At 38.0% G+C, this 72,089-nt stretch overlaps 3 protein-coding genes and 1 long non-coding RNA gene across 5 annotated transcripts in view; 3 read left to right on the forward strand and 1 right to left on the reverse strand.

Annotated features, from left to right (window-relative positions):
* Window positions 1–2,957, forward strand: part of cacna1fb (calcium channel, voltage-dependent, L type, alpha 1F subunit) — a 56,117-nt gene extending 53,160 nt beyond the window's left edge. Inside the window, 6 exon segments of the mRNA XM_044211621.1 lie at window positions 1–109; window positions 245–394; window positions 397–467; window positions 1,936–1,991; window positions 2,108–2,208; window positions 2,291–2,957. The exon segment at window positions 1–109 is cut by the window's left edge and continues 4 nt beyond it. Coding sequence (XP_044067556.1) covers window positions 1–109; window positions 245–394; window positions 397–467; window positions 1,936–1,991; window positions 2,108–2,208; window positions 2,291–2,554 — 751 coding nt within the window. The 3' untranslated portion in view covers window positions 2,555–2,957.
* Window positions 2,958–30,435: 27,478 nt separating this feature from the next.
* On the forward strand, window positions 30,436–47,060 carry sypa (synaptophysin a). Of its 2 annotated transcripts, none has more exons than XM_044211672.1 (8): window positions 30,436–30,582; window positions 38,091–38,156; window positions 41,720–41,844; window positions 43,167–43,365; window positions 43,447–43,638; window positions 43,879–44,094; window positions 45,011–45,084; window positions 46,631–47,060. In XM_044211672.1, exons 1-7 carry the CDS (start codon window positions 30,565–30,567, stop codon window positions 45,068–45,070), a joined length of 876 nt encoding a protein of 291 aa, XP_044067607.1. In that variant the 5' UTR covers window positions 30,436–30,564; the 3' UTR covers window positions 45,071–45,084; window positions 46,631–47,060. The 2 variants fall into 2 exon arrangements, with proteins under 2 accessions (XP_044067607.1, XP_044067606.1); XM_044211671.1 differs by having other exon boundaries at window positions 30,437–30,582; window positions 45,008–45,084.
* A 3,948-nt stretch (window positions 47,061–51,008) lies between these two features.
* Window positions 51,009–72,089, forward strand: part of pcsk1nl (proprotein convertase subtilisin/kexin type 1 inhibitor, like) — a 21,157-nt gene continuing 76 nt past the window's right edge. Inside the window, exons 1-5 of the mRNA XM_044211023.1 lie at window positions 51,009–51,165; window positions 68,789–69,044; window positions 69,188–69,431; window positions 69,591–69,704; window positions 69,907–72,089. The exon at window positions 69,907–72,089 is cut by the window's right edge and continues 76 nt beyond it. Of these exons, the coding sequence (XP_044066958.1) occupies window positions 51,112–51,165; window positions 68,789–69,044; window positions 69,188–69,431; window positions 69,591–69,704; window positions 69,907–70,294 (1,056 nt within the window). The 5' untranslated portion in view covers window positions 51,009–51,111 and the 3' untranslated portion in view covers window positions 70,295–72,089. The remainder of the gene's footprint in view (window positions 51,166–68,788; window positions 69,045–69,187; window positions 69,432–69,590; window positions 69,705–69,906) is intronic.
* Window positions 69,333–69,687, reverse strand: LOC122883006. Its single transcript, XR_006379520.1, has 2 exons — window positions 69,571–69,687; window positions 69,333–69,469 (listed from the first exon to the last, which is right to left on the reverse strand). It is a non-coding gene; the product is annotated as an uncharacterized LOC122883006 (long non-coding RNA).

Below are 72,089 nucleotides of genomic sequence, written 5' to 3' on the forward strand. Positions count from 1 at the left end.
GAAGCCATCGTTTAACATCCAGTGTCTGAGGAGGCAGGGCAGCAGCGACGACCTGCCAATCCCCGGGACGTACCACCCGACCTCGCCTCCACGCCGCACACGCACACAGGTAACACACACACACACACACACACAACACACACACACACACACACACACACAGGTAACACACACACACACACACACAGGTAACCCTACCCCTCATCTTCAGTATCTTCAAGTGTAGCCCTCCTTTCCTCAGCAGACCTTCAGCAGTTATGAGTCTCGTCAGTCCTCCGGTCGCCCCTCGGTGGCCTCCTCGGCGGCCTGGGCAAACCCGTGTCCTCGCCGCGGTCGCCTCCTCTACGCTCCTCTCATCCTGGTGGAGGAGGAAGGCAGCCCACCCTGGGGGGAGGAGGAGGAGGAGGAGGAGGAGAGGGGAAGAAGGGAGGAGAAGGAAGAGGTAAGGACACTGGACACAACCTGAGGTGCTTTCATGTCCCAGAGGGCTCAGCGCTAACAGTTTAGCATACTCTTGGCTTCAAGCTAACACTTCACAGCAAGTGATAGTAGGTCTAATGCTGCGTTCACACCATGTTGGTGGAACAGTAAAATCTGCTGTTATTCCAACTTAGGAACGTTCACTTATTATTCCAAGATGGCTGCCCCCAGGGTCAGAAAAGATAAATGGAAATTACATATAAATTAGCTCTTTTTATCATCTCCTGCACCGTAAATGATCTAATATAAGCTGCTATTCAAATGACCACCATAAATAAATAAAGACAGGATAAAAAACATTAAGGGCTGTTTAATCACCTGTACTATAATGTCTCACCTGGTGAATTCAGTATATTGTTCATTTCCACAGAACAAACTCCATCAGAACTATTAGAGTCATGTCATAGTCCCCACCAGTGGTGGAAAGTAACATTTACTCAGGTACTTTATACTTCTACTCCACGACATGTCAGAGACACTACATTTCTCCGACAGCTCTGTGACCTCTCGTATAAAACGCAGTGCCTCTTCGTCATGTTTCAGAACTTTGTTTCTTCTTCTTCCCATTAATCATCTCACGACCCCTCAGATTCATCGCGTTAAAACAATGTAATTGAGTGTTTTGTTGTATTAGTACTTTTACTTAAAGAGTAACTAAATCCCCAAATCTTGACATTTTAGTGCAAAGTATTTGAATTCTACATACTGTGTTATAAACATACATAGCTAACGTCACCAACCGACCGTTTTGCTGCTCTGATTGGTTGTAGGTCTGGGCTGCGTCGAGTCTGCAGGTCCGTCCACCAGGTCCACTCAGATCAAACATGAATCCAGATCCTGTTACTGCGTCACTTATTTCCCGTCTCAAATGTTTTAGAAGCACATTTAGTGTACTGGTTAGCTGTAATTTGAGAAAGTTTGTTGCCAGGTTGGTTGCCCAGGTCTAGCCCTGTCGCTCAGCGCAACGTGCGCCACGTGTCGATACTTTTTTCACGTTCTAGAGGCATTTTTTTTATTTCCAGGGCACTTCAGCCAAAACAGACAGTTTTGTTACTGGTTATATGTAAAGAATCTGATACTTCTTCCACCACTCTGCTCAGAACACTTTCTCTGGTGAACAATAATATGGTTCAATTTCAATTAAACCCACTTTGCTGCTTTTTCTAGCATTGTTAATTTACCATCAATAGAAGTCAACACTTCCTGCTGAGTTTTCAAATTTAAAGCCTACCTAGAGCAGGATAAGGATTATGCCTTTGAGCTGCTGGAAAGCTCTTAATGTGAAACATGTGCAGGAAGTGTTGAGTTTTATTAACTGGAGCTTCACAGCACACGTCACAGGAAGTGTTGAGTTTGTATCAACACCAAATTAAACCAGGGAAACATAAACTTGTTTCAAATAAAGGCCTTTAAATTCACCAGATCTGTTGGTGTCTTTCATCCATCAGGTGTCAGCGTGACGGGTGCAGCACCCAGACCGGCCTGGTACGGTGGCCCCGCAGGGACCTCAGGTAGGAAGGATAAACAAACATACACAAAATAACCTTTGACTTGGTTTTTAAAATGCTTGTTACTTTACTTGACTTTATCGTGTATCTGAAGGTGTCATGTGACTGTTGTGTTGTAGCTCCTCCTCCGTACAGAGCGTACACCACCCTCAGAGTTCCCTCGCAGCTTGGCGCTCAGCTCACCGAGAAACGCGGATCAGCCGACAGTCTGGTGGAGGCGGTGAGGAAACGTTGATTGATTACTGATATTGATCAGTGACTGTCGGACTACAGCCACTGACCCTTTGTTCTTCTCTCTGCAGGTTTTGATCTCGGAGGGTCTCGGTCTTTACGCTCGGGATCCGAAGTTCGTGGCGTTTGCGAAGCGGGAGATCGCCGACGCGTGTCACATGACGGTGGATGAGATGGAGTCGGCTGCCAGCGACCTGCTGGGCACGGGGAGCCATGGTATCCTTGGCAACGCCACCGCCGACCCCGCCGCGCTCTACAGTGACGAGGAGCCAATCAGGATGGGCCGCGACGAGGACGAGCTGGCAGACGAGATGACCTGTGTGACATCATTCTGACGGACTGACGCTCTGGACCAATTAGGGATAAGACTGAGATTGGCATCAGTGATTGACAGGACATTTGACCAATCAGGCGCAAGACATAGAGGAAGGTGGGGTTTAACCAAGTAACATTGACTGATTTTTGACTGATGGGAATATAAAGGTTAACGGTCATCATGGAGGTAAATTTAGTCGTTTTAAGGACAGATTTTAGATGAGAGAGGAAGGTAGGAAAGGAAGCAAAGATGGCAGAAACCGTAAAAGAAAGGAGTGCAGAATGTTGGGTTGAAGAAAGGACAAAGAAGAAAAAATGGAAGAAGTGAGAAAACAATTGAGCGACAAAGGATAAAAAAATTTAAGGAAAGAGGTTCAGGAGGAAAGGAAGGAAGAAGATAATAGGTTGAAAGACAAAGGATAACATTTTAATGGGAAATGTTCAGAAGAAGGAAAGAGTAAAGGGAGGATGGTGGTTGGAAAAACGACAAAAACATGGAGTAAGAAAAGAAAAGAACTCTGAAAAAATGATGGAAGATGGCCGCCAGTAGAGTGTGACTCAGCGCTGTTGTGTCATCATGGTGACGTGTCTCATCAGCTGTTACCGTCGTGGATGCCACAGAATCACACTTTACCCACAATGCATTGATGACAGTTTTACAGGTTGTGTTGTCATTTTATAATTCTGACAGGAAACAGTTCGGGCCTCATTTCCACTTGTCTCACAATTAAACCAGCTAAACAAAGATTAGCATTGTGCTGTAACTAGTTAGCTTAAGATGCAAACTGTGTCCTCTGCCTCAAAATATAGCACTTTGCAGCGAGCTAGCTAAACACTAAATTAAACGGTCATTCACACAGCAGTGTTTGCATGTGTTGTGGCATTTTCTCATATACACTGTCATGATTTGATTAATGGTAGCAGTAGCTTGGCATCTTGCCTAACTACATCAAAAGTGAAAAGATACACCTACACTAACAACTTTAAAGCTGTCTGACACTAATGAAGACAGCCTAGCTGTAGCGAGTATTAGCCAGCTACATTACTGTTACAATTTGTCTCTACTACAAACCTGTTTTTTACAACGTTACAGTTGCAAAACTTCAGAACAATAATGATAAGAGAAATATGACAAAACATGGAAACAATTTATAGTGACAAACAAGTTTGCATGTCAAAGTCGACCAAAGTTGGACTCCACAAGTAAAATACAAACAAGAACAAAAATCTTGAAAGAAAACTTACTGTAAATGTGTCCATTTACTGTTTTAAGTCAGTTAACAGCGCGGATAAATGAACCTTCTTCCTAAATGCACAGAGGTGTTCAGTGTGATTCTGTCAGCTGCATTCAGATGTGGTTTAGAGTTTTTATATCTGATGTATTTTAATGCTGTTAAACAACGTGTTGAACTTCCTGCTCTGTGGCTCGTCGAGCAGTGTGGAGGATTATATTTCTCATATTTTCCATCCATCCATTTTCCTTGGTCCCGTTAGGGGTCGCGGGTGACTGGAGCCTATCCCAGTGACTTTGGGCCTTAGGCAGGGTACACCCTGGACAGTGGCCAACTCGTCGCAGGGCTAACACAGACACAGACAAGGACAGACAACCATTCACTCTCACATTCATTCAATACGGGCAATTTTAGAGTTATCAATTAACCTACACATGCATGTCTTTGGACGGTGGGAGGAAGCCGGAGAACCCGGAGAGAACCCACGGTAACACGGGGAGGACATGCAGACTCCACCCAGAGAGATTGTGTGATGTTGGTCTGGTCCGGGAATCGATCCCACGAACCCACGATCTCCTTATTGGGAGGCAGGAGCTTTAACCGCTCTGCCACCGTGCACCCTTTCTCATATTTTATTAATGTGTATTTTTATTCTCATAAATGAAGTTGTTGTTTTTTATAGGACAGGAGAAACTGAGTGTTTGTTCAGTGTGTTCAGCGTTTCTTTTTTTAAATGTTTGATATTTTTTATTATGACAGAACTGTATTTTTTTTGCTTGTTTGTTTACTTCTCGACAGTCTGCCTGTGTTTATGTCTTGTCTGAATTTTTTTGTTTCCGTCATCTTTTAGTTTTTCTTTCCAACCGCTTGGACAGTTTCCCAGCAGTAAAGGGCTTTTCAATTCCACGCCTGGATTCCCCCAAAAATCCTCCTCAGACGTTGAGAACTGCCACGTTCAGCTGAGAAACAGCTCTGTCTGAACCCTTGTTTACCTCAAATAAAGACTGGAAAAACAAGCTGCTATTTCACTCAATTTCTTTCAAACCAGTGATTTTTCTTTGTTGTTCAGTCTTTAAAACGTCTTTCAAATATAGTTTCATTAATAAAAAGAAGGCTCTGTTATTTTCTAAAACAGCCACTGAAAGTGACTGTTCGCTAAGCCCACCCCCTTTACTGAAATGACAACTGCTGCTAGGAGAATTTCTCAGCTGTAGCTAGCTAGCACAGAGAGCCGAAGTGAAATATGAACTTCCAGGTTATGCTCCAAAAGTAGAAAAATCTCATTCAAAATCCAACTTAAATTCATACATAAATGCACGCACACTTCATTAGCTACATAAATGCACGTTTTACAACATTACTAGACTTCTAATCGTGGAGGACTTAGCTACATGCTGTGGCTATTTGTTAATTTTTAACTGGGGTTTGGATAATATATTATAATATATATATATATGAAAAAGTAACATGAGAAACTGGAAACCCCGAGGTCAAGTACACAAGGTGGTAGAGAATGACCGAGAAGATCCTGTGGGACTTCCAGATCCAGCTGACAGAAGGCCTGGAAGCCTGACATCGTGGTGGTTGACAGTGGTGCCCGTGGCAATGGTGGCAACATCAGGAAAAGGAGCACTAGAGAAGTACCAAGGGCTCAGAGAAGAGCAGTGGCCTGGAAGGTGACCCCGAAACTGGAGGAGTGACTACAGCAGATCCAGATCCCTGGAAGAACACCAGACATCTCGGTCCAGAAGAGCGCAGTACTGGGAACAGCAAAGATACTGCGCAGAACCCTCAAGCTCCCAGGCCTCTGGTAGAGGACCCGAGCTCGAAGGATGAGACCACCCGCGGAGGGTGAAGGACAAGGTTTTTTTTTATATATATACATACATACATAAATACATGCATATATAAATACATAGATAAATATATAAATACATATACTTACGTATATATATTTACACTTACATGCCTACATACATACATATACAAACATACATAAATACATATATGTACACATATATACATACAAACATACATACATATGTACATACATATATACACATATACATATATATGTACATACGTATATACATATAACATATATACAAACATATGTACATGCATATATATACACTTAAATGTAAATATACATATATATATGCATAAATGTAAATATAAACATATATATACATGCATATATAAATACATACATACACATACATACATATATACAAACATACATATATACATACATATATACATGCATATATGTACATATATACAAAAGTATACATATATACATACAAATATACATACATATACTTACATATATAGATACAAACATACGTACATGTATACATACAAACATATATGTATACATAATACATACATGCAAATATATATGTTTACATAGATACATATACACATACAAATATATGTATATATACATATACAAAATACATATATACAAACATATATATACGTGTACAAACATACGAATATACATACATATAGACATACAAACACATATATACACAAACATAGATATATACACATATACATACATATACATACATACATATAAAGATACATATATACAAACATACATACATATATACATACATAATATATATAAATTAATATAAACATACATATATAGCTATGTATATATATAAATAATATATATAAATTCATATATACATATACATTCATGTATGGATACATACATATATACATAGAAATATACATATATGTATAAATACAAACACACATACATATATACATACATAGTATGTATAAATTCATATATACATGTATACATACATATATAAGTTCATATACACACATTCATACATATATGTATACATAACTACAACCATATATACATACATTTATATCCATACATATATGGAGACATACATACACATAAACATACATATATAGATAAATACATACATACATACCTACTAACAAATATACATTCATATATACATACATACACATATATACAAACATACACATATATACATATACATTTATATTTATATATACATGTATGTGTATAAATGTATGCATGCATATATATGAGTTTATAAACATGTAGTTATGTGTACATACATACATGTCTATGTTTTTATATACGTATATATGTATATATGTATGTTTATATGTATGTATGTGTATTTTTGTACATATTTATGTATGTATGTGTATATATGTATATATATGTATATATCTTATGTGTGTAAATATGTATATATGTATGTATATATTTTAGTAAGTATATATGTATGTGAATATATGTATGTATGTGCATATATCTAGTATGAAGCTATATATTTGTATATATGTCTATATGTTTGAATATATGTATGTATATTTGTATTAATGTCTGTATCTATATGTATTTATGTATGCATTTTTATATATGTTTGTTTTTATGTCTGTATATATGTATATGTGTATATATGCATGTGTATGTAAATGTATATATATAAATGTATTTTTATACAAATACATACACATATAAATGTGCATGCATGTATATATGTATGCCTGTATATATGTATGTATTGGTATGTTTATACACATCTATATGCATGTATGTCTATGTTTGTATATATGTGTGTGTATATGTTTGTAATTATATGTATGTATATGTGTATAAATGTATATATGAATCTATGTATCTATATATGTATATTTGTATGTATGTATGTACGTACATTTCTATTAATGTATATATGTATGTATGTTTGTCGATATGTATGTGAAGTTTTATATATGTTTTATGTATATACGTATGTATGTATATATGTATGTCTGTATATATACATATATATGTATGTATGTATCCATATATTTGTATGTTAGTATATATGTGTTTATGTATGTATGTATGTATGTATGTATGTATGTATATATGTATTTGTATATATGTATATGTATATATGTATATGTTTGTGTGTTAATATAAATGTACTTTTATACGTATGTATGTATATGTATGTATATATGTATGTATATATTTTAGTAAGTATATATGTATGTGAATATATGTATGTATATGCATATATCTATGTATGAAGGTATATGTCTATATGTTTGAAAATATGTATATATATTTGTATTAATGAATGGATCCATATATATATTTATGTATGCATGTGTATATCTGTTTGTTTATATGTCTGTATAAATGTATATGTGTATGTATATGTATATATACATGGATTTTATATATTTATGTATGTATGTATTTTGTAAGTTTGTATGTTTGTATGCATCTATATGTATGAAGGTATATATGTATATATCTATATAAGTATGTTTTTTATATATGTATGTATATTTGAATAAATGTATTTATGTATGTTTGTGTATATATGTGTGTTTATATGTATGTTTATATGTACATATGTGTATGTATATATGTATGCCTGTATACATGTATGTGTAAATATCGGTATGTTTGTACACATATATATGCATGTATATATGTATGCATATATATGTATATATGTATGTTTGTATAAATGTATGAGTATATATGTATGGATGGATGATTGAATATGTGTGTATGTATGTATATATGTATGTATGTTTGGATATATGAATGAATGTTTGTTGATATGTATGTTTATTTTGTATGTATATATCTATATGTATGTCCATTTGTATATATGTTTGTGTTTGTGTATGTTTGTATACATGTATGTATGTATATGTATGTATTTGTGTATATATGTATATGTATGCATATGCATGTTTGCATATATGTATATATTATACATATATGTATATATGAATGTATGTATCTATATATGTATATTTATATCTATATATGTACATTTCTTTTAATGTATATATGTATGTATGTTTACCTATACATATGTTTATGTTTTATGTATATATATATATATGTATGTATGTATTTATATGTATATATTTGTATATGTATGTATGCATATCTATGTATATGCATGTATGTATATACCTATGTATGTATACGCATATATGTACAGTATGTCTGTATCTTTACATATATATGTATGTATCTAGCCATATATTTGTGTTTGTATATATGTATGTATGTTTGTAAAATATATGTATGTGTATAGGTTTGAATGTATATATGTATGTACTGTATGTATGTACATATGTATATTTAAATATATATGTGTACATATATAAACACATGTATGTAGATATATGTATGTATGTGTATATGACTATGTACGTATATATGTTTGTATGTATACATGTATGTATGTTTGTGCATGTGTATGTTTGTATATATGTATGTTTATGTAACACGACAGCAGCTGATGGCCGCCCACCATTGAGTCTGGTTCTGTCCAAGAGATCTGCCTGTTAAAAGGAAGTTTTTTTATTGCCGCTGTCACAAAATGCTGGGTCTCTGTAATTAATATTATAAAGAGTACAATCTAGACCTGCTCTATAGAAAAAGCACAATGATATTATATTATATATATAAACCATATATTTATAAACATACATACATACAAACAAACACACATATACACATAAATACATATAAACATAAATATATACTTAAATACATATATACAAACATACATCTTGCAAACATATATACTTATATAAATATATACATACATATACAAACATGCATATATATATATATACATACATACAAATATAAAACATACAGTACATACATAAAGACATATCTAAAAAATCCATATATTTATAAACATACATACATAAATACATGCATATACATATATATATACACGTAAATATATACATACACACATACATAAATACATACATTTATACACTCATATTTACATATATAAACAAATATATATATACATAAATACATGTGTACATACATATATACATATATACAAATACACATGAATGTATACATTCATATACACATACACTCATATATAAATACATATTTACACAAATACATACAAACAAATAAATATATATATATAATACTTATATACATACTTACATAAATAATTACATAGAATATACATACATGTATAGACGTTTACATATATACTTACATACATGTATACATACACACATACATACACATATACATACATACATATATACATTTATACATACATATATACACAAAATATATATACATACAAATATAAATACATATACGTACTGAAATACACATATAGATACATAAATACACACATACATACATAAATACATATAAACACACATGCATACATACATATATAAATGCATATTTATACATACATATATACATATATAAATACATTTACAGACATAGATATTCACATACATATATATGTTTATATATACATATATACATAGAAACATATTTTCATACATATATACACACATACATATATACATACATTTATAGACACATATTTACATATATAAACATAAAGCATATATAAAAATAGTGACATGTGTATATACATACATACATATATACAAACATACATAAATGTATACATTCATACATACATACACACATATATAAATACATACATTCTTAAATGCATATATATAGATATATATATACATAAATACATATTTACATTCATACATATATACATACATATATAAACACATAAACATACATACATATATACATACATATAAACCTACATATATACAAACATACATAAATGTATACATTCATACATACATACACACACATAGATATAAATACATACATGTGTAAAAGCATACATACATATATATATACAAAAATACATATATACATACATACATACATATATACACACATATATAAATACATATATACATATAATATATATATATATATACATAATACATATATACATACATACAAATGTACATACATACATAAATACATACATACATACATATATACAAAAATATATATACATACTTACATGAACAAATATATACACACATGCATATATATATACATAAAAATACATATTTATACATACATATATACATATTATATATAATTCATATTTATATATAAATATATAAATATATATATAAATATACATATTTATAACCATAAATATATATATATATACATACACATATATACATACATATATACATATATAAATATATACATACATTTACAAACATGCATATTCACATATATAATGTATACATACATACATACACACACACATATATATATACATATATACACAAATACATATAAACAAAATAAATATATACTTAAATACATATATATATACATACATACATCATGCATACATATATACTATATAAATATATACATATATACATCATGCATACATATATACTAATATAAATATATACATATATATACATACATACATATATGCATATATACATACATACAAATATAAAACATTTATACATAAAGATATATCTAAAACATATATATATTTATAAACATACATAAGTAAATGATGTACATATATATACATGTAAATATATACATACACACATACATAAATACATACATATATAACACATTTACATATATAAACATAAATATATATATAAATAAATACATGTGTACATACATATATACATATATACAAATATACATGAATGTATACATTCATATATACATACAGACACATTTATAAATACATATTTACACAAATACATATAAACAAATAAATACATATATAATATAAATACATATATACATACTATACATATATACATACATGGAATATACATACATGTATACACACATATATATATACTTACATACATGTATATATATATACATACATACATATATACATTTATACATACATATATACATACACATAATATATATACATACATATATATAATACATATACGTATATGAAATATACATATAGATACATAATATATACACATACATACATATATACATATAAACACATATGCATACATACATATATATATATATACATATATACATATATACATATATATACATTTACACACATATATATTCACATACATATATATGTTTATACATATATATATATACATACATATATTCATACATATATATACATATATATATATACATACATATATACACACATATTTACATATATAAACATAAATTCAAATATAAAAATACATACATATATATATATACATACATATATACAAATATACATAAATGTATAAATTCATACATACATACACACATATATACATACATACATATATAAATGCATATATACATGTATATATATATATACATATATATATATATATATATATATATATATATATATATATATACATACATATATATATACATACATATAAACATACATATATACAAACATATAAATGTATATACATACATACATACATACAGACACATATATATTAAATACATATATGTAAATGCATATATATACATAACATATATATATACATTTATATATCATACATACATATATATATATATATATATACATAAATACATATATACATACTTATATATATGCATAAATACAAATATACATACATACATATACATACATATATACATACATATATACAAAAATATATATACATACATACATGAATACATATAAACACACATGCATACATACATATAAAATTCATATTTATATGTACATATATATACACATATATATATAACACATAAATATATATATACCATAAATATATATATATATACACATACACATAAACAAACATACATACATATATAGAACCATATATACATACATATATACAAATATACATGAATGTATACATTTATATATACATACACACACACATATATACATATTTACACAAATACATGTAAACAAATACATTTATAACTAAAATACATATATACATACTTACATATATACATACGTAGAATATACATACATTTACACATCTTTACATATATACTTACATACGTGTATATACACATACATACATACACATATACATACATATATACATATATAAATACATTTACACACATAGATATTCACATACATATATATGTTTATATATACATATATACATAGAAACATATTTTCATACATATATACACACATACATATATACATACATTTATAGACACATATTTACATATATAAACATAAAGCATATATAAAAATAGTGACATGTGTATATACATACATACATATATACAAACATACATAAATGTATACATTCATACATACATACACACATATATAAATACATACATGTGTAAATGCATACATATATATATATACATAAATACATATATACATACATATATAAATACATAAAACATACATACATATACATACATATATACATAAATACATATATACATACATACATAAATGTATATACATTCATACATACATAACACATATATATACATTTATACTTTATACACACATATATAAATACATATATACACAAATACATATATACATACTTATATATATACATACAAATGTACATACATACATAAATACATTTATACATACATATATACAAAAAATATATATACATACATACATGAATACATATAAACACACATGCATACATAGATATAAAAATTCATATTTATACATACATATATACATGTATATATAACTATAAATATATATAACCATATATATACATATATACATAAATACATACACATAAACATAACACACATACATATATATAACCATATATACATATATATATATATATATATATATATATACATACATTTACAAACATGCATATTCACATATATAAATGTGTACATACATAAATACAAACACACACACATATATAAATACACATATACACATAAATACATATAAACATAAATAAATATATACTTAAATACATATATACATACATACATGATGCATACATATATACTTATATAAATATATACATACATATATCATGCAACATATATATATACATATATACATACATACAAATATAAATACAGACATACATAAAGAAATATAAAACATACATCCATATATTTAAAAACATACATATATTAAATGCATACACATATATATATATACATGTAAATATATACATACACACATACATAAATACATACATTAATAACACATATTTACATATATAAACATAAATATATATATAAATAAATACATGTGTACATACATATATACATATATACAAATATACATGAATGTATACATTCATATATACATACACACACATATATAAATGCATATTTACAAAAATACATATAAACAAATAAATACATTTATAACTTAAATACATTTATACATACTTACATATATACATACATAGAATATACATACATGTATACACGTTTACATATATACTTACATACATGTATATATACCCACATACATACACATATACATACATACATACATATATACATTTATACATACATATATACACAAAATATATATACATATATAAATACATATATACGTACTGAAATACACATATAGATACATAAATACACACATACATACATAAATACATATAAACACACATGCATACATACATATATAAATGCATATTTATACATACATATATACATATATAAATACATTTACACACATAGATATTCACATACATATATGTTTATATATACATATATACATAGAAACATATTTTCATACATATATACACACATACATATATACATACTTTTATAGACACATATTTACATATATAAACATAAAGCAAATATAAAAATAGTGACATGTGTATATACATACATACATATATACAAACATACATAAATGTATACATTCATACATACATAAACACATATATAAATACATACATGTGTAAATGCATACATATAGATATATATATACATAAATACATATATACATACATACATATATACATACATATATAAATACATAAACATACATACATATATACATACATATAAACATACACATATACAAACATACATAAATGTATACATTCATACATACATACAGACACATATATTTAAATACATACGTGTGTAAATGCATACATACATACAAACACATATATATACATTTATACTCATACACACATATATAAATACATATATACACATAAATACATATATACATACTTACATGTATGCATACAAATATACATACATACATATATACATTTATACATACATATATACAAAAAATATATATACATACAAACATGAATACATATAAACACACATGCATACATACATATAAAAATTCATATTTATACATACATATATACAATTATATATAACCATAAATATATATAACCATAAATATATATATATATATAAATACATACACATAAACAAACATACATACATATATAGAACCATATATACATACATATATACAAATATACATGAATGTATACATTTATATATACATACACACACATATATATATATATTTACACAAATACATGTAAACAAATACATTTATAACTAAAATACATATATACATACTTACATATATACATACGTAGAATATACATACATTTATACATGTTTACATATATACTTACATACATGTATATACACACACATACATACACATATACATACATATATACATATATAAATACATTTACACACATAGATATTCACATACATATATATGTTTATATATACATATATACATAGAAACATATTTTCATACATATATACACACATACATATATACATACATTTATAGACACATATTTACATATATAAACATAAAGCATATATAAAAATAGTGACATGTGTATATACATACATACATATATACAAACATACATAAATGTATACATTCATACATACATACACACACATATATAAATACATACATGTGTAAATGCATACATACATATATACATAAATACATATATACATACATACATACATATATACATAGATATATAAATACATAAAAATACATACATACATACATATATACATAAATACATATATACATACATACATAAATATATACATTCATACATACAAACACATATATATACATTTATACTCATACACACATATATAAATACATATATACACATAAATACATATATACATACTTACGTATATACATACAAATGTACATACATACATAAATACATTTATACATACATATATACAAAAAATATATATACATACATACATGAATACATATAAACACACATGCATACATACATATAAAAATTCATATTTATACATACATATATACATGTATATATAACTATAAATATATATAACCATAAATATATACATAAATACATACACATAAACAAACATACATACATATATAGAACCATATATACATACATATATACATATATAAATATATACATACATTTACAAACATGCATATTCACATATATAAATGTGTACATACATACATACAAACACACACATATATAAATACACATATACACATAAATACATACAAACATAAATAAATATATACTTAAATACATAAATACATCATGCATACATATATACTTATATAAATATATACATACATACATCATGCATACATATATACTAATATAAATATATACATACATATACAAACATGCATATATACATATATACATACATACAAATATAAAACAGACATACATAAAGAAATATCTAAAACATCCATATATTTATAAACATACATAAGTAAATGCATGTACATATATATATACATGTAAATATATACATACACACATACATAAATACATACATTAATAACACATATTTACATATATAAACATAAATATATATATAAATAAATACATGTGTACATACATATATACATATATACAAATATACATGAATGTATACATTCATATATACATACACACACATATATAAATGCATATTTACAAAAATACATATAAACAAATAAATACATTTATAACTTAAATACATTTATACTAACTACATTTATACATACATAGAATATACATACATGTATACACGTTTACATATATACTTACATACATGTATATATACACACATACATACACATATACATACATACATACATATATACATTTATACATACATATATACACAAAATATATATACATACATATATAAATACATATATGTACTGAAATACACATATAGATACATAAATACACACATACATACATAAATACATATAAACACACATGCATACATACATATATAAATGCATATTTATACATACATATATATATAAATACATTTACACATATAGATATTCACATACATATATATGTTTATATATACATATATACATAGAAACATATTTTCATACATATATACACACATACATATATACATACATTTAGACACATATTTACATATATAAACATAAAGCATTTATAAAAATAGTGACATGTGTATATACATACATACATATATACAAACATACATAAATGTATACATTCATACATACATACACACATATATAAATACATACATGTGTAAATGCATACATAGTGACATGTGTATATACATAAATACATATATACATACATACATAAATGTATACATTCATACATACAAACACATATATATACATTTATACTCATACACACATATATAAATACATATATACACATAAATACATATATACATACTTACGTATATACATACATACAAATGTACATACATACATATATACATTTATACATACATATATACAAAAAATATATATACATACATACATGAATACATATAAAGACACATGCATACATACATATAAAAATTCATATTTATACATAAATATATACATGTATATATAACCATAAATATATATAACCATAAATATATATATAAATACATACACATAAACAAACATACATACATATATAGAACCATATATATAACCATATAAATGTGTACATACATACATACAAACACACACACATATATAAATACACATATACACATAAATACATATAAACATAAATAAATATATACTTAAATACATAAATACACACACATAATATACATACATTTATACATATACAAATACATATTAATACATACATGCATACATATACATCCATACATATATAAAATATACATCATATATAAAACATACATATTTATAAACATACATCCATACATAAATAAATACATGTATATATACACGTAAATATATACATACATTTATACATACATATATAAATATACATATACATATATATATACACATATATATAATTACATACATGTGTACATATATACATACATATATACTAACATACAAAAATGTATACATTCATACATACATACACACATATATATATAAATACATACATACATTCATATATATAGAACCATATATATATATATATATATATATATATATATATATATATATACATAAATACATACATATAAACATACATACATACATCATACATACATATAAACATACATATATACATGTACACATTTATACATACATACACACATATACATTTATACTCATGCAAACATATATAAATATATATACATATACATATATATACAAACTTACATACATATATCCATACATAAATAAATAAATATATATATATTCATACATATATACACACATACATAAATATACATACATACATTTATGCACACACATATATACACACACATACATAATGTTTACATATATACATGTGCATACACATACATACATGAGTAAATAAATATATTTCTATTTCAATTCAATTTTATTTACATAGAGCCAATTCAATAACAGATCTTATTGCACTTTTCGTCTAGAGCGGGTCTAGACTGTACTCTTGATATTATTATTTACAAAGACCCTACAAATCCCACCATGAGCAAGCATATGGTGACAATGGCAAGAAAAAATTTAGATATACATATACATGCATACATACATATATATACATACATATATGCAGGTATATAATACATATATACATGTAAATATATATATATACTCATACATACATAAATACATATATACACATAAACAAATATATAAATACATATATACACATACATACGTACATATATACCTATAAATGTATACATACATACATATATACATGCATATATACATACAAACATACATGTATTCATACATAAATATATACGTACATACATATAGACATAAAAACATATTTATATATAAATACATCTATACATACTTCTGTACCTATAAACATACATACACATAAACATACATACATATATACATAAATACATACATACACACATATACAAATATTCAAAAATATATACATACATACATACATATATATATATATATATACATACAGTAACAAATACACATATACACAAATACACATATAAATACATACATACACACATATATATTTAAATAGATATATAAACATACACATATACACATAAATATATACACATAAATACATATATATACTTAAATACATATATATATACATATAAACATATATACATACATATATACAAACATACATACATATATACAAATATACATACATATATACATACATACATACATACATACATATATACAGATATACATACATAAATACATATATACACATACATACATAAATATATACATACATATATACGTATATATACATGCATACATATATGTACATACTTATATACATACATACACAAACATATATTTATCTATCCTGCATGTTGTTGCATGCTGGGGCAGCAGGCTGAGGGTAGCGGACGCTAACAGGCTCAACAAACTGATCCGTAAGGCCTGTGACATTGTGGGGGTGGAGCTGGACTCTCTGTCAGTGGTATCAGAGAGGAGGATGCTGGACAAACTATATGCCATCTTGGACAATGTCTCCCACCCACTCCATGACGTGCTGGTCAAACAAGGGAGCACCTTCAGCAGAAGACTCATCCCCCTAAAAAGCACCACAGAGCGCCACAGGAAGTCATTCCTGCCTGTGGCCATCAAACTCTTTAACTCCTCCCTCTAAGTGTCAGCCTATATGACATTAAGTTGATAAACTAGACATTGGACCATTAACATCACTGTAAGACTAACATACTTATATACATACACACATATATATACATACATACATACATACACACACACACACGTACATGTATATATACAAACATACATACATACATACATACAAATATACATATATACATTTATAAATACATACATACACACATATGTACATGTATATACACATATAAACAGACATACATACATATATACATATAAACACATACATATATACATACATACATAAATATATACATATATAAATACATACTGTATATACATATATACACATACATACATAAAAATATACATACATACATATGCATGTATATATACATACATACATATATATGAACACACATATAGGCAAAAATCAAGGAGGCCCGGAGAGAAGTAAGCCAACTGACAGAGGCTGAGAGAGGTGCAATGAGAAAGCAAGTACCCAAGAAGTACAACCAGATGCCCATACCTGAAGCACTCGAAACTGCCAAACAAAGGCTCCAAGCCTTGGCCAGCCGCCTAAAGAGATACACGAGAGATAATGAAGCCAGAAGAATAAACCGGCTGTTCGCAACTCAACCTGCGAAAGTGTACGCTCAATGGCAGGGTAATAACAGCAGAGCAGACCCACCAAGGCTGGAAACAGAGCAGTACTGGAAAAGTATATGGGAGAGGGAGGCATCACACAACAGCGATGCACAGTGACTGGCGGCTCTGAGAAAGGACCACAGCAACCTCCCTGAACAGAATCCAGTCACCATCACGGCGGCAGACATCCAAGAAAGAGTCTCAGGTATGAAGAACTGGACAGCACCAGGCCCTGACAGGATCCACACCTACTGGCTAAAGAAGCTCACTGCACTCCATGAGCGCCTAGCAGCACAAATGAACCAGCTGCTAAGAGATGGGGCGCGCCCTGAATGGCTTACCAAGGGCACACAATCCTGATCCTGAAGGATCCCGCAAAGGGTACAGTCCCATCCAACTATCGGCCAATAACCTGTCTCTCCACAACATGGAAGCTCATGTCAGGCATCATCGCGGCTAAGATAAGTGGACACATGGATCAATACATGAGCGAAGCACAGAAGGGCATTGGCAGAGGAACCAGAGGAGCCAAACACCAACTCCTGGTTGACAGAACAGTCACCCAAGACTGCAGAGCACGACACACCAACCTGTGCACTGCCTGGATTGATTACAAGAAAGCATATGACTCAATGCCGCACACATGGATCACAGAATGTTTAGAGATGTACAACATCAACAGGACTCTAAGAGACTTCATTGCAAACTCGATGAGGCTGTGGAAAACCACCCTTGAGGCCAATGGCAAGCCACTTGCACAAGTATCCATCAAATGTGGCATATAACAAGGAGATGCTCTGTCCCCACTGCTGTTCTGCATAGGTCTGAACCCCCTCAGCCAAATAATCAACAAGACTGGCTATGGATACCGACTCAGGAACGGGGCCACCATCAGTCACCTCCTCTACATGGATGACATCAAGCTATACGCTAAGAGTGAGCGGGACATCGACTCACTGATCCACACCACCAGGATCTACAGCTCTGACATTGGGATGTCATTCGGGCTTGAGAAGTGCAGTCGAATGGTGTCAAAGAGAGGGAAGGTAGTCCACACAGAAGGGGTCTCACTCCCAGAAGGACCAATAGCAGACATTGAGGATGGGTACAAGTACCTTGGAATACCACAGGCAAATGGCAACCTCGAAGAGGCAACAAGGAAGACAGCAACGGCCAAATACCTTCAACGAGTAAGGCAAGTCCTAAGAAGTCAGCTCAATGGCAAGAACAAGGCCCAGGCAATAAACAGCTATGCCCTGCCAGTGATCAGATACCCTGCGGGAATAATAAGGTGGCCAAAGGAAGAGATACAGACCACAGACGTTAAGACGCGAAAGCCCCTCACCATGCATGGAGGGTTCCATCCCAAATCCAGCACCCTGAGACTGTACGCTAGCCGTAAGGAAGGCGGCCGTGGACTAGTGAGTGTGAGAGCCACTATCCAGGATGAAACAAGTACATCCAAGATAAGGCCCCAACAGATGACGTGCTCAGGGAATGTCTCAGGCAATGGGGAACAGAGGAAGACGTGCTGGAGGAAGGACCATCATGGGAGGACAAACCCCTACACGGGATGTACCACCGGAACATAACTGAAGTGGCTGATATCAAGAAGTCCTACCAATGGCTAGAGCGGGCTGGACTGAAGGACAGCACAGAGGCACTCATCATGGCTGCACAGGAGCAGGCCCTGAGCACCAGAGCAATAGAGGCCCAGATCTACCACACCAGACAAGACCCAAGGTGTAGGCTGTGCAAAGAGGCCCTGAGACAATCCAGCACATAACTGCAGGGTGTAAGATGCTGGCAGGAAAAGCATACATGGAGCGCCATAACCAAGTACCTGGCATAGTGTACAGGAACATCTGCACGGAGTATGGACTGGAAACCCCGAGGTCAAAGTGGGAAACAACTCCAAAGGAGGTAGAGAATGACCGAGCCAAGATCCTGTGGGACTTCCAGATTCAGACTGACAGAATGGTAATGGCGAACCAGCCTGACATTGTGGTGGTGGACAAACACCAGAGGAAAGCCGTTGTGGTTGACGTGGCAATACCAAGCGATGGCAACATCAGGAAAAAGGAACATGAGAAACTAGAGAAGTAGCAGGGGCTCAGAGAAGACCTGGAGAAGGCTTGGAAGGTGAAGGCGACAGTGGTGCCCGTGGTCATCGAAGCACTCGGGGCAGTGACCCCCAAACTGGAGGAGTGGCTACAGCAGATCCCTGGAAGAACACCAGACATCTCGGTCCAGAAGAGTGCAGTACTGGGAACAGCGAAGATACTGCGCAGAACCCTCAAGCTCCCAGGCCTCTGGTAGAGGACCCAAGCTCGAAGGATGAGACCACCCGCTGAGGGTGAAGGACAAAGTTTTTCATACATACATACATATATACATACATATTAATACAAACATATACATCCATAAGAACAGAATGAAGACTTTGGAGTGGCTTAGTCAAAGTCCTGACCTGAATCCTATTGAGATGCTGTGGCATGACCTTAAAAAGGCAGTTCATGCTCAAAAACGCTCCAATGTGCCTGAATTACCATTCTGCAAATATGAGTGGGCCAAAATTCCTCCACAGCGCTGTAAAAGACTCATTCCAAGTTATCGCGAATGCTTGATTGCAGTTGTTGCTGCTAAGGGTGGCCCAACCAGTTATTAGGTTTAGGGGGCAATCACTTTTTCACACAGGGCCATGTAGGTTTGGATTTTGTTTTCTCTTAATAATAACAACCTTCATTTAAAAACTGCATTTTGTGTTTACTTGTGTTTTCTTTGACTAATATTTAAATTTGTTTGATGATCTGAAACATTTAAGTGTGACAAACATGCAACAAAAAAAGAAATCACCTACATATACATACACATACATATATCAATGTATATATATATATATATATATATATATATACATGCATACATATACATATATAAATACACATACATATATACATCCACATATACATATAGACATATACATACCTACATACATACATATATAAAATATATATTCGTGCATACATATATAAGTAAATGCATATATACGTATATACAAACATATATAAATATATATATGGACATACATACTGTATATATGTACATACATATACACGTACATACAAATGTACAAAAATACATATACATACATACATATATGAAAACATACATACATATATAGATATACATACATACATATATATACATACATATAAACATACATACATACATATAAACAAACATACACGTATATATACATATGTACATACACAAATAAATATACACACATATATGCACATATATACATAGAAATATATACACAAATATACATACATATATACATAGACATATATCCACATATATACATACAAATATACATTTATATATATGAACATACACATATATACACATGCATATTTATACATACATATGTACATATACATTCACATAAACAAACATATATACATATACATACATGCATACACATATATACATACATACATAGATGCATACATATATACACATATAAATACATATACATATAAAAAACATATATAAACATATATAAACATACATGTATACTTATATAAACTTATATATACACAAATATGCATATATTAATATATACATATTTACATGTATATAAGTCATTAAACTGGACATTGATCATTAACATCACTGTAAGACTTTAAATAATTGTGCAATATTCTCTGTTTAATACTGCTGTGTAATATCCACCATCTCATAATCATCTTAATAAGCTACACTTAACTTGACTGTACACATATTGCACTATTACTTATTACTTATATTATTACATTGTATTATACCGTACTATACTTATCAACCTCTAAATCCACTTTGGTACTTACACTTATTTAGCTTTTATACTTTATATCCACTTGTACTTAATTTATCAAACCTGTATTATAGTGTATTATATTTTGATTTGCTTAGTACTTCTATTCCTTCTTTTCTCAAGTGTGCATTGATGTGATAGTGAGCAGCTGTAACAAAAGAGTTTCCCCTCGGGGAACAAAAAAGTATTTCTGATTGTGATTCTGTTTTATACATATATAAACATACACATATACACACATATGCACATACATACATATACATATACATATACGTACATACATACCTATACATTCATATACGTACATACATACATACATATCCATACAAATACATTCATACATACATACATATGCAGACATATACGTACATATACATACATATAAACAAACATACATACATTCATATATATGTACATACATATAAATACATATATACGTACAAACTTACACATATATACATACATGCATATATACACATACATACATACATACATATATGTATATAAATACATACATACATATATAAGTACAAACATACATAAATACATACACAGATATACGAACATACATTCATATATACATACATATATACAAACAAATATACATACATACGTATATACGTACATAGATACGTACATACATATACGTACATACATTCATATATAAATATATATGTATCTCTCTGTTTCTCTCTCTCTATCTCTCAAAACCTAACATGGCAGCGGAGGATGGCCGGCCAAAATTTTGTCTGGTTTTGCTCAAGGTTTCTGCCTCTTAAAAGGAAGTTTTTCCTTGCCAGTGTCTCCAAATGCTTGCTCATGGTGGGATTTGTTGGGTCTCTATGAATAATAATATAAAGAGTATGGTCTAGACCTGCTGTATGGGAAAAAGTGCAATGAAATAACTTCTGTTATAAATTGGCGCTATATAAATAAAAGTGAATTGAATTTAATATATACATACAAATATACATAAATACATATATACATACATACATACATATAAACATACACATATACATATGTACTTACATGCATATACGTATATACATACATACATACATACATACATACATTCATTTATATATACAAACATATTTACATACATATAAAATATATATGTACTTACATATACATACACGTGTATGCATACATACACATACATACAGTATGTACACACACATACGTACATATATTCAATTCAGTTTTATTTATATAGCACCAATTCATAACAGAAGTCATCTCATTGCACTTTTACATATTTACATACATATATAAATAATATATAAACATACACATATTCATATACGTACATACATACATATAAACATACACATATTCATATACGTACATACATACATATAAACACACATATATAGGTACATACATACATATAAACATACACATATATACGTACATACATACACATATAGGTATATACATAAATACATATATACGTACATACATACACATACTGTATATATATATACATACATACACATATATACACACATTTATACACACATATAAACATACATTTATACATATATTCACATACCCATATATACATATACATATATATATATATACATACAGTACATACATACATACATATATTCACATACCCATATACACATATATACTTTCAAACATATATACATATATACATAAATACACATACATACATACATACGTAAATACATATATATACACATACATATACATATATACATACATATACACATATACTTTCAAACATTTATACATATATACATACATACATACACATACTGTATATATATACATACATGCACATATATACATACATATACATACTGTACCTTGACTTGCACCGCAGTTGTACACTTTCTTACACTACTTTACTTAATGTTTATACCAGCACACGTCACAGTATACATATATATTTGTATATATTTATTTTACTACTGTTTACAAGCAATTAAATGATCTTAGTACATACTTTATATTTATGTGCATAACTGTCTACATTCTGTTCCCACCTGTCCATGTCCATAACCGACATATACTTTAACACATTACTGCACAACCGGCCCCTCCTTGAACCGCCACCTTAACGTGGTGGAGGGGTTTGAGTACCCGAATGACCCTGGGAGCTATGTTGCCTGGGGCTGTATGCCCCTGGTAGGGTCACCCATGGCAAACAGGTCCAGGGTGACGGGTCAGACCAAGAGCGGTTCAGAAGACCCTTATGGACTATTTAAAATCAAGGCCAGTTACGTCGCCCGATTGGCGCTACCGGGCCCCACCCTGGAGCCAGGCCTGGGGTGGGTGCCCGACGGCGAGCCTGGTGGCCGGGCCTTTCCCACGGGGCCCGGCCGGGCACAGCCCGAAGGAGCGGCGTGGGGCCGTCCTCCCGTGGACCCACCACCCGCAGGAGGATCCGTAAGGGGCCGGTGCAGAGAGATCTGGGCGGCAGTCGAAGGCAGGGGCTTCGGCGACCAGATCTCCGGACACAGAAACTGGCTCTAGGGACATGGAATGTCACTTCGCTGGGGAAGGAGCCTGAGCTTGTGCGGAGGTTGAGCGTTACCGGCTAGATATAGTCGGCCTCGCCTCCACGCACAGCCTGGGCTCTGGAACCCGTCTCTCTCGAGAGGGGCTGGACGCTCCATTTCTCTGGCGTTGCCGGCGGGGGAGGCGGCGGGCTGGTGTGGGCCTGCTCATAGCCCCACAGCTCAGCCGTCACGTGTTGGAGTTTACCCCAGTGAACGAGAGGGTCGCGTCCCTCCGCCTCCGGGTGGGGACAGGTCTCTCACTGTTGTGGCGGCCTCACGGGCCGAACAGCAGTGCAGAGTACCAGGCCTTCTTGGAGTCCCTGGGAGGGTACTAGACAGTGCACCACCCGGGACTCCGTTGTTCTACTGGGGACTTCAACGCCCACGTGGGCAAATCGACAGTGACACCTGGAGAGGGGTAATCGGAAGGAACGGCCCCCCTGATCTGAACCCGAGCGGTGTTCAGTTGTTGGACTTCTGTGCTAGTTACAGTTTGTCCATAACTAACACCATGTTCAAGCACAAGGGTGTCCATCAGTGCACGTGGCACCAGGACACCCTAGGCCGGAGGTCGATGATGATCGACTTTGTTGTCGTATCATCTGACCTCCGGCCGCGTGTCTTGGACACTCGGGTGAAGAGAGGGGCGGAGCTGTCAACCGATCACCACCTGGTGGTGAGTTGGATCCGCTGGCGGGGGAGGAAGCCGGACAGACTTGGCAGGCCCAAGCGTATCGTGAGGGTCTGCTGGGAACGTCTGGCGGAGCCCTCTGTCAGCAGGGTCTACAACTCACACCTCCGGGAGCTTCTCCCAGATCCCGGGGGAGGTTGGGGACATTGAGTCCGAGTGGACCATGTTTTCCACCTCCATTGTCGATGCGGCGGCTCGTAGCTGTGGTCGCAAGGTTTCTGGTGCCTGTCGCGGCGGCAATCCCCGAACACGGTGGTGGGCGCCGGAAGTAAGGGATGCCGTCAGGCTGAAGAAGGAGTCCTATCGGGCCTTGTTGGCTCGTGGGACTCCCGAGGCAGCTGACAGGTACCGGCAGGCTAAGCGTGCTGCAGCCCGTGCGGTCACAGAGGCAAAAACTCAGGACTGGGAGAGGTTCGGAGAGGCCATGGAGGAGGACTATCGGTCGGCCTCAAAGAAATTCTGGCAAACCGTCCGGCGGCTCAGGAGGGGAAGCAGTGCTTCACCAACACCTTGTATGCAGTGCGGGTGGAGAGCTGTTGACCTCGACTGGGGATGTTGTCGGACGGTGGAAGGAATACTTTGAGGATCTCCTCAATCCCGCTGTCACGTCTTCCGAAGAGGAAGCGGAGGCTGGGGACCGGAGGCGGACTCATACATCACCCTGGCCGAAGTCACTGAGGTTGTTGGCAAGCTCCTTGGTGGCAAGGCTTGGGGTGGATGAGATCCGTCCTGAGTATCTTAAGTCTCTGGATGTTGTGGGACTGTCTTGGCTGACACGTCTCTGCAACATCGCGTGGCGGTCTGGGACAGTGCCTCTGGACTGGCAGACCGGGGTGGTGGTCCCTCTGTATAAGAAGGGGACCGGAGGGTGTGTTCCAATCACAGAGGGATCACACTTCTCAGCCTCCCGGTAAGGTCTATTCCAGGGTACTGGAGAGGAGAATTCGTCCGATAGTCGAACCTCGGATTCAGGAGGAGCAGAGTGGTTTTCGTCCCGGTCGTGGAACACTGGACCAGCTGTATACTCTCCATCGGGTGCTCGAGGGTTCATGGGGTTGCCCAACCAGTCCACATGTGCTTTGTGGATCTGGAGAAGGCGATTCGACCGTGTGCCCCGGGCGCTTTGTGGGGAGTGCTCTGGGAGTATGGGGTCCGGGGCCCTTTGCTAAGGGCTGTCCGGTCCCTGTATAACGGGAGCAGGAGCTGTGTTCGCATTGCCGGCAGTAAGTCAGACCTGTTCCCGGTGCATGTTGGACTCCGCCAGGGCTGCCCTTTGTCACCGGTTCTGTTCATAATTTATATGGACAGAATTTCTAGGCGCAGTCAGGGGCCGGAGGGTGTCCGGTTTGGGAACCACAGGATCTCATCTCTGCTGTTTGCAGATGATGTCGTTCTGATGGCTTCTTCAAACCAGGACCTGCAGCATGCACTGGGACGGTTTGCAGCCAAGTATGAAGCAGCTGGGATGAGAATCAGCTCTTCCAAATCTGAGGCCATGGTTCTTGACCGGAAAAAGGTGGTTTGCTCTCTTCGCGTGGGTGGGAGTCCCTGCCCCAAGTGGAGGAGTTTAAGTATCTTGGGGTCTTGTTCACGAGTGAGGGACGGATGGAGCGTGAGATTGACAGGCGGATCGGTGCAGCGTCTGCAGTGATGCGGGCGCTGTATCGGACCGTTGTGGTAAAGAAGGAGCTGAGTCGAAAGACAAAGCTCTCGATTTACCGGTCAATCTACGCTCCTGCCCTCACCTATGGTCATGAGCTTTGGGTAGTGACCGAAAGGACAAGATCGCGGATACAAGCGGCCGAAATGGGCTTCCTCCGCCGAGTGGCTGGGCGCTCCCTTAGAGATAGGGTGAGGAGCTCAGTCACACGGGGAGCTCGAGTAGAGCCGCTGCTCCTCCACGTCGAGAGGAGCCAGCTGAGGTGGCTAGGGCATCTGATCCGGATGCCTCCTGGGCGCCTCCCTCGGGAGGTGTTCTGGGCATGTCCCACCGGGGCGGCCCGGGGAAGACCCAGGACACGCTGGAGGGACTATGTCTCTCGGCTGGCCTGGGAACGCCTCGGGATCCCCCCGGAGGAGCTGGAGGAAGTGTCTGGGGCGAAGGAAGTCTGGGAGTCCCTGCTTAGACTGCTGCCCCCGCGACCCGGCCCCGGATAAGCGGAAGAAGATGGATGGATGGATGGATGGATGGATGGATGGACATTACTGCACAACCTGTCTACATTACAGTGTGATTTCATCACTACTGTACACCAGTCTACCTCAGTATCATATTTTATTCGATTTTATATATATTATGCTTTATTCCTATATTTTAACTTCTGCACTATTTTTGTCTTTGATTCTCTTTTTCTCATTTTTCATTTACTTGTGTGATTTTCTTTTGTACATTTTGTGTGAGCGTTGTTGGAGGAGCCTGAGAACAAGTTCGTTGCCAACAACTGCTTTACTGTAATATTTAAGCATATGACCAACAAAGAACTTTAACTTAAACATATATGCATACATATAACATGCCAATATTTTACTAATATTCACAACATGTGAATGCATCAGTGATAATAATACATTGATGATATGCTGCTGCATAATGAGCACTTTTACCTTTGATTTTGAAGTACATTTTGACTGAGAACACACAGATGTGTCTGTATCTTAATATAAATGTATATAAATATATTTATAGAGCACTTCATGCGTCACATGATACAGTTACAAGTCACCACCAACACCATCATCATCATCATCACCTACATCATCACACGTCAACACCTCCTACTACCATGATGATGCAATCGCTACTCCCCTCCCCCTCTCTCTCATATTTCCGTTTTTGATTTGATAAAGTTATTTTTCTGTGTATAATAAAATACAATCAGAAAATAAACAGCATGAATTAACATTAAGACCGTGTGAATGTATCATTAACCCTTTCATCTCCTCTCACCTGCTTTTATGTTAAATTCATCTCTTCTGAGCTGCTGAAGCTTCTGAATACAAATTAATAGTAAATAAAAAATAAATGACGCGGATTCAGAAGCGGTCTCCTCCCCCTCCTCCCCCCCCCTCCTCTCCATCTCCTCTCTCCTTTCTCGACAGGCGGCAGGATGGACGTCGTAAATCAGGTACAAACACTCAACATCCACCTTTAATTTGGTTTATTCTTCTTCATATTCTAATCACTTCTGTCTGCATGTGCTGTGCTCGGTGCTCGGGGTGTGCTTGTGTCGTGTTTCGGGGCGGCCCGCCGGGGATTCATGTTTGTGTTTGTCTCCCGGTGAAGCGTCTCCGTGTCGGGCCGCATCACGGCGGCAGCACGGAGATATCACAGATTATATTCATAATAACAGAACAATCAGAGAAATCAGCGTCAAATATCAGAAATCAGGATGGATTCTGTGATTTTATTCATGAATTATTTGACAGAATTCAAAAACAACGACGCTGCATTTCTGTCGTCATCCTGCGACTCAATCTGTACCATCCGACTGATCATTAAAGAGAAAAGTCCGATGGATGCGGGAGTTGTGGGTGTTTCTGGAGGCTGGGGGTGTTTTTGAGGCGGACTGCGGGAGGTTTTCTCAGGGAGGAGCGCACCTGATGCTGGGGGTTTCAGCCCTGCGCGCTGCCTGCAGGAGAACTGCTATTAAAAACACAAACTGCCCGTGAACATCATTGTTTCAGCAGCTCCGTGTTCGTGTGATGAAATGATATTCCTCTTGTGTGTGTGTGTGTGTGTGTGTGTGTGTGTGTGTGTAAAATGGCAGCCGGAGGAGGAGGAGGAGGAGGAGGAGGAGGAGGAGGAGGGTTTCCTCTCCGCTCGGGATGCTGATGCTGCTGTTGTTGTTGTTGCGGGTCTAACTGGCTCCGCTTTTACGTGTTCTCACGGTTTCCCAGCCGACCTGCTCCCGTATTGCTTAACCCGGTGATAACCCGGTGATAACCCGGGTTCACCTGCTCCTCCTCCTCCTCAGCTGCCGTAAGATGGAGCCCAACAGAAAAAACACCCAGGTTTTTACTGGAATATTCCTCAAATACTCCAGAAATATTACTAGAATATTACTTTAATATTACTGTAGGCTAATATTGCTGTTAATTCATAGCGACCTAACACTGTTTCCCATTTGTTTCAGTCTTTATATTATTGCAGTTATTGTTACAGACATGTATTTTCTATAGTTTTCCTATTATAGCTATCAAAGATAATCATTTTCCTTCTTACCCTGAGCATTGTTCAGATGTACTGTAATACTCTCATCAAGCCCAAAGCTCTTCTTATGTTTAATCATACAGACTGTTAATATGTAAAGTAATTACACTCCAATACCTCAAGTGTGTTTTATATGAATTTCTTATGACATTATGTTTCATGTACTTTAGCAATTATATTATTTCAGCTGTCAATATTTTATAGATATGTTTATCTTTCAGTCCTCGGCAGGAAAATCTGCCTTTATTTGTTTCTATAATATTTTGGTGGATTCAGGGGCCACATTAACCTGATTGGGGGCCTCATGGCATCTTCTGGGCCCCTGTTAGGGCCCCTCGTTCTTGGGTCACTTAGAGCCTATAAAGGTGTGTTGCCTATAGCTCTCCAGGAGTAGTTAAAATAAATCACTGCTGTGTATCATTATAACATTCATATTGTGCTTCGGGCTTTATGGAAATGATTCTGAATGTTATTTATTACATTTTCTTATTTCAAGTCAAACATTTGTGTTGATTCCTGTGATTGTTGGTGTGAAAGTCACATTGTGGTATTTTTCTATTGTATCTCTGTGTATTTAAAACTCCTATAATATTCCTGTATTACTCCTGTAAAAATACTCCATTATAAGACCTGCCTTCACGTTTACGAGAAGTATTATCAGCTAAATGTACTTTAAATATGATAGTAGAAGTAATTATTTATGCAGACTGGCCCCTTTTAAAGTCCTACACTCTCATAAATATTATATTATTTGATTATTATTACTGATTGACCCGCAGGCAGCACTGTAACGTCAAGTGGATTTAACTTGAACTGATTTATACTGTTGGACAGTTTAATCTGTAATTCAGAATATTTTATAATCTGATCATGTTTGTAAAATCTTAAAAAACCTAAAAAGTATCCAGTAACTGTATCTGTACAATATTTCGATCTGAGTGCAGTAAAAGTATAAAGTAAGGAAACCAAAGTACAAATATCTTAAAATTGTACATTTTGACTTTTCTTTAAATTTTGCTTTTTTTCTCGAGAGATACGTTGGAAACCGCTGGTTTAGATCTTATTCTGATAATATACTGAGACAATAATATTTTTATAATATCCCATGGTGTTTGCGTGATATTTAACTCATAATTCTCCTGTAATATTTCATTGAATTTCTTTAATTTTTTTTAATTTATTAGTTATTTTATTTATAATATTTTCATGTATTCCAGCTCTAATAATCTGACACATAACCTTCTGTCCTCTGCAAAACCTTCTTAGTTTTTCAAAAATATTTTGGGCGATAAGGCTTTATAATGTGTTTCCTACAGCAAGCCTGAGAGTTATATGCAGTACTTCTCATCAAATTCTGACAGGTGCCCCGCCCCCTCCAATCAGATCGCTCTATTTTGACCATTTTGAGGAGCAATGTGTTGTTTTCAAGCTGTTCCCAAGGGGTGTGTACAGAATGGGAATCGAACAATATCCAAAATCTCTTCTAGTCCAGTGACTTCAACATCTCTGATAAGACTGTTGGTTAGAACATCACTCACTCTGTTTTTAATCACCTGATCCACAACATCAACTAACTGACAGATGACACATGTTCCTCTATATAACATATCTACAGTAATTACATTTTCAATCATTGACAAATTGCCTTCCAAAAGTCCACAGCTTCTTCCATCGCCTCGACCTTGGTAACGTCTTCTCCAATGCGTCTCGTCATTTTGAGATCGTGAAGAAAGTCCACTGAAGCGCCACGGTCACTGTGCCGTGACTGAAGTGCACGTTGAATGGCAGGAATAAAACGATCCGTCCAAAGCCGTTTCACCAGCTTGTCATAGTGCTGTCAGAAGAAATACTCTGGCATCTCAAACAATCATGTTGTGTCTGACGCGGATGATCGATTGGACGCCCGTTAGAGATTTCGGTTCTATATCTGTACACAACCTTGCTCAACAGTCGAACCACTGCGGCTTTCACTGTGTCCAGAAATACGGCAGACAGCAGCAACCCGTCCGGTTCATCGGCCTCTGCTCTTTGGAGAGAGCTAGGTGGTGAGGCGCTCGGAGCTGAGGATGCTGAAGAAGAAGAAGGCCAGTCGGGTGAGGGCGGTGGAGAAGAAGGAGGATGATACAGATGGACACACCAAGGAGTCCCCGGTAGTGGTGGGCTCTACCCAGGCTCCCGGTCTGCGGTGATGAACGTGGTGCAGGAGGAAGAGTAGTATCCGAGCAGGCTCCCGGATGCGGTATAAGAGGGAGAGGCATGGCTTTAAATGTGCTTCAGGGAGGGCGGGTATTAGTGGACGGAGCTGGAGGAGAGGCCGTCTGCACAATGTCCCTCAAAGTCTGACTGAAGTCTCCTTAGGAAGAGAGCCTTTAGCTTTTCCTTAAGTTTTTCACCCATTATTTTCACCCAAGCCGTGACAGGTACATGTAATGATGTCTGAAACACCCCACAGTCCGAATTTAAATACTCCAAGATAAATTCATCTGAGGGTTCATCTCCTACAGACACCTGATGGCTCAAACAGTAGTACCCTGTGCCGGAGGCTGAGCTTCCCATCTCCCAAACGCTGCTGGATACGATTTTTTGGGGGTTGTTTGTGTCCATTTTTCGTTTGTTGCAGGTTGTTTGTTGCTGCTCACCTGTTTGTCGTATGGCGGTTACTCTGAGATCGTGAAGCCAGCAGATTTAACTCTGCCCAGTCCAACTGGTAAAAACAAAGTTCTTTCACGCTATCGTTGAACACATACCCCCAGATGCCTCCCACTTCTTAAGTCCATTCCTCCTGAAGCGTGTCAGCAGGACACCCGTTTCTTGGGTGCTCCTCCAGGTGTTGCTTCTTGATTACTCTTCACATGCGTCTCGCTGATCCCGAATCGGCAGTCCTCTTGGTCATGTTCAGTTTTTTCAATGTTTCAGAATAAAAAAATGTTCTTTTATTTTCGTCAAATCCAATCATTGGTTACGGGGAAACTCCACCTTGTCTTCTCTCATTGGCTCATGCTATCTCCATCCCATATTTCTGATTGGAACGGGGGCAGGGAACAGTGGAGAGAAAAGCAACGATCTGATTGGACAATGCGGGGTCACTCAAGTTCAATAGGAAGATGGGACTATTTCGACCGGTCGAAATAGAGAGATCTGATTGGAGGAGGCTGGGCTATGCAGTATTGCATATAACTCTCTGGCCTATAATGTTAAAGACATTTCAATAATTCTTCTGTAATATTCTGCAGCAGTTCGATACATATATCGAAGTAATGTGTCGATTATGTAATATTTCTTAAATAATATTTTATGTAATTAAAATTTATTTTTGGCTTGTTTAGATTCTATTCTGATAATCTGGCAATAATATTCTTTTAATATCATGCAGTGTGTTTGTGATCATTATTATTCCCACACAGTCAGCTCTTCATTGTATTTCATGTTATTTTTATTTTCTATACTCTCATATGGATGCAGTATTGTTTTAATGTTCCTCTGATATTCTATAATAATCGTTACTTTAAAGTACCTGATGGTAACGTGCTGTTGGAGCTGCAGTATTTTTGTTGTACTTGAAGTATAAAATGACTCATTTTATTGGACTGTTTATTATTTTAAGTCTGTTATAAGTTCATAAGTTCATGAAACATGTTTATATTTTGGCCTTAGTACATTTACAGTATGTTCCTCTGCAGAGTCCTCTGATTATTTACTCTTTTTTTTTTTTTTTTTTTTTTTTTTAATGGACTCTGGTATCATCCACAGAAACGCAGTAGTAACGGGTCTGAAATCTGAATATTAAATATCACATCAGTCGTGTCGACTGTGAAAACAAAAGACTGAAATCTGAGGAGAAATATAGATCTATTTGTTTGTCCATCTGTCTATTCATCTTATATTAAAAAACCTTTTTTGACTGACTACAGGTCTGTTTACTGATTTGTAACATCCTGTAGAGATATTTTTTCTTGTTTGGGTGAAATATTCCTTTATATAATTACATTCTGTAAAATGAAGCAGAGTTTGTTGTCACAGGATGTTTCAGCAGGTTTGAGCCTGAAAAGAGGTTCAGTTTGCTTCTGCAGCGTTTCACTGATTTTAGCCTGAAATCATTCATTCTGAGGGACTCCTTGAAAGCACTCGTGTTGCAGTTATGATGTTAAAGTGTGAATAAAACAAAAGTAGCTTCAGTTCTCCATCAGTAGGATGCATTCAGGTACAGTGTTGAGTGTTGGTCACCTGTGTTTTGGCAGCGCTCGGAGCCCAACACACAATCACTATAGTAAAATGGAAGAAAATAGACCTGAACTGTAAAAATACACTTCAGGTCGAGGTTACAAGAGTTCAGCACGAGTGAAACGCAAGCCGTCAGCATCCTGTGCAGACTGCTGTAATGATTCAAATAAAAGTGTATCTGGAGCCGTATTCACTAAACATCCTGACTAACAGCAGCTGCTAACTGGCCGAGTTAAGAGAAACTAAATTAAAAATGATGTTTGTGTCAGTTTGGACTTTAAGATTCTGGTTTCTGGTCTGAGAGTTTTTCACAAAGTATTTTCTGTGTATAAGTATCTGGTCAGTCTGAGAGACGTTCAGAGGACTCAGTCACTGAGAGCTGCTGCAGGTCATGTGACTCATCACATCACTGAACTTTGAATCCATATTTTGATGCCATTAATGTTAATAAGGATTCAATCGGCTCATCAACAAGTCAAAACAATCTATTAACAGCAGAAAAAAACAAACATGAAAAAAGCTAATTTCATTTCCATTTCTGGATCATCCAGTAAAAGTGCTGCTTCATGTCAAATCATTACATGAAATGATGTTCGATTCACTTTAAAAACAATATCGCAGTGTTTGATGACAGACATTATCTACACATGTCTATATGGTGTGTGCGCATGGGTTGCCGTGGTATGTCCGTGTCCGACAGAAGCTGTCATACATTGACTTTCTGTCCAGATTTAAGCAATACTTTTATGTTACACTTTTTAGATCCTTTTTGTTTTACTAAATGTTTTAACTGGCTAAAAAAAAAAAAAAGTCATCGGACATTTGTATAAGAAGTTACAGCAGCTTGTCAATTCGAATCCAAGCGAGGGAAACAAACCAAACTCCTGCAGCCAGAATCTACAACAAGCGGAAGGACTCTTAAGGAATTACACAGATGTTATCCCCAGAGGAAGCCATCTCGGGCTAAAAACTTACCAGAGCTGATACTTCCACAGCGGACCCAGTCCTGGGCCCTCAGTGGTTAAGTTTCTCATCTATTATGGAAAACTTCTGTTGGAAACTTTTGTGCCTCTCTGCCTGCCCTTTGCTGGCTCTGGTCTTCCCTCTTATGTAGTTCTGCTGATGGCCCTGTCAGCGGAGGTTGCTGAACTAAAAAGTGAAGTGCGATCCATTGAGCAGCTCATCGAGGATCTCCTCCAGCTATATTGGTAATATTACATACCGTTTCTCAGGAGGCAAGACGGTTGATTTCATTGAACTAATTCCAGCTCTCCCTGACATCCACCCCACATTGTGGTAGTGCACGCTGGAACCAGTGACGTCGTGTCCAGGCAATAAGCTGCATTATCAGTCTCTGGCCTCCACAGTGGAAAGCCTGTCTGGTCCCATTCCCACTATGACCAAGAGCTCTGAACGTTTTAGCCGTCTTTTTAGTCTGCACCTGTACCCAGCACTAGCAGCATTAATAATCTCTCCTCTAGTCTGGGTGTCTTATCTAATAATGTTCGAGAAGAGGCCCCTCAACCTAGGTGTTATTTTTGATTCAATTTTATTTATATAGCGGCAATTCATAACAGAAGTTATCTCCAAATTCTTCTGGTATAACATACTTCCTTTGTCCCTAAAGGTGACGTGGGCCCTGCTGTCCGGCCCCTCAGCTGTGGAACTTCCTGCCTGGAGATCTCAGGCAGGCAAACTCAGTATCAACAACATTAAATCTCTTCTTAAGACTCACTTTTATCGTATGGCTTTTTCTTTTAACTGATGGTATTTGTTGTAATTATTTAAATTATTTTAATCATGTTTATATCTTAAGTTCTGGATCTTATTTGCTTTTATTATATGTTTTTATTGTAAAGAACTTTGTAACTTTGTTTTTGAAAAGTCCTATATAAATAAAGTTATTATTACTCGACATGTCATTCATGAAACATGATGTCATTATGATGTCATACTTCTCTTCTCTCAGCAGCTTTGTGAAAATCCCTTCAGAGGAAACTTTTAGAAACTTTCAGTGACATTAAGGATGGCTGCTGAGATCAGTTATTTTGTTCTGTGACGACTGAGACGCCTCCTGAAGAAAAACCTCAAGTCAAAACATTTTCAACTCTTGGAATTGGGAGCACTGTGATTTTATAAATGAATAAAATCGGACCTTCAACCTCAAACTAAAAATAAATGCCATATCCTCTCTCTCTACAGATGGTGGCCCAGGGTCAATTCAGGGTGTTGAAGGTTCCTCTGGGCTTCATTAAGGCCTTAGAATGGGTGAGTTCATCAGACCAAGACCTGCACCAGAAATAACTGCACTTACATTTGTTTTCTATGTAAGCCCAGTGTCAGTCCATGGTTGGACACCACTGAACAGCAGTGTCCTCAGACCACACCCACACAAATGAAGACACATTTAAAACTGTCCACAAGAAAGAGTGACATCCTACCAAAAACCAAGGCACACTGCTGTGATGGGGCACAAAAAGTTAACATTACAAAATTTTGTCCCACTTAGTTTTTTTTTGTAATATGGACACTCAGAAAATAATCCCGCTCTCTCTCCCTCTTTATTCACCTTTTTCTTTGAGCATTCAGCAGCAGCCGTCAGTTAAAACATCAATATCAAAGGAATCCAAATATCTTTAAACAAAACATAATACCAGTCTTTATGCAGAGGACATACTGCTGTTCTTCCTAAAGATATCTCTCATCTTTTCAACAAACCATCAGCTGTGGATAAACCTAACAATATTCATCATGGCCAGAAAAGCTTCTGTTGAAGGACAGTGTTCCCAATAATATATGACCTCAACCATCCCCTGGTTTCAATCTCCATCTCCAAATTCTTCTGGCATAACAAGACACCTTTCTCAGGTCAAACATGGGTCAAATCATGTAGCCACAAAAACAAAGGCCTTTGTACTATAACAAAGTAATGTGCCTTGATTTTTTTTTTTCCCATGTCCTTTTTTGTGGACAGTGTTAGTCTACCTGTGCATCAGGAGCACCTGTTTTGTTTCATCACTGTCAGGTTTCACCTGTCTCTGCTAACACAGGTGTGGGAATCAGACTGTTCCATCTGATGTCATATTTAGTTACAGAGAGATCTGATGTTCTGAGAAATTTGTTTCTAAAAAAAGGGTTTTAACCCACCAGATAGTCACAAAACACTGAAAACTTTCCCAACATTTTGAAAAGATTTTTTAAAATGCTCTCATAATGTTCCTAGAAAGTTTTGAACGCATTATCAAAAAGTTCCCCAATTGTCCTAAAATATTCTGATAATGTCTTCAAAATGTTAAACAAATGTTTTGAAAGCATTCTCAAAATGGCACCAAAACTCTTTGAAATGGTTCTCAAATTGTTCCAAAATATACTCCAAAATGCTCTGAAAACATAAAACACTAAATCAGGAAATGTTTTGGACATTTTGTAAAGATGTTCTAAATATAGAAAATTTTCCTGAAATATTGTTTAATGTTCTAAAGATGTTAGCATAAAACATGTTTTTAAGACATTCTGAAAAATCCCAAAATGTTGTAAAAACTGTTTTGAAATTTTTTTTAAATGTTCCAAAATATATCCCAAGATGTTCCTAAAACGCTCTGAAAACATTACAAAAAATGTTCCCAAAATAATCAGGATAATGTTCTTAAATCATTTGGGAGCAATTTTGAAATGTTTTTAAAATGTTGTAAACAAATGTCCAGAAACCGCTGAAAATGTTCCCAAACAATAGAAATCTTTCTGTGTATGTTTTCGTAGCGACGACAAATCTCGTTTGATAGTTCACAGTTTCGTGTCTGTTGGTTTAGACATTTAAAAAAAAAAAAAAAAAAAAAGCCCTTTAGCAACACACTGGAGCCCCCACAGCTCTTCGTATACACACACACCACATCGCCCATGAGCACACACAGGAGAAAATGACTCACTGTACAGGCTGAGTGAACTGTATTTGTGGTATTAAATAACCTACACACATAGTGCCAAGCAGGGATTGGACAGAAAGTCTGACTGTGACCATCTGCTCACCGAGTGTGTGTCCTCTGTAAGCCGGCTGCTCAGATGATGATGATGATGATGATGATGATGATGTACCGTAGCGCAGCTGAGCAGGGCACTAACACTGAAGGTTGTCGGTTAGATTCCTCACTGATGTGTCGCAGTTTAAAGCTTCACACTGACTCTGAGTCTCTATAGATAGAAGTGATGATGAGTCATCATCCTGCAGGAGATTCACTGTTTGTTCTTCACAAAATAACACGTCCTCTGCTTCAACAGAAGCACATTTTAAAAATAGGTAATTTAAGCTACAGTAAGACCAGGCAGATTTTTCCTAAATTTTCATTAGTAACATTTTATTTACCGGTTTATTACTTTCCTTCTAATCTCCTTAAAATCTTTTTAATAATTTCCTGGAAAGAAGCCTGTAGATAACTATTCATTCATAGCAGATTTCCTGGAAACAGCAATGTAATTTGGTAAAATAATGATGAGGGAAAAGGGATGAAAGTTCTGTTGGTAAGTGCGTTCTGATTATAGAGCTTTTTTTAAAACAGAACCTAACATGATAAAATGCAGTTCAACACACAAAAGTAACACATTTAGTGTTATTGCAAACGATAATTAAGCAGATAATTTTATAAAGACGATGCATAAACTTTAGAAATCAGTCAATATTTACTTGATTTGTTATCAGGTGGATCTCTGCCAAGTAAACAATTATGAAAAAATCACCAGTTACTAAGCAAGTATTTTCTCCCTTGTATATTATTAAGGCCGGATTATTTTGCGGGCAAAGTTGGAAACTGCCCCAGGGCCTCAGACCCTCAGGGCCCCAAAAGGCTTCAGGCTTACTGTGGGGCATTTTGTTTGTGGTAATGTGATTAACTGCAAATTAATTAGTAAAGTTTTGAGACTGTAGCACCACTAAAGTAGCCTGGGAACCAGATGAATCTGCTGAGCTCATTCAGTCAGGCCAGTCACAGCTGTTTATCTAATACAAGGCGGGTTTGATAAGATGACTGACAGAGGGGCATCACCAGTCCAGATTTGAAGTCACATGTTTTGCTGCGCTGATTGGTTGATACAGCGCAAGGCACCAGGCTCACAAAACTCAGATCAAACTGTCAAACTAGGCAGTGCTGATCAACTGCATCATCTTTTTCCCGCCTCAGATGTTTTCAGAAACACATTTTAGTGTGCCGTTTAGCTGTAATTTTAAAGGTTTGTGCCCCAACTTGCATGTGTCGCTCAGCACGTTTGGTTGCTTTGATTGGTTGCAGGTCTTTCCAATTGCGTCCAGAGGCATTTTGGTCTGCGCACAATGATAACACCCCTTGGAAGTCGAAAATTTACTGAGAGGTTCCAGACTAACACGCATTTGCAAATATGTCTGGTGATGCCGGGCTGCCATTAAATCACAACATAAACAAAAGGGAAAGGCTTTGAGGTGTCGGTGCAGACTGAAACATCTCAACTGTTTCATTGTTCATGCTCCCCTCAGGATGAACTATTAATGTAAATGTGTCCAACACTTTGGTTTCTGACCAAATACATGCAGAGCTGATGACGTTCCCATCAGCCTCAGCTGCACTCTGTGTTCACTGGTAACTAGCTAATGTTAGCATGCTAACACACTAAACTAAGATGGTGAACATGCTAAACATCAGCATGTTAGCATTTAGCTCAAAGCACAGCTGTGTCTAAGTGCAGCCTCACAGAGCTGCTAGCATGGCTGTAGACTGATTTAACCATAATAAGATGTTTTCATTATGTATCATGCATTATTACTTACAATTTGTTTGTTGCGCCTCCTCCTTTTCTTCCTCCTCCAGTTTTTCGCCATCTTTGCCTTCTCCACCTGTGGCAGTTATTCTGGGATGCTCCGGATGGCGGTGGAGTGCAAGAACCGGACAGAGAGCGACCTGAGCATAAAGGTGGAGTTTGAGTATCCATTCAGGTTAGTACAACACTAATAACTCTACTAATACTGATATAATTAAAACTGACTTATACACTACAAGCTACATGTGTTCTTTAATGTTCATCACAATACAGATTATGGGTCGTATGATCTGTAGTGGTATATGGACCCAAATGCAGATGACCAGGAAGTGTAATGAGGTCAAGTAGCCGGATGACTACAGTGTTTATTGAGGGTGATGTGGTTGACAGGCAGGTACAGGCAGACCGGTAAGCAGACAGGTAAACAAACAGGCAAAAGTCAGATCGGTTACTGGCTGGTAGTGGTGGAAGCAGGGAAGTGAGTCCAAGGTGGTAAATCAGTTCAAATAGGGAGCAGGCAAGTTACAAAATTCAGGATCCAGCCAAGGTCCAAGAGAGACAAAGAATCCAAAAAAACAGAACTCACGGTAAAACTGCCGGGACACTGGGCACTGGAACCAGGTACAACAAAAAGTGCACCAAACGGCGACACACACAAAGTTCAGGAACACAAACTCAAGGCAGGAACACAACACAAACTCAAGGCAGGAACACAACACAAACTCAAGGCAGGACTCGCTCAGCAGGAACAACACCATGTGTAACAACAATGATCCAACACTAAACAAAGAAAGAGACCCAAACTAAATACCCTAGGGGAGGTGAGACAACTAGACACAGGTGCAAACAATCAAGGAAGGGCCAACAATCAAAACTGGAGGGAAACCAAAGACAGGAAGTAAAAACACAAGACACACAAGGGAAGGAGAATACTACAAAATAAAACAGGAAATGAAAAACCTTAAACTACCACAGTATGTGCTTCAACTGATACTGAACATAAAGTTAAAACACAAAAGTAAAGACATAAATGGATGAAAATACTCGAGGACCCGTTCTGTTCAGCACAGGTTGGGGTGAAGATGCTACGAGCTGAAAATGTTTAAAATTTAAAGCTGTATGACTCCATGAATATATACAGTGACAGGGAAGGTAAAACAGGAGGGGAGCAACGAGAGGGGAAACATGCTATCTGTATATTACTAAAGTACATGCTACACGCAACATTAGCAAGCTAGAATGCTGACAGTCATTAGTTTTAGAAGCATCCTGTCATGAAGTGAAGTGTTGGACAAGTGTAAACATTGGCCTGTTGATGGCGCTACATGAAGTCACAGGTCCTTGATCAACAATCCATGCAATAGTTGGTGAGATATTTCTTAAAACGTTGGACCAAAAGACGACAGACTTCACCATCATTAGAGCCAAATTGTTAATGTAGTTAAAAAATACTGAAGTTCAAATATTTCAAACACTTCCTTCCTCTTCCTCTCTCAGACTCCACCAGGTGTATTTTGACGCCCCTACCTGTAAGGGCGAGAACAAGGAGCGTTTCTTCCTGGTTGGCGACTACTCCTCCTCGGCCGAGTTCTTCGTCACCATCGGCGTCTTCGCCTTCCTCTACTCCACAGCGGCTCTCAGCATCTACGTCTTCTTCTTTGAGAAGTACAAGGAGAACAACAAGGGCCCGCTGATTGTAAGTTTACCGACTTGACTTCATCGCTGACAGGTGACCTCTGCGAACTGTCACTCATACACTCTGTGTGTGTGTTTTTAGGACCTGGGCGTGACCGGAGTGTTTGCCTTCATGTGGCTGGTGAGTTCGGCGGCCTGGGCCAAAGGTCTGTCCGATGTGAAGACGGCGACTGACCCGGATAAAGTGATCACTCTGATCTCCGCCTGCGACGAAGAGGGGAACCGCTGCCGCGAAGTCCACGACCCGGTCATGTCTGGACTCAACACCTCCGTGGTAAGACCATCACTGAGCCCGGGTTCACCCTAACCCATTTGTCTACTTTGACTTCTTATATTCAATGAAAAAAAGAGTTTGGGGGAAAAGTAAGGTATTGCAAAAAGCATAATTTTGGCATTGTAACTGAAACTCAGGTATCATATTGGCACTAGTAGTGCCATCTTTGTGTTGGTAACTGTATCTGTTTGTCTTCCAAAATAGACAAATAAGAAATTCTTTCATCATCTCCTCTTCCAGGCTTTTGGTTTTATTAACCTGATCCTGTGGGTGGGAAACCTCTGGTTCGTCTTTAAGGAGACGGGCATCATTGCTCCCTTCATGCGAGCTCCACCTCCTCAGGAGAAACCTGCTGCACCAGACGCTTACAGCCAGCAGGGAGCGTACGAACAAGACCCATACGCCAGCAACCAGGGAGGCTACCAACCCGACTACAACCAGCAAGGATACAACCAGGTAATCAGCTTCAGCTACTGCTACCCACTGCTAATTAAAACTCACAACAAAGTCTCCACCAGGTAAGCTGAGGGCAGCACTGGAAAATGAATGTTGTGAAAGGAGTTCCAACAGTGAATGGCTACTTTGTGTGGAGAAGTTACTCTTTTTTTCCATCTTCCCCAAAGTCCATTTGGACAAGTTACTGATGGAATTAACATTAATTAGCTAAAGCTGACACAAGCTGCTTCCTTAATGTTTTCTACATCATTATTTGCTGATTTAAAAAAGTGCAAGGAGAGACAAAAGATTGCAGGAGAGATCTGTTAGCCTCTGAGTTTAGTGAAACAGTTTCAACCTGAAGACCAGATCAGAAATGGCTATCGGACCCCGACCCTACTAGAGATATGTCCAGGATGTGTTTAACCTAGCTTAGCGCAAAGACAGTCATTTTTTGTACACCAACAGCCAGAACAGTACACTATTCAGACAGAGTAAAGCTGCAGCCGGCGATTATTTTCATTATCGATTAATCTGCTAATTTCTCAATTAGTCGATTAATTGTTTGGTCAAAATACCCGTCACAATTTCCCAGATGAGAAACCCAACCATGTACAGTTTTCTGTAATGTAAGAAAAATAAAAGCAGTAAATACTCAAATTTTAGAGCTGGAACCAGAGTATATTTGCATTCTTGTTTTAAAAATAGCATAAACAATTAATCTATGAATATAGTTGCCAATTAATTTTCTGTTGATTGCTCTAAGACAGAGCATACTGTGTAGTATTAGTATAGTATTATAAAGTGGAACTGGGATACAGCCACAGTATACTATTCTGTGTACGGTCAGACAAACTGCAGTACATTCACTCAGTGTACTGCAGGATATTATTGATTCTGTGTGTCATATTCTCTGCCGTTGTGTTTCCTCCAGCAGGATGCAGAGTACGGTCAGGGCTACGGCCAGCAGGGGGCGCCCACCTCCTTCTCCAATTAGATGTGAACTGACAGGTGAGTCACAAAGGAAGTAGAGGCTGGGGTCACTGCCTGACTGGTCCATGAAATGAATTAATCTATCACTTTAAATGATAAGTCTGGTGATGTTTCTCTTCTCATCAATAAATCCCACGTTCAGACTCAAACAGCAGTGAACGTTTCTGCTAACAGGTGTGTGTGTGTGAATCACAGCTGATGGATCTTCTTCCTCCATCGTCGTCCAGAAACTGTTAAAACACATCAGCGAGCCGCTCTGCTGCACTGGGTGACATGTTGCTTCATCACCATGAACACACACACTGTAGTTTATTCTGACTCCGCCCCACACACACCGTCCTGCTGCCCCAAACACTCACTACAGCACCACTTGTGGATTAATCCGCCGCTGGAAATAGTCCCCAACAGATGCTCTGTTTCCTCCTGTTAGTCTGATAAAAACTACAGCGAGCAGCTGTTTGAGGAAACTACTGAACCTTTTTACACAGGAAACTATATATTTAAAGATTTACGTCTTCAGCAGGAACCAACGGGCTCGCAGCTGAGAGCCGCAGACAGGAAGTCAGACGGTACTGAGAGACGGAGCGACGTGTTGCTGGTTTGAGTCTGAACATGAGATCTGATGACGATGACAAAGAAAATACAGAATAACACCAACAGCAGCCTGTAGGTGTGTAAAATGTGCAGGACATTGAAACCGGCCAAATTCCGATGAAATGAATGAATCCTCTTGCACCCCCATCAGGACACAATGGACCAGTCGTTTGGTAAATTCAGTGTAATGAACGTTTCCACAGCCCTAACTCCATCAGTACAGTCGTGTCCCCCTCATCACTTCTACTTTAATGTGTTTTCAATCACTTTAATTTACTGTCAGTGAAACAAACACAGATGTTTTACATTAAAAGCCTCCCAGCGGCTCAAAGGGAATAATCCCTCCCTTTCCTGGTAGGCCAGCGGCAACTGCCCCGAGGCCCCGGACCCTCAAGGTGCCCTAAAGGCCCCAGGTTGTGTGTGTGGCAATTACTGTTACTATTATTATCCAATTACTTTGTGGTCATTTCATTATTGCTAATTTGTTATGTAATAAAAGTACAAACTAGAATGTTATGGGTCTTAAGGTGGCCCCTGCCTAATCTCAAGGCTCCATGTCAAAATCTAGTTTTATGGTTTTAGATATTTCAGGTGATATTATAGTTTGTTTTCTTAAATTAATCTGTGTTTAATCAAATAACAGGGCTGCGTATTAATCTGGCCCTGAGGCCAGCTATTATTTGAGACTCTGCAGTGGAAACCTTGGCACCTAATTTGGATTTTGTCTTGTTAATTACTCACAATTTAGTCATATGAATATTGTTAGTTTTAGTCAACAAAAACTAAAGACATTTAAGTCTAGCCGTCATCAGTGAAAGAGGCTTGTTGCCACATTTGATGTTTATAGTTACCATGGTTACAGGTGTTGTGCAAAAGGCTCTGATTACCTGTTTATACCTGACTGTAACTGTGACTCTGCAGTAATACAACAGTTTAAATTGTCCTTTACATGTTTGTCTTTCCTTCACAGAAAGCGTCGGAGTGAACCAACAGTGGGTCGTCTGCAACCTGCCCACAATGCAACACTCCTGTCTGTCTGCAAAATTAATGGGTGGGGGGAGGGAGGTTACAAGGGTGGGGTGGGGGGTTAGATGTTCACTATAATGACTCGATGTGTAAATGATAAAAAATAGTTATAAATAACAAATCCACAACTTGAACAAAACAACAACAACGCTGACGAATAGAAACCTTCTGAAACAAGTGATGATGTTGATAAGAGTTATTCATATTAAAGTACATAATCTGTGGAGAGAATGTATGTTTGTGTTGTATAGATATCACTTTGAACAGATATATTATATAGAATGAACTGTTTATTCCTGTTTCCTATTGAACCCAATGATATGCCCTGCCCCCGGTCGTATACCCCGCCCTCTTGATATACCCCGCCCCCAAAATCAATAGACCAGATTGACATCGGCCAATCATGAAGCTGTTCAGACTGGGTTCACACTGAGACAAATCAGATCCAAACTAGATTCAAACCAGATTTGAACTACAACCAAATGAGAACCAGACAACCCTGCATCCACCAACATCACCTCCCAGCTGTTTGCTGTTTGTCTTGCTGCATGTAAATACCAACACAGGAAGTGATGTCATTCTGGAGACGCAGTAAACCCAGTCTGGACTTCAGTTTCATGGCGACGCCGGGTGGAAAACTGGATCCAAAATGGCTCCTCGTCATTACAGTTTGCACTGTTTGTGTGTTTGATTAATGGGCTCGGCTGGAGCTTCGTTCTGCTGTCTGTTACGTTCCTGCTGCTCCTCTCAGATCAGAGCGACTGTGGAGAGGAGCGCACGCTGCACAAACGTCCGTCTCAGTTCTTATTATTACGTGTTTCCTAAACCAAACCAAGATCAGATGATTCTACTGCTTTCTACTGCAGTTTGTTTTACTAAAACACATCAGCTGCTCTGATGGAGTCTGTTAAAACATTAATGGTAATCAGGTCTGTTGAGTCTTAATGACATAAATTTTGTTGCTAGTTGCCTGGCAACTGTGCTCTCCTAAATTCAGAGAGACAGTGAAAATGCTGCATCACTGAATAAGAACTGTTTCTGTGGTGTCTTGGTTTGGTCAAAGATCTCAGTTTGTTTTTAGGAACTAAAATATATGAACACGACAATTAAAGGCTGTTTCCAAAATGCCTGTTTCAGATGCTCTGAGGTCTGAATATGAAATAACATTTTAAGGTGAATCTGCTTCAGTTGCCATGGTGATTATGTTAACTAGCTGGGCTGTGTAACGTGCCCCTCCCTGACGGTAAAAATTATATTAGCGGTTTCCTCACACTACTGACACTACTGCTGGATGCTCTGCGTTCACATACTTTAATAATAAAATAAGCAAAATGAAGCTGTAAATGCTGCAGTTACAGTGGTTAGCTAGTGTTAGCTAGCTAGGCTAAATCAAACTTGGCGGGGATGAGCTGTTTGCAACTATACAGGTTGTTGACTTACAGAAACAACTCTTTAATCAGCATATTTCTTTGATCAAAATGACAAACGTCAAGTTAACTGCTCCTAGCAACCTCGACCACGGCTTCTGTATCCGCTGAATATGCCGTCGCACCAAACAGAAAGCAACTAACATGAACACCATGTCACTGAATAAGGAAGAGAAACAAAATGGACGCCTGAGGAACCTCTGTATGCTTCCTTCAGAAAGGAAGCTTCCTATGTGTCCTACCACCTTAAAATGTAACTGCCTCCTAATCAGGATCAATTCTTGTGTTTGAGTTTAAATCTTCAGACGGACATTTCAGTCAGCGTACAAGTGTTGCTGTTTTTTAATTTGTCTTCTCCTCAGCTGTCAGCCAATCAGCTGCAGCCGTGAGCTGTTTTTGTAAAAGTCTTTCTGGAAAGTTCTGGGTCTGAAAAGCAAGAAAAAAAACCTGATGCTTCTTCTTCTTTGTTTGTTTTTTTGGGAAAGTGAAGCAGTTTTTAGCGTCGGTATCTTCCTCCGCATGGTGACGTGTTTCCTGCTCGTGTTGTACAGTAACTGATGATCAGTGTGATTCTACTTCCTGTTCTCCTGTACAGGTGTGTGTGTGTGTGAGTGTGTTTTCACTCTCATCACCTGTCCATACGTCTTCTATATCTCTCCATCACTTGCTCTCTTTTCTTTCCTCCTCCTCTTCATCTTTACTTCTTTTATTTTCTCCTCAGTCGTTTCTCTTTATTTTTTCTTCTCTTTTTTATTTTTTATCTCCTTTTTCTTTTATCCATCAGAAGCTTTTCTGACTTTCTTCTTCTGTTGTTTTCTTTCTTTTCCTCCTTTTCTTCCTCCTCTTTGACGTCTTCCCTCCTCTCTTCCTCCTCTTTTCCTCCCCCTGCCCCCTCCCCTCTCGTCCTCCTCCTCTCTCTCTTTCACGCTGTCTTTCTTCTTGTCGTTCTTCTTCGTGACTCTCCTCTCTGCTCTGTAATGTAACTTCCTGTGTGATGATATTCTATTCAGCATCAGTAACCATGGCGACTGTGTTGACAGTAATGATGATGATGATGATGTGTGTGTGACTTGTTGCTATGGAGACGCCCCTCCCCCACCCCGCGCAGTGTTTATTCAGTGTAAAGTTTCAATAAACTACAAACTCGTCTCAGTCGGTCTCTGATTCTGTTCCTGACATTAAACAGATCTGTGGACGAACGGACGGACGAACGAATAAACGAACGAACAAACGAATGAACGAATGACTGAATGAATGGACGAACGAACGAATGAACGAATGAACAAACGAAAAAATGATTGGATGAACAAACAAATGAATGAATGGACGAACGAATGAATGAACGAACGAACGAACGAACGAATGACTGAATGAATGGACGAACGAACGAATGAACGAATGAACAAACGAAAAAATGATTGGATGAACAAACAAATGAATGAATGAATGAATGGACGAACGAATGAATGAACGAACGAACGAACGAACGAACGAACGAATGACTGAATGAATGGACGAACGAATGAATGAACGAATGAACAAACGAAAAAATGATTGGATGAACAAACGAATGGACGAACGAACAAATGACTGAGTGAATGGACGAATGAACGAACGAACGAACGAATAACTGAATGAATGGACGAACAAACGAATGGACGAACGAACGAATGACTGAATGAATGGACAAACGAACGAATGGACGAACGAACAAATGACTGAGTGAATGGACAAACGAACGAATGAACGAATGACTGAATGAATGGACGAACAAACGAATGAATGGACGAACGAATGAATGACTGAATGAATGGACGAACAAACAAATGGACGAACGAACGAACGAATGACTGAATGAATGGACGAACGAACGAATGAATGGACGAACGAATGAATGACTGAATGAATGGACGAACAAACAAATGGACGAACGAACGAACGAATGACTGAATGAATGGACGAACAAACGAATGAATGGACGAACGAATGAATGACTGAATGAATGGACGAACAAACAAATGGACGAACGAATGACTGAATGAATGGACGAACAAACGAACGAATGGACGAACGAACAAATGAATGAACGAACGAACGAACAAATGAACGAACGAACAAACGAACGAATGACTGAATGAATGGATGAACGAACAAATGAACGAACGAACAAACGAACGAATGAACGCCTCACAGGTGAGATGAGGAAATGAAGGGTGAATTATTGTGACACTGAACAGACAAAATGACTTCACCTCTCTTTTCCTCCTCCACCTTCCTCCCTCTCTCCCCCATCCTCTCCCCTCTCCCCTCATCTTGTTTCTCCTTCTATCTTTACTCATCTATTTTCCTGTCCTCCTCTCTGGCTCCCTGCATCTGTGTCTCTCCCTCTTTTGCTCCCCCCTCTTTCATCCCTACACTTCTCCTTTCTTCTCCTCTTTCACTTCCTCCTCCTTTCCCCCCAAACACCCTGTTCCTCCATTCTCCATCTTTAGTGTCCTCCCCTCCTCTCCTCACTCATTTATCTCTCTCCTCTCCTCGTCCCCTTCCTCCTCTATGCCTCCTTCCTGCTTCTTTCCTCTCTTCAACACTCCCCCTTCGTCTCTCCTCATCCTACTCCTTTTCTCCTCTTCTCCTCCCCCTTTTCTTTCTGTTTCTCACAGCTCCTTCCTTCCTTCTTCTCACCCCTCCTCCTCTCATTTCCTTTCTTCTCTCTCCCCCTTCTGTCTCATGGCTCCTCCCTCTCTCCTTCCATCCTTTCCTCCCTTCTCATCCACTGTGGCTCCTCCTTTCTCTCCTCATCGCCTCCTTCCATTTCATAGATCATCCCTCTCTCCTCCCCCTTCTTCTCACTTAGTCATCGCTCCTCCCCACCCCCTCCCTGCTCACATGCTCTCTCTCTCCTCGTCCCTGTAGCACCTCCTCCCTCCTCCCTCCTCCCTCTGTTATCAGATGAGTCGGTGGAGTCAGTGTGTGTTTGTGTGTGTGTTCAGTCAGTAGCATGGCGTCTCTCAGCTTCCTGCTGCTCAGCACCGCTCTGATCCACACCGCCCAGGTAAGGACGAGTCGCAGCGACAACACATGCAGAGAGAGACTGTGTGTGCTGATGTATCGTCACGGTAACCTGATACAGAATGATGTCGCTGCTGCTTATCTTCTACCTGTCTGTCAACACTGTTCATCACTGTGTGTGTGTGTGTGTGTGTGTGTGTGTGTTCTGATATTCATCTGCTTTTATGTCTGTTCTAGTTTCCATTTGACGTATTAACTATGGATGTATTGATGAGGTTAATCGGTGCAGAGAGAAACAGAGGCATGATGACGAGACTGTGGGTTGTTTGCGTTCAGGTGTGTGTGTGTGTTTCATGTTCTTATATCCCGATGGGGACGTGACTGCACACGGACTCATGGGGACAAACACTGAGGTCCCCACAGGTAGAGACCTTTTTGAGGTTTTAGGGGTTCAAATAGGCTAACGGTCAGGCTAAGGGGCTGTCAGTGACGGTCCCCCACGGGGATAGTGAAACAAACGTGTGTGTGTGTGTGTGTGTGTGTGTGTGTGTGTGTGTGTGTAGGCCACCGCTGTGACCGGAGGAACATTGCGTTATCGTCTCCTGTCACCATAACGACAGGAGACGGTAACCCACGGCAACAGTGCCGTACATTACACAGGTTACAGTAGGTCTCCTCACACCTGCTCTGTGTGTGTGTGTGTGTGTGTGTGTGTGTGTGTGTGTGTGTGTGTGTGTGTGACGCTAACTTTGAAAGTAGATCGCTCTGCGGAAGCAGGCGACTGATTTCTGGTTCACTTTCAGCTGAGGCGATTTATTAATTGTTAATGGGGGGGTGGCCTGCCCTTGTGCATTTTTTGCCCCTTGAACAGATTTTTAGGGGCATTTACTAAACTCTGAAATAATGTACAGTTATTACGTTATTTTGTCAAATAAACACTCAATTTGCGGCACAAGATTTGTTTTATTTGAGAACATAAGTTTCTGAGCATTAAAGTAAATTCCTTTCACTTTAGCTCTGTTACTTTCTGTCTCTTTCCTCCGTCTGCTGCAGAGAACATCGATAAATTGTTGAGAATTATTACATTTTGACGGAGCGTTTCTATTTTAACCGCCGCAGCTTTTCCGGCCTTTACGGCGTCGAGTCAGTGAGTGAGGAACACACACACAGGGAGAGTGGAGACGAGACGGAGAAATGGCGCCTCACGGCGGGCTCTAAAGGAGACAGCGGAAACAGAGCTTTTAATCCAGAACGGACTCTGACGTGTTCGGTCTTCCTGCAGGCAGCTCGACACCAGTGCGTCTCACATGTTCAGAGGCGATTATTAAAAGCAGCAATGTGAAGCGCCGCTACGAGACAAAGCACAGAGCGACTTTTTCGTCCTCCCTCAGAATCGCCTACTGCAGAGACCATCTTTGAAATGATTTCTCTAAAATTGAAGTTTATTTGAAAAGCTTTAGGATGCTCGCACTGCTCGACCTGACGTTTTGCCGGAGTTTCCTGAACGTCGACAACAGAGGTGGTGAGCGCACAGTTAGCGTGACTCGCAGTCAGAAAGGACACGATGATGGGAATAAAACCCAGGTTGAAAAATGCCAGTGCCAATACCATTAGAGACAGATGCTCGTTTTGGTTTAATATTGATTTGTCTCGTGTTTCAAGTCAGCGTTGACTTCTTCAACCACAAAGACACATGAAGCTTTAATTTCTGCAGAAAAATGCTGAATCCTGCAGCGAGTCAGACAGAGCGATGCTCCTCAGAGGACTCATTACCTCCTCCTCCTCCTCCTCCTCCTCCTCCTCCTCATCACCACACTAGCTATAAAGCTCGTCCTGCACTGAAGACCCTGCATCATAAATCTGTGCTGATGCAGTCTGTGAAATATTACTGTCATAAATCACAAGGCGTCTGAGCAGCTGCTGAGCCCCGCTGTTTCTGTTTATCTCTGACAAACACAAAAACACTTCAGCAGGAAATTAAACCCGCTTTACTTTCCACCAGAGTGGATCTGGCACTCAGACATGTTCTGTTTAATATCATCTCAGCACAGAAGATAAGAAACTTAATCAGTTTACAGATTCAAATTCTGCCGGTTAAACTTTGACTATAGAGCTAATCATCACCATCATTATTATATTGTTCTTCTCCTGCTTATATAAAAGATATATATTATATTTTTTTATTCTGGTTGTTTTGTTGCAATCATCGAGGTTAATCTAGAGAGTGAATAGTGAGTTTCTGTATGTGACATATGTATTGTCAAAGTGCTGAATGTGTTTTGTAATTTGTATTCTCTTACGTTGAGGTGAGTTGAGCTCTCTGAGCCACCGTAGATTTAGTTGACTGCCGACTCAATCCAATTTTTCAATTCAACAGGCTTTAGTGGCATGACATTTGACATGTGTTGCCAAAGCACAATTACTATTATGATAGACAATGAATGAAAGGAATGAAACAACAAAAATAATGTGATTAACAATATTAGTTAATAGAACAAACTAGACAATGAAATAGATACGTGAAATAAAGTAATATATATAAGTAATATAAGTAATCAGGTTAGTATTGCTAAATTTCAATGTGATTTTAACAATGCAAGACAAACAAAAACAATGCAAGAGTCTACTGATAAAAGAATAAAGTAAAGAGATGGTAAGTACAAGTATATTTGTTTTATCGGTCTATATATCGCTGTCCTACTGGTTGTCTCTTTTGTTGTGGCAGGAAGTGACATAGTTATGAGCCAACACTGCATATTGTTTCTTTGCCCCCAGACGGACGGGTACTTTCTCCCTTTCTGTCAGACTCCTGAATGTGGGGCAACTGTTTTCAAATTCTGGAAAGAATTCCTGCGTAATATTTCTGTATTTTTGACATTTTGTTAAAAAGTGTAATTCTGTCAATGCCTGTCCTCTCAGCCGTTCTCAGGTTCTCATCAGTTACTGTGGTTAGGAAGTCTGCCGCAGCAACTGTCTGTTTCGGGCCAAATATGTCTCTAGTTTGTGTTGTGAGCATGCGATATCCTTCCAGTAGGGGATGTATTTTTCTTCTTCTTTGGTTATAATTTGGTCAGGTCTAATCTTCTGAGTGATGGTGTAACTGCCCTCCGGCTGGCTGGGGTTTGTGATGTCAGAAGGTGAAAGGTCAGCCGGCCCCAGGCCCAGTTGGCTGAGGGGAGTCCTTTCAACTCTTGTTCAACTCTTTATAACGGTAACAGGCAGGGTCACTCTTCTCAATATGGCTCCAGGATTTGATCGATCGTTTTTGAATACTTACAAGTAAAGGATGTTGGTCTAATTCAGCGCCGCAGAGTTTCCTTTGTACCCGCAGAATACTTTTGCAGAACTCTGCAGGGTTTCATTTGGATTTTTGTCCCATTTTGTCATTTTGTAGTAATGGGCCCCATACCTCACCGCCATACAATGCAATCGATTCTATAACTGATTTAAATATTTTGAGCCATGTCCTAATTAGAATTTGGATTTGAGTTCCTTCGCAGCAGAGCAGAAGTTTCCTGTGGAACTAATTTGTAAACCCAGGTAAGTACAGGTATTTGTTTGTTCTATTTGGGTCCCAGCTATTTTAAATGTTGGGGTGCCGACTCACTGTTCAGACTGCTGACTCACTGTTCAGGCTGTTCAGACTGCTGACTCACTGTTCAGACTGTTCAGGCTGTTCAGACTGCCGACTCACTGTTCAGACTGTTCAGACTGTTCAGGCTATTCAGACTGCCGACTCACTGTTCAGACTGCTGACTCACTGTTCAGGCTGTTCAGACTGCTGACTCACTGTTCAGACTGTTCAGGCTGTTCAGACTGCCGACTCACTGTTCAGACTGTTCAGACTGCCGAATCACTGTTCAGACTGCCGACTCACTGTTCAGACTGTTCAGTCTGTTTAGACCATACTGCCATAAATCAGTCAAGCTCATTGATTAACTTCAGACAGTGGTGTGATGGAAACAGGTGGTCCTCAGTACAGACATACAAACGTTGAATGTTCAGGCTGTTCAGGATCCTGACAGGATTCACCCTGATCAATAACTCTCTGTCTGTCTGTCTCTCTATCTCTTCTCTTCATCTCACTCCATCTTTCTTTCTCTCCTTCACACCGACCTCACACACACACACACACACACACAGGACCAATCAAATTACTGGAGAACAGCTCGTTATGCTGCCATGGCAACAGCATGTCTCCCTGGACACTGACAGCACACACACACACACACACACACACACACTCTCAGGCTTAATGTGGTGTAAATGCTTTAGCTGAAAGCTGCAGTCGTCTCTTCAGCCCGACGCTGTGCTCAGGTTTAACACACGATGTAATACAAACAATAAATAAAATGGAGGAAAACGTCCTCGCTGTGTCAATGCCTGTAACAGCAGACAAGTAATGTGACCAAAATGTGAAGCTCGGTTTGTGTTTGTTTCTTGGTTCTCGAGATTAGTGAAATGGTCCAACAATAGACCTCATACACAGCAGACATTTTGTCTCGTCACAGCAGGAAAAGCACAGGTGGAATTGATAACATTAAAAACAAATGCATTCCATTTAGGTGAGCTAGTTTCAGGGTCCTGGTGTTGTGCATGCTGGCTCACGGTCATGGCTTACTGGGACACTTGATGGAACTAAATTATCGTTGACAAAATTTGTTTCACCTGTGCTTTTCCTGCTATGACAAATCAAAATATCTCCCGTGAAAAAGGTCTATGGTGAATGTCAAGTATCTACAGTGGTGTGAAAGTGTTTACCCTCCTGATTTCTTATTTTTTTGCATGTTTGTCACTTAAATGTTTCAGATCATCGAACAAATTTAAATATTAGTCAAAGATAACACAAGTAAACACAAAATGCAGTTTTAAATGAAGGTTGTTATTATTAAGGGAAAGCAGAATCCAAACCTACATGGCCCTGTGTGAAAAAGTGATTCCCCTAAACCTAATAACTGGTTGCTCCACCCTTAGCAGCAACAACTGCAGTCAAGCGCTGCACTTGCAGTGAGTCTTTTCCAGCGCTGTGGAGGAATTTTGGCCCACTCATCTTTGCAGAATTGTTGTAATTCAGCCACATTGAGTTTTCTTTAAGGTCATTTCCTCCACAGCGCTGTAAAGTTTGATTATCACAAACGCTTGATAATAACAACCTTCATTTAAAAACTGCATTTTGTGTTTACTTGTGTTATCTTTGACTAATATTTAAATTTGTTTGATGATCTGAAACATTTAAGTGTGACAAACGTGCAAAAAAAAAGAAGAAATCAGGAAGGGGGCAAACACTTTTGCACACCACTGTATAACGTTAATTTTCACTGCTATGCAGACGATACTCAGCTTTATGTCCCCCTCGGACCCAATGATTCAAACAACTTGGCAAATGTTTTATCCTGCCTCTCGGACATTAAGTGCTGGATGTCACAAAACGTCCTCAAACTAAATGATTCTAAGTCAGAATTCCTGTTGCTTGCCCCAGCCAATATCACCCCTGCTATCCAGTCCAATCCTGGTGACCTAACACCAAATGTGAAACCCTCTGCCCATAACCTAGGCGGGATTTTTGATTCTAACTTATCTTTTGAGAGCTAAATAACAAAAGTTATGCAACACAGCTTTCTTCAGTTAAGGACTATTTTAAAAATTAAGTAATTTCTATCTCAAGCGGACCTGGAAAAGATTATTCATGCTTTTATTTCATCACGCTTGTTACTGCAGTGCCCTTTACGACCCTCCTAATCAGGAAATAAACCAACACACTGTAGAAGGCTCTTGTAATGTCCCTTTCAGTCCTTAAAGAGGCAATGTGTAAGAATTGAGACTACTCTCCACCTGTCAATTTCATAATCCAAATCAATACGGGGCAGCATGTCATATATCAGGTCATAACTGCTGCTAGCTGCCATTAGCTAGTTAGCTGACTGAGCATCAGAACCGGAGTCGGGCGAGCAGGCAACGGCAGTGGATGTTTACTTAATTAAACATGATGTGCTTGATGGTGTTATGACTGATTTAACTTGAAAGCTCAGCATTCTCGTTGCCCTTTAGCTTCCCTTTTTAACATTTATTCACCCAGAAAAAGCTAATATTTCTCTGTATAATATGACCTCCTCTTTCTGTCAGCTGCTGTGTGTCTGCAGTGTATTTACAGATTTGGGATTTTATTTGTTTACTTTTCAGATACATTTTCAACATACATGAATAACACTAGCTAATAACAATTTAACACTACAATTTGTCAAAAAACACAATTTTTATTGGGGACCCACTCAAATGACCACCTGTGGGTCCCGGGGACTCACAACACTGAAAATCTATCAACATCACTGTCACTGTATACTGTATATAGACATGTATGCATATACTGTCCATAATCATCCACTCCATGTATATCCATTCAATATGTATGGCTTTGCATTATTTGTATTGTTTACAACTTACAGAAACATAACTTAAAGAAACATCTTGTAAATAGACATTTTGTTTTTGTTGTTAGTCATTGGTGCTTTTTATATATATTTATATACAGTATATATTTATAGATACACACTTAATTTTTCACATACTTGTACATAATAGTCCAGTCTATTCTTTACCTTTATTGGTTCAGCTTTGTTGCTCTTAACTGTTATGTCTATTCCTGTGTCAGTACATTGAGAGCTATGAAAAAAAACTGAGTCAAATTAATTGTATGTGTTCACATACCTGGCAAATAAAGCTGATTCTGATTCTGAACTGGAATCAATATTGGTAGATACCCCAGGTTTAGGTATCGGAATCGGTATCAGGAGAGAAAAGGTCGATTACATCATGCAAAACAAACAGGCGTCTTTTTCCCCAGAGGGAAAACTTCGTATTCAGTAAAGGAGTCCAGTGTTCCTCTAACAAACATGATTTGTATTTTCATACAACGTATGAATCCAAACATCATAGTCAGGTACAGGTCATTTAGTAAATGTATACACTTTGTAGAAAAAAAAGTGTTCCCAGAACCACTTAGACCCATGATCCTGAAACCGGCTCAAGTATTTGTACAGCAAAAGACAACTGTAGGTGGTGGTAAAGGCGGCAGTGGTGTATGCATGTGGACATGTGAGTGTTTACTATAATTGGTGGTCAGGCAAAAAAGACAAATGCACAGTAATAATAATAAAAATAATATAAATAATAATAATAAAATAGTAAAAAGTTAATGAATGGAGGACAGGTAATTAAAAAGTGTACAGTCAAAAAAGCTCCAGAAGTCAGCGTTGGGAGTCACCTGATTGGGATATCATTTCATATATTCTGGATGTGATTTGGTTTGAAGAAGTGATGTTAATTAAATCTGATGTTAAGGAAAGAAGATTTATGTCAATGGACAAAATGTTTACTTTTTTTTCCAATGGAAGATTTGATTTGTAGATATTCAAAGTCGTGATGACTTTGATTGCTGTACTTCTCTACCAGGTGATAGGAGAATAACACCTTGGTCTAATTATATGTTTCAAATGTGTGATGGGGAAACTTAAGTGGCTTTTTGTTGAAAAGAAAGTCAGGGTTGTTCCAAATAGGACTGTAGTGTGTCGATCTGAGATTGGTGTTCTGGGATTTCACAGTATTTCCACCAGGCTGTCAGAGTCGTTTTTATTGTTAATACTTTGAAACAAGAGTGCCGTTTGATGGCCTTTGACTGGCTGGGTAAGTCTGAAATATTAATTTCTTTACAAAGTGTTTTTTCTATATCTATCCATGTGTTATCTGACTGGTTGTGATGCCTCCACTTATCTATATAGCAGAGTTGGACAGCCAAGAAATAATGGAGAAAATGTGGGGCTTCTAAGCCTCTTTGGTTTTTTGGTTTTTGTAGGATTGCTAATTTGAACCCAGGTCTCTTGTTTTGCCAATAATATTTGGTGATGATGGAGTCTAAATTTTTAAACCACTTGAGGGAGGGTTGAATTGGAATCATGAAGAATAGATCATTTATTCTAGGGAGTATTTTCATTGTAAAAGTAGCTATTCTGTCCTCAATAGATATTGGTGAGTTCATCCAGCGTTGAAGATCATCTTTTATTGTTTTGAGCAGTGGGGTGAAGTTGAGCTGGACCAGGTTTGTCAGCCTTGGGGAAATGTGAAGCCCTAGATATGTCATGTGACCAGTGCATACTGGGATAGGTGATGTACGGGATGCCGAATCCCAGCTGTCGATCGTTAGTGGGAGGATAGTAGATTTGGTCCAGTTAATAGAGTAATTGGAAATTTTGGAGAAGGATTCAATGATCCTGATAGTTTCTCGTAATGACGAAGGAGGGTTCTGTAGATACAGCAAAATGTCATCTGCGTAGAGGCTGATCTTATGATGAGTGCTGGGTGTCTGAATTCCTTGGATGTTGATGTTTTGGCGAATGGCTGCTGCTAAAGGCTCAATAAAGATGTTGAATAGAGAGGGGGAGAGGGGGCATCCTTGCCTAGTCCCCCTGTGCAGTGTGAAATTTTGGGATGTTTGGCCATTAGTGATGACAGTGGCCGAAGATGAGATGTACAGAGTCCTAACCCAATGAATAAATGATTCTCCAAAGCCAAATTTCTCCAATGTGGCAAATAGAAATTCCCAATTTACCTTATCAAAAGCTCTCTCTGCATCAAGGGAGACTATGATGGTTTTGTTTTCTGGAGAGATGAATAATGCATTAAATTGAACAGTCTGCGTGTATTATTGTATCTACCGTGTCCACCTTTAATAAAACCGGTTTGATCTGGATGGATTATGGAAGGAATCACATTTTCTAGTCTGTGAGCTAGAGCCTTACTTATGATTTCTATGTCTGTGTTGATGAGTGAAATGGGATGGTAGCTGGCTGGTAGAGTGGGGTCTTTGTTGGGTTTCAAAAGAGGTGAGATTGTGGCGGTTTTCATGCTTGTTGGTAGTCCAGCATTTTGTTTTATTTCAGATGTCAGTTTGTGAAAAAGTGGTGCTAGGATGGTCCAAAAGTGTTTGTAAAACTCAGCAGGGAAGCCATCAGGTCCTGGTGCTTTGTTGTTTGGCATTTGATGGAGAGCACTGGAAAGTTCGTCTGGTGTTATTGGTGAATCAAGTGTTTCTGTTTGTTCATTGGTGAGACGTGGAAGGTTAATACTGTTAAGAAATGAAGTGATGTCTTCTTGATTTGTGTCATTTCCTGCTGAATACAGGTTTTCATAGAAGTTTCTGAAAATTTCATTTATTTCTTCCAAAGACTGTGTAGGCGTCCCTGCTGAGTCTTTGATAACTGGGATCATTGTTTTTTCTTCATTTAGTTTCATTTGATTTTTCCAGTATTGACGAGATGCATCACTGTACTCCGATGTTACATCTCTAAGCCTGTGTTCTGTTATCTTATTCATTTTTTCATTTAGTTGGTCATTTTGTGTTTCCTCTGATGGGTTACAAGGGTTGTTGCTCTCTAATTCTTTAATTTTCTGTTCCCTACTGGCTTCTCGTTCCTCCTCTTTCTTTATTTTTTGGTCAGAAAAATATTTTATTTTGTCTTTTAGTACTTCCTTACCTTCCTCCCAAAGGAGAGTTGGTGATTTCTCTGGAGAATCATTTATTTCCAGGAAGGATGCCCACTCTCTTTTAATATAATTGTCAAATTCAGGGTCTTTTAGTAGAGATGTGTTAAAGTGCCATCCAGTGATGTGTTTGTGTGGGCCTTCGCTATTCCATATTAGTGACACAGATTTATGGTCACTGATAGTAGTGTTGTGAATAAGTGAGTCTGAGATATTTGATATTATAGAGTTGCTGGTTAAGAAGAAGTCAATTCGTGTACGTGAGTTGTGAGGCTTTGAGAAGAATGAGTATTCTCTAGCAGTTGGGTGTAGTAATCGCCAAATATCGCCAAGAGCAAAATCACTCATGTACTGTTTTATTGTTTTTGTTTTATTGTATAGTTTATTGCTTGAGTTGTTTGATTTGTCAATTGATGGATCAATAACTGTATTAAAGTCACCTCCAAGTATTATGGGGAAGTGGGGGATACTGGAGAGTTTGGAGAAAAACTTGTGAAAAAAGGATGGGTGATCTTTGTTTGGGCCATAAATATTTCCAATGGTTACTGGTTGATCATTGATTAAGATATTAATAATAACAAACCTTCCTTCAGGATCACCAATTGTGGTCTTATGGACAAATGATATATTTTTGTTGATTAGGATAGATACACCTCTTTGTCTTGTGTTGTAAGGAGCAGAAAAGATTTGGGTGAATTGTTCTGATTTAAATGTCTTAGAGGATTCTGCAGATAGGTGAGTTTCCTGTAGTAGGCATACATCTGCATCTAGATCCTTCAGATGATTTAGTATTTCTGTCCATTTTTTCTGAGTACCAATGCCGCAGACATTCCAGGTTACAAATTTGAGAATGTTACAATGGGGCGGCTGTGGCTCAGGTGGTAGAGCGGGACGTCCACTGATCACAGGGTTGGGGGTTTGATCCCCACCTCCTCCTGTCCACATGTTGAAGGGTCCTTGGGCAAGACACCAATGGTGTTAGTGTGTGAATTGTTGAATGAGAGGCAAATTTATGAAGTGCTTTGGATAAAAGCTGCTATATTATGCAATTTAAAGGTTCTTATGAGGGGCCAGTTTAATGCTGACAGATGTTTGTGTGTGTTGTGAATGAGTGTGGATCCTCCCTTTGACAATGTGTGGTCTGGTCTGCAAGTTGTATAATTTCCTTTCCACACAGTTCAGGGTCTCATCATCATCCTGGCTCTGCCCAGATGTGAAGACAGTGTTGGTCGGCTGCAGGAGCTGAGCAGTGTGTTGCTGCCTCCTCCACCTCAGAATAAATTCTGTTCTCTAGAACAACATCACACCAAATAGCAGTCAGTTTAAAACATGCAATGATGAAAAGAATTATGTTTTAGAGGAAACACGGGTTTTCTCTTCACTCACCAGCAGTCCTCGGCCTGTAGAAATAATTCAACAGTCGTCCACCATCAAACCGGGGAGAGCTGAAGTCTGACACCGAGGAATTTGTGCTCCCGACTCAAACAATGCCGCGAGTCTCGACAGGGCTCAGCTTAGAAAAGGAAGTCAGTCTGTCTGAACACAAAAAGGAAAAACATTTCTTATCATTTAGAACTGAAACGATTAGTTGATTAATCCATTAGTCAGTCAACAGACAAATAATCAACTATTGTAATAATCGATCAATCGTTGAAGTCATTTTTTAAGCAAAACTACACAAACTTCTCTTCTCTTCACAACAGCCTAATCAGAGAAGCATCAAAGCAAAGAGACAAAACCTTCCAACTGACAAAGAGCTAACAGCTGTGAACACACCTGAACGGTACTTTAGATCTGAGCGAGTCGCCAAAAGATTCAGCGCTGTCAGGAGGACGGACGGAGCTGCAGCAGCAATAGCGTTGGCATGAGGGCAGCGATGGTGAAAGCTCACGTTATAAAGGCTGCCTGGTACACCTGTATGAATGTGATTGGATGTTACTACTCAGCTGACCAGCATCAACGAGCCAGTGACAGAGCGTAAGCTAAACATCCGATGAAAACGTCAGTCAGGTGACGAACCAGGAATCAACGGACTAACTGCATTCCATCTGAGCCGAATAATCACTCTGCATTAACACAATGACAAACGGAGCAGAACCTGATGAACTGGAGTTTCCTCTTTCTATATTAAACTCCGTATCCTCGATGAGTAACCACAACACACAGCAATAACAGCTAACTGACATGTAGCTCAGGTGTCCTCAGGTGTCCAGATCAGAGACGGGAGGCAAAGGGCTCAGCGTCACGGTGACTCTGCTGCAGTCAGAGTGCACACGTTGTGGTGGTTGACTCTGTTTTTGTTTCCCAGTTTCATAACTCACAGTGATCACTGCGCGACATTCGTGGTTTTGCATTAATTTATTCCAGTTACTAACTACATTTTACACCACTATCAGAACGTTTTACTGACAGCAAACTTCAACACTAATGTCCTGTTTGTTGAAGCAGCCACAGCAACTACACAGGCAGGAACGCTGAAGTCAAGCGTGAATACTGAAAGGAGACGAAGAGGCATGTGAGCCAAAGATGTCAGCAGTTCTTCATACAGCACTTTCTAATACTGCAGGGCAGTGAGGATGCAGCCAGTTCATGCAGCAGACAAATGTACACGCAGATTTTTAAGCACATTCAACCAGTGTTGGACCTGCTCGTATGAGACAGCTGTCACAGCGTTAGTCACTGTTAGCAGAGACTCCAGTCTGCAGTTCACACACTTCACCGACGAACCACCGAATTCTACAGTTACATTAGGCTAGATGATCAGAGACGGTTTGTGTTTCACGTCTCCACTTCTGTCTATATTCACACACTCTCTCCCTCTGTCTCTCTTCGGGGAGTTGGTCAGGTGACGTTTAAACATCATTAAATAATTCTCTGCCAAACCTCGAAATTTCAGAGCAACCTCTAGTTGTTAGAACTATTTTATAATCAAGAGCTATAACCAAGTCACATATCCGATTGTACAAATGATCTATTAGTTTCACTGTACAGCGAAGAAATTCTGTTCTCTACAACATCGAAGTTTATGTTTTAGAGGAAACACGGGGTTTCTCTTCACTCACCAGCAGTCCTCGGCCTGTAGAAATAATTCAACAGTCGTCCACCATCAAACCGGGGGAGAGCTGAAGACCGGCACCGAGGAATTTGTGCTCCCGACTCAAACAATGCTGCGAGTCTCGACAGGGCTCAGCTTAGAAAAGGAAGTCAGTCTGTCTGAACACAAATAGGAAAAACATTTCTTATCATTTAGAACTGAAACGATTAGTTGATTAATCCATTAGTCAGTCAACAGACAAATAATCAACTATTGTAATAATCGATCAATCGTTGAAGTCATTTTTTAAGCAAAACTACACAAACTTCTCTTCACAACAGCCTAATCAGAGAAGCATCAAAGCAAAGAGTCAAAACCTTCCAACTGACAAAGAGCTAACAGCTGTGAACACACCTGAACGGTACTTTAGATCTGAGCGAGTCGCCAAAAGATTCAGCGCTGTCAGGAGGACGGACGGAGCTGCAGCAGCAATAGCGTTGGCATGAGGGCAGCGATGGTGAAAGCTCACGTTATAAAGGCTGCCTGGTACACCTGTATGAATGTGATTGGATGTTACTAGTCAGCTGACCAGCATCAACGAGCCAGTGACAGAGCGTAAACTAAACATCCGATGAAAACGTCAGTCAGGTGACGAACCAGGAAGCAACGGACTAACTGCATTCCATCTGAGCCGAATAATCACTCTGCATTAACACAATGACAAACGGAGCAGAACCTGATGAACTGGAGTTTCCTCTTTCTATATTAAACTCCGTATCCTCGATGAGTAACCACAACACACAGCAATAACAGCTAGCTGGCATGTAGCTCAGGTGTCCCTCAGGTGTCCAGATCAGAGACGGGAGGCAAAGGGCTCAGCGTCACGGTGACTCTGCTGCAGTCAGAGTGCACACGTTGTGGTGGTTGACTCTGTTTTTGTTTCCCAGTTTCATAACTCACAGTGATCACTGCGCGACATTTGTGGTTTTTGCATTAATTTATTCCAGTTACTAACTACATTTTACACCACTATCAGAACGTTTTACTGACAGCAAACTTCAACACTAATGTCCTGTTTGTTGAAGCAGCCACAGCAACTACACAGGCAGGAACGCTGAAGTCAAGCGTGAATACTAACTTGGTAAACTTTAGGAAAAACTCACCTGTGCCATTTTTGTACATTTATTTATTTTGCAGGCCAATCAACGAGCTTGTTACAGTTAACAGACTAGCAAACAGACAACTGCGCAGTATTATGTCTTGAATGAAAGAAATTCAGAATAATATTCACTTTTATATAAATAATAATGTTAAAATAACATCCAGTTTAAACCAGTTCAGACCTGTGGAACATGATGAAGACGAGCTCTGATTGGCTGCTGGTCACCTGCAGGTGTTACTGACTTTAATGAAGTAGAACATGTGATGACACACACACACACACACACACACACCCCCAGTACAGATCACTCTGTGTTATATAATCAAAGCAGAATAATAAAATGCAGAAAACTAAATCAATATATATAAATTTTATACCCTGGCAACAGAGAATCCTGCTCTCTGATTGGCTGTCAGCTGTCTGAAATTACTCCTTATGAACGCCACAGTGCACTAACATTTACTGGCCGCCATTTTATTACAGTGTCTGAGCTCTGAGTGTAAATGTCTCTGCTAGATACAAAACAAAAAGAACGCTCCTCAGCCAGCGGTGCTTTAGTGTTATGTTACCTTCTACTCCACCACATCTCAGAGGAAATGTTGTACTTTTTACTGCACTACATTTATCTGATAACTTCAGTTATTATCAGATTAAGATTTTACAAATAAATGATCAGTTTTTATAATATGATAATATAAAGTAGTTAAAGAAGCTCCTCCTCCACCAGCTGTAACATTAATATGCTGCTTGTTTGTTAATGCTTCAGTAATAATTATTAAAATAATATGATAAATATGATATTATAACACTCTGAAAAGGACCGTTCTGCCCAACACGCACTTTTAAAGGTCCAGTGTGGAACATTTAGGGGACTCTATTTGCAGAATGTACTTTTATTGAAGTCAACTCTTGAACGCAGGACTTTTACCTAAGTATAATATATGAGTACTACCAGTGTCCACAGCTTGTACACTACTTTGTGCTAAAGTTGCTGCTGTGTGTGTTGGATCTGCTGGTTGTGACACAGCAAAAATCAGACTCAATAAATACTCATCGACTGGAGGAAAACAGATATATATATAGCCACATTCAGAGCAGAGGCTGTTAGAGCAGCACATTAATGAACATGGTGTCACATGTGTTCTGTCCACATACTTTTGGCCATGTAGTGCAGCAGGGTTGGATACTGCAGAGCGGAGGCTGAGTGGGAAACGACTCATCGAAAAGATAAAACTTTATTCATCATAAAATGATGTCAGACTGCAGGCACTCTGTGTTTGTGTGTGTGTGAATCAGCTCTGACTCACAGGAAGTGATGATGATGATGATGATGATGATGATGAGGAGTGGGAGGTGAGGAGACTGAACAGGATAAAAATTCTTCTTCTTAGTGTTCGTGTTTACCTGCAGAGGATGATTTGGGATTTTTGGAGATCATATCAAAATTACAACTTAAATAGTTCAACATTTTGAGAAATATTCTTATCATGTTTCTCTCAGAGTGAGAGAAAAAAAAATCCACCTACCAGCAGCTGTAAAGCTTTCTGAGCAACAGGTGAGATCTCATTAGTTTAATCTGTACAAAACCTGAACTGTAAAACTACAGTTTGTGGTTTCAGGAGGTGTTATGTGTTGGAACTATTTCTTGCCTAACAACAGTGTATCAGTCCACCCAGTGCTTGTGTGCTGTGTCTCTACTCTGGAAAGTGACAACAAGTCTGTCACCGCTGTTGTTCATCAAGATGTTTCAGCACAAACTGTTGTATTCAGTTCAGGAGGTGGACCCAAGTGCAGACAACACGCACAGAGATGGTGGAATGACTTTATTTACCTACTGTGAAGGAAGACAAAACAACTGAGGGTGGCTGAGAAATTCCGGTAAGTGTCCAACAAAGAGTAACCCATGAGAAGTCCAACAAAGGGTAACCCTTGAGAAGTCCAACAAAGGGTAACCCATGAGAAGTCCAACAAAGGGTAACCCATGAGAAGTCCAACAAAGGTAAACCACGAGAAGTCCAACAAAGGGTAACCCACGAGAAGTCCAACAAAGGTAACCCATGAGAAGTCCAACAAAGAGTAACCCATGAGAAGTCCAACAATGAGTAACCCATGAGAAGTCCGACAAAGGTAACCCATGAGAAGTCCGACAATGGGTAACCCATGAGAAGTCCGACAAAGAGTGACCCATGAGAAGTCCGACAAAGGGTAACCCATGAGAAGTCCGACAATGGGTAACTCATGAGAAGTCCGACAATGGGTAACCCATGAGAAGTCCGACAATGGGTAACTCATGAGAAGTCCGACAAAGGTAACCCATGAGAAGTCCGACAAAGAGTGACCCATGAGAAGTCCGACAATGGGTGACCCATGAGAAGTCCGACAAAGAGTGACCCATGAGAAGTCCGACAATGGGTAACTCATGAGAAGTCCGACAATGGGTAACCCATGAGAAGTCCGACAAAGAGTGACCCATGAGAAGTCCGACAAAGAGTGACCCATGAGAAGTCCGACAATGGGTAACCCATGAGAAGTCCGACAATGGGTAACTCATGAGAAGTCCGACAATGGGTAACCCATGAGAAGTCCGACAAAGGTAACCCATGAGAAGTCCGACAATGGGTAACTCATGAGAAGTCCGACAATGGTAACCCATGAGAAGTCCGACAATGGGTAACCCATGAGAAGTCCGACAAAGGTAACCCATGAGAAGTCCAACAAAGAGTAACCCATGAGAAGTCCAACAAAGGTAACCCATGAGAAGTCCAACAAAGAGTAACCCATGAGAAGTCCAACAAAGGTAATCCATGAGAAGTCCAACAAAGAGTAACCCATGAGAAGTCCAACAAAGAGTAACCCATGAGAAGTCCAACAAAGAGTAACCCATGAGAAGTCCAACAAAGGTAACTCATGAGAAGTCCAACAATGGGTAACCCATGAGAAGTCCAACAAAGGGTAACCCATGAGAAGTCCAACAATGGGTAACCCATGAGAAGTCCAACAAAGGGTAACCCATGAGAAGTCCAACAAAGAGTAACCCATGAGAAGTCCAACAAAGGTAACCCATGAGAAGTCCAACAATGGGTAAGCCATGAGAAGTCCAACAAAGAGTAACCCATGAGAAGTCCAACAAAGGTAACCCATGAGAAGTCCAACAAAGGTAACCCATGAGAAGTCCCACAAAGAGTAATCCATGAGAAGTCCAACAAAGAGTAACCCATGAGAAGTCCAACAAAGGTAACCCATGAGAAGTCCAACAAAGAGTAACCCATGAGAAGTCCCACAAAGAGTAACCCATGAGAAGTCCAACAAAGGTAACCCATGAGAAGTCCAACAATGGGTAACTCATGAGAAGTCCAATAATGGGTAACCCATGAGAAGTCCAACAAAGGGTAATCCACAAGGAGAACACAGAGGCACAGGGAAAATGCAGGACTGAGGCTCAAACACAGAACTGGTGGGGACAAATGCAGGACACATGGTACATCGACAAACTGACACTGAACAAACGAAAAACTCAGACTAAATACACTCAGGTAGGGAGGACAACGAGACACAGGTGCAACTAATCAGGGCAGGGCAAACTATCAAAACTGGAGGGAAAAGCAAACAAAGACTGGAAGTAAAACCACAAGACACATGAGGAGAGGAGAACACTTCAAAATAAAACAGGAAATAACAGGACAAAAATTTCCCTCAGATATTTCAGACGTGGAACTAAAGAAGATGAAAGTGCCAGAAAACAAACCCTCACGTGACCGACTCTGCATGACGTGAACACGGCATGAGGCGGCAAAAGAACGCTAACAAAGTAAACACTATACATCGTTATTAAATGCAGAGATGTTTGTGTCCAGTTCAGCAGGTAACAAGTCGTTCATGCTCAGGTAGTGACCGTCCTTCTGTTATTGACCTCTGACCTCTCTCTCTCTGTTTCAGGCTCTACCTGCAGCTCGCGGCGGGGGGCGTGGCCTGGATGTCTCAGTGAGTGGAGTCAGACGCCAGCGCAGAGACCTCCGTAACCTGCTGCCTTATGAGGAGCAGATGATGTCATATCCTGCCACTCAGGGAGGAGGCAGGGCCAACGACCTGTACTATCAATCAGATGACTGGAGGGGGCGGGGCTTGGACCAGGCCCTGCAGCGATTGGTGGAGAGGGACCAGAAGCGGGAGCAAGAAGAGGAGCAGCGAGCAGGTTGGAGGGCTTTAATCATTTCACACACGACCAATCACTTATTTTCTGTAAATATTACGACTTTTTTCTACATTATATTTTTCTCAAAATAGTATGACTGTTGTTTGGAGAAATAGAAAATGAGCAATCAAACGTGTCCGCAGCTTACCTGGCTGCTCTGCTCCGCCTACTGAGCGAGGCAGAGAGCGCGGGATTGGTCGGCCCGGGTGACGTGGAGGTGGTGGAGGAAGAGGAAGATGAGGAGGACGATCAGGCGCCACCAGGGGACTTCCAGGGCCCGGCCCCTCCAGACTACGATGAAACGGGGCGGGGGCTGAACATGGGGAGACCCCCAGCTGCCTGGTGGGGCCTCCTGGAGCCCCAGCTGGCTCAGGCACTGCTGGACAGGTGAACGCCGCTTCCTGTTTCTATTTACACCAGCGTGACTGGGGTTGAGAACATTGTAGTGAATCTTAATTCTTCTGAATCTCTTCTCTAACCTCTTCAGGTTCAGTATTTGTCAGTAGTCAAAGTTGTGAATAATAACCTGTAACCTGTGATTGTCAGGATGGAGCCTCAGGTGGCTCAGACGCTGCTGGAGCGAGCGAGACAGGAGAGACTTCAGCAGGCTGGACGAGTTTCATCAGGACTGAACGGAGGAGGAGACCAGGACACTCTGAGGTGATCCAACACTCACATACAGACACTCAGTAACATCCAAATTAATACATAAATAATAAAAAATCAGTACAAAATAATATATTCATATTTAAAATACTTTTTTCTGGACATACTACTTTTTTTACGTCTTCATTATCGACACATTACGTCTTCCTTCACATACAGAGACATGAGCTCTAACGTACCTGTCTCTCCTCCTCAGACGTCTGGTTGCTAGGTTACTGTCCAGCATTGGCCCTAACAACGCCCAGGTGATCTCCTCCGGACGCCGAGCGAGGAGGGACCTGTCTGTCGCAGCAGTTGAACCCGTTAGCTCTGCCCACAGGAGAACCCGCCGTTCCCTTGACAACGTGGCTCCTCCATCACCTAGCAACGACCCCCCTCTGCTCAGAGTGAAGAGGCTGGAGGAGGAGGAGGAGGAGCTCCACCCCCCCACTGCTGGGCTGCAGAGGATGAAACGCATCGATACCATGGCAACAGCAGCTGTGGAAGAACTGAATCATGGGAGTCGTAGGCGCCGGAGGAGAGCTGCCCTGAACTACGACCCCCAAATACTGATCGATCAGATTGTGGAGTACATGAGGGAGTAAGAAGAGAAGAAAGGAGGAGGAGAGGAGAGAAGAGAGAGGAGGAGGAGAGGAGAGGAGAGGAGAAGAGAGGAGAGGAGAGGAAAGGAGGAGAAGAGAGGAGGAGAGGGGAGGAGAGAAGAGAGAGGAGGAGGAGAGGAGAGGAGAGGAGAGGAGAGAGAAGGAGAAGAGAGGAGGAGGGAGAGGAGAGGAGAGCAGAGGAGAGGAGGAGAAGATACTGTAGATGGAGGGAGGAGGAGGAGGAGGAGGTGTATTTTGTCGTTGTCTTTTTATTTCCTGTAATTTTTTTTGCTGCTTTTGGTGAAAATGTATCTGATCAGTCGTTTGTTGCTAAAATGAAAAAAAAAAACAGATGGAGGAGTGAAGTGGGCGGAGCTTTAGTTTACAAAATCTGTAATTTCATAACAAATTCCTTCAAGTTTCCTGGAAAGTTTCCTGGAAAGGACGACGTAATTCGATACAGAAACATGAAGATAGAAAGATGCCAAATAATAAACGATCATTGTTCTGACATTAATTCATGAATAGAAACGTAACATTGAACTGGATTTCTTTTATGAAAAAGTAGTTTTCAGTTTTCTAGATTTAATGTGTGACTAACTTTAACTGATCGAGTGTCTCAGTAAATAAAGACGCGGCTTTAAAAACGGCTTCAAACTAACTGGGTAATTCAAATGAATGCATTTAAAAATGAAGATGAACCAATAAAGTTTTCTTCATACATCACAACATGAATATGAAATCGACATCTCAAGGTAAATCTGCGTAAACTGATACAGGTAGCAACTATTTTATTTTTCTGACATTTAAAGTAAAACTATGTCCAGAGCTTATCTATGTTATAGATATTTTGAGGCTGAAAGAAAGCTCTGGATCAATAATAACTTATTGTGTGGAGCACCTGATAATATGGATCCATCACTGCTAACAAAGTATATCTGAGGACCTTTTTGAAGAAGGATTCTTAGATTTATTGTCTATTTACGAAGCAGCTTGTCAGCATGGACACTTTTAAAATCCTACTGAAGTGAATGCTGAATTTGATTAATACTGATGTGTAAATCATTGTGTCATCTGCATAGATACACTCAGCAGACTCTAAGGATTGACCCTTGTGGGACGCCGTTCTCTCCGTTAACCAGCCCTGCTCTGCAGGTCAGCTGAACATGCTCAACTTGTACTATATGAAAAATAATATGAATTAATATTTATTTGGGTTTAAATTGAGCTTTGGAAATGGAAATGAACAAACTAATAACTGTCTCAGAACTCTGTCTCTATTTGACCTATAATTAGGACCAAATCACCTCGTTTTTGCAGGAAACTTTCTCATTAATACATAGTTTCCCCCAGTTTGGTCAGTGGAGTGGCTTTAAACACTACAGTACCCACAATCCTCAGCAGTCGTTTGCAAAATCCAAGAAAAATCAGTTCAAATTTCTAAATTTATCCATCAGTCAAATCAACCTCTAACTTCACCTGGCCATCAGCTGCCCGGCAACACAGTCTGAAGCTCTCTGATTGGTTGTTTCTGACAGCAATGGTTTCTGGGACTTGCAGTTGACCCCGCCACTCTCTGCTTCTCTATAAAAAGGTCACAATTTTAAAGAATTACCGTTAAAAACAACTTCACACTGACTCCATGTTCCCTCCTCCAGTGTGAATCTGTTTCTGGAAAAGACAGACAGTTGATGGACAGTGACCGTAACCGTGGCTACGGCTCATCAGCTCTGTGATTGGTTCGTTCCTGTTGTGTTCATGTACTTCAGCTTGTGTGCAGCAGCTCTGTCGGTGTGAT

Source organism: Siniperca chuatsi, linkage group LG10 (genome assembly GCF_020085105.1).
Source record: "Siniperca chuatsi isolate FFG_IHB_CAS linkage group LG10, ASM2008510v1, whole genome shotgun sequence".
NCBI lineage: Eukaryota > Metazoa > Chordata > Actinopteri > Centrarchiformes > Sinipercidae > Siniperca > Siniperca chuatsi.

What these genes read in the sequence shown, in the direction of transcription:
- sypa (XM_044211671.1), top strand. An exon ending in TCATTAAGGCCTTAGAATGG is followed by an intron (nt 38,157 to 41,719) that starts GTGAGTTCATCA and finishes TTCCTCCTCCAG; the next exon opens with TTTTTCGCCATCTTTGCCTT. An exon ending in CTGGACTCAACACCTCCGTG is followed by an intron (nt 43,639 to 43,878) that starts GTAAGACCATCA and finishes CTCCTCTTCCAG; the next exon opens with GCTTTTGGTTTTATTAACCT.